The sequence below is a fragment of the Nicotiana tabacum genome, chromosome 22 (assembly GCF_000715075.1).
Source record: "Nicotiana tabacum cultivar K326 chromosome 22, ASM71507v2, whole genome shotgun sequence".
NCBI lineage: Eukaryota > Viridiplantae > Streptophyta > Magnoliopsida > Solanales > Solanaceae > Nicotiana > Nicotiana tabacum.
The window spans coordinates 185,443,377-185,515,465 of NC_134101.1; the positions used below are offsets into that span (position 1 = coordinate 185,443,377).

The 72,089-nt window shown below is 37.0% G+C and overlaps 3 protein-coding genes across 4 annotated transcripts; 2 read left to right on the forward strand and 1 right to left on the reverse strand.

Moving 5' to 3' along the window:
• The first annotated feature begins 19,084 nt into the window (after positions 1-19,084).
• On the forward strand, positions 19,085-21,234 carry LOC107774705 (ylmG homolog protein 1-2, chloroplastic-like). Its single transcript, XM_016594330.2, has 2 exons — positions 19,085-19,880; positions 21,095-21,234. Exon 1 carries the CDS (start codon positions 19,184-19,186, stop codon positions 19,877-19,879), a length of 696 nt encoding a protein of 231 aa, XP_016449816.1. The 5' UTR covers positions 19,085-19,183; the 3' UTR covers position 19,880; positions 21,095-21,234.
• Positions 21,235-21,918: 684 nt separating this feature from the next.
• Positions 21,919-31,009, reverse strand: LOC107774706 (uncharacterized). Of its 2 annotated transcripts, none has more exons than XM_075243857.1 (8): positions 30,763-31,009; positions 30,458-30,614; positions 26,775-26,860; positions 26,243-26,355; positions 25,792-25,857; positions 23,958-24,067; positions 23,778-23,843; positions 21,919-22,703 (listed from the first exon to the last, which is right to left on the reverse strand). In XM_075243857.1, exons 1-8 carry the CDS (start codon positions 30,855-30,857, stop codon positions 22,158-22,160), a joined length of 1,239 nt encoding a protein of 412 aa, XP_075099958.1. In that variant the 5' UTR covers positions 30,858-31,009; the 3' UTR covers positions 21,919-22,157. The 2 variants fall into 2 exon arrangements, with proteins under 2 accessions (XP_075099958.1, XP_075099957.1); XM_075243856.1 differs by having other exon boundaries at positions 26,243-26,415; positions 30,763-30,997.
• Positions 31,010-53,515: 22,506 nt separating this feature from the next.
• Positions 53,516-59,897, forward strand: LOC107759785 (uncharacterized). Its single transcript, XM_016577796.2, has 5 exons — positions 53,516-53,979; positions 54,618-54,778; positions 55,042-55,072; positions 58,512-58,617; positions 59,408-59,897. The coding sequence occupies exons 1-5, from the start codon at positions 53,662-53,664 to the stop codon at positions 59,518-59,520; spliced, it is 729 nt and encodes a 242-aa protein (XP_016433282.1). The 5' UTR covers positions 53,516-53,661; the 3' UTR covers positions 59,521-59,897.
• The last annotated feature ends 12,192 nt before the right edge of the window (positions 59,898-72,089 follow it).

Genomic DNA, 72,089 nt, shown 5'->3' on the forward strand with positions numbered 1-72,089 from the left:
CGGATTTGTTGATTCGAGTACTAAACTTCTGTTATTCTATTCTCTTACAGATGGTGAGGATACGCGCTACCAGTCAGGATGGACGACCACCAGTGCCACCAACCGTGGCCACTAGAGGCTGAGGATGCGGTCGTGGTCGTGGTAGGGGCAGAGCAGCTAGGGCAGCACCTACGGATCCACCAGCTACCCCAGTTTAGGATTAGGTCCCAATTATGGGCGCTCTAGCAGCACTAGCTCAGGCACTATCTGTGCCCATTATGATTCCGGCTATTCAAGAGGCCTTGGCTCAGATCTTATCAGTTTGCACTGGCCTAGCTCAGGCGGTTTCAGCCACTATGGCTGCAGCTACTTCTCAGGCCGGGGGAGGCAATCAGACCCCCGCCGCTCGCACACCTGAGCAGGTCATGTAGGGACTTCAGATGCGAGGGCATATCCATCCCAGCTGGTTGTAGCTACTCAGGACTATGTAGTTCTTGCTATGCTGGAGGATGAGCAGCCTAGATTGGAGAGGTTTGGTAGACTGCAGCCTCCGACCTTCAGTGGTGCAGAGGGCGAGGATGCCCAGGGTTTCTTAGATAAGTGCTAGAGGATGCTTCGTACAACGGGTATTCTGGAGACCAACGGGGTTGCTTTCACTACTTATCAGTTTTCAGGAGCTGGCTTTACTTGGTGGGAGGATTTTGAGAGGCGTAGGCCTATTGGTACAGCACCCCTTACCTGGCAGCAGTTCTCTGTTCTCTTCCAGGAGAAGTATGTGTCTTAGTCCTATAGAGAGGATCTGCGTATGGAGTTTGAGTGGTTGTCTCAGGGAGAGATGACTGTGACGTAGTACGAGATGAGGTTTTTCGAGTTAGCTCGTCATGCTATTTGGATGGTTCTGATAGATAGAGAGAGGATTAGGAGGTTTGATGATGGCCTCACTTATTAGCTTCGTATTCTAATAACTAGGGAGAGGGTGATTGGTGCTACTTTCGAGGAGGTTGTGGATATTGCCCATGAGATTGAGTCTTTTTGTCGCCAGGAGCGCGATGAGAGGGAGGCCAACAGGCCTCGAGGATTTGGTAGTTACAGTGGTACTCCTTCCATGGGTCAGTTTCAGCACGGCAGAGGTCGTCCATTCAGGCATGCTTAGCCAGCTCGCCCAGGTTATCGTGGGGCATTATTGGGTCATGGTTCTCACAGTTTTCATCAGGGCCAGTCATCACTTAGTGCCCTTCCAGCTTAGAGTTTGTCCCGTGCTCCATCAGTTCAAGGCTCTTCTATGCCGAGTGCATCTGCTAGTCACTCCGGTACAAGGGTTTCCCTTCAGTCCCCTTCTCCAACACCTGGGAATTGTTATGAGTGTGGTGAGATGGGTCATATGTGGAGGCAGTACCCTTGTCATCTTGCGAGTTTATCTCATCAGAGGGGTCAGTCATAGGCTTTAGCGCCAGTTACTTCACCACCACCCGCCCAGCCAGCTAGGGGTAGAGGTCAGTTAGCTAGGGGTCACCCCAAAGAGGGAGGTCGATCAGAGGGGGGTCAGGCCAATTTCTATGCACTTCCAAGCAGACCCGATGCTATTGCTTCAGATGTTGTTATTACAGGTATCATTTTAGTCTGCCACAGAGATGCCTCTGTATTATTTGATCCCGGTTCCACCTTTTCTTATATGTCATCATACTTTGCTCATTATTTGGGTATGCCCCGTGAGATTCTTGCTTTATATGTTCATGTATCTACCCCAACGGGCGATACTGTTGTTGTAGACCGTGTGTACTGATCGTGTGTGGTGACTATTGGGGGTTTGGAGACCCCTGTGGACCTTTTATTATATGTGTGGTGGATTTTAATGTCATTTTGGGCATGGATTGGCTATCTCTGTGTCGTGCTATTCTGGACTATCATGCTAAGACAGTCACATTAGCTATACCGGGTGTGCCACAGATCGAGTGGCGAGGTGTGACTGATTATGTTCCCAGTAGAGTGATCTCATTCTTGAAAGCCCAGCGTATAGTTGGGAAGGGTTGTCTTTCGTATCTAGACTTTGTGAGGGATGTCGGTGTTGAGACTCCTAGTATTGATTCTATTCCAACTTTGAGGGATTTGCCCGATGTGTTTCTTGCAGACCTGTCGAGCATGCCACCAGATAGGGATATTGATTTTGGTATTGACCTGGTATTGGGCACTCAGCCCATTTCTATTCCGTTGTATCGTATGGCACCAGCGGAGTTGAAGGAATTAAAGGAGAAGCTTTAGGAACTCCTTGATAAAGGGTTCATTCGGCCTAGTGTGTCACCTTGGGGTGCACCAGTTCTATTTGTGAAGAAGAAAGATGGCACTATGAGGATGTGCATTGATTATAGCCAATTGAACAAGGTAACAATTAAGAACAAGTATCCTTTGCCTCGCATTGATGATTTATTCGACCAGCTTCAAGGAGCGAGAGTGTTCTCCAAGATTGATCTCTGTTCAGGTTATCACTAGTTGAACATCAGGGACTTGGATATTCTTAAGACAGCTTTCAGGACCCGATATGGTCATTATGAGTTCTTCGTGATGTCTTTCGGGCTGACTAATGCCCCAGCAGCGTTCATGCATTTGATGAATAGCGTGTTCCGGCCTTATCTCGACTCGTTTGTCATAGTCTTCATTGATGATATTTTGGTGTACTCGCGTAGTCAGGAGGAGCACGTGGAGCATTTGAGAGTTATGTTGCAGAGATTGAGGGAGGAGAAACTTTATGCAAAATTCTCCAAGTGTGAGTTTTGGCTTAGTTCAGTGGCTTTCTTGGGGCACGTGTTGTCCAGTGAGGGTATTCAGGTTGATCCAAAGAAGATAGAGGCGGTTCAGAGTTGGCCCAGACCATCCTTAGCCATAGAGATTCGCAGTTTTCTTAGTTTGGCAGGTTATTATCGTCGTTTTGTTTAGGGATTCTCATCTATCGCATCGTCCTTGACCAAGTTGACTCAGAAGGGTGTTTCATTTGTATGGTTGGACGAGTGTGAGGAGAGATTTCAGAATCTCAAGACAGTTTTGACCACAGCTCCAGTGTTAGTTTTTCCATCAGCTTCAAGTTCATATATCGTGTATTGTAATGCTACGATAGTTGGCATTGGTTGTGTATTGATGCAGGAGGGTAGAGTTATTGCTTATGCTTCTCGCCAGTTGAAGCCCCATGAGAAGAACTACCCCATTCATGATTTGGAGTTGGCCGCCATAGTTCACGCGTTGAAGATTTGGAGACATTAATTGTATGGTGTGTCTTGTGAGGTGTTTACTGATCATTGTAGCCTCCAACACTTGTTCAAACAAAAGGATCTCAATTTGAGGCAGCGGAGGTGGTTGGAGTTGCTTAAGGATTATGATATCACTATATTGTACCATCCGGGAAAGGCCAATGTGGTGGTCAATGCCTTGAGCCAAAAGGCGGTGAGTATGGGGAGTTTGGCATATATTCCAGTTGGGGAAAGGCCTCTTGCAGTTGATGTTCAGGCCTTGACCAATCGGTTCGTGAGGTTAGATATTTAGGAGCCCAGTCAAGTATTGGCTTGTGTGGTTTCTCGGTCTTCCTTATATGATCGCATCAGAGAGCACCAGTATGATGATCCACATTTTCTTGTCCTTAAGGACAGAGTTCAGCATGATGATGCTAGAGATGTGACCATTGGTGATGATGGGGTGTTGAGGATGCAGGGCCGAATTTGTGTGCCCAATGTGGATGGGCTTCGGGAGTAGATTCTGGAGGAGGCCCATAGCGCGCGGTATTCCATTCATCTGGGTGCCGCGAAGATGTATCAGGATTTGAGGTAGCACTATTGGTGGAGAAGAATGAAGAAATATTGTGGGAGTTGTAGCTCAGTGCCTCAATTGTCAGCACTCAGCAGATGAAATATGAGCATCAGAGACCGGGTGGTTTGCTTCAGCAGATGGATATTCCCGAGTGGAAATGGGAGAGGATCACTATGGACTTTGTTGTTGAACTTCCACGGACTTTGAGAAAGTTCGATGCTATTTGGGTGATTGTGGATCGGCTGACCAAGTCCGCGCACTTCATTCCTGTGTGTACTACCTATTCTTCAAAGCAGTTGGCAGAGATCTATATCCAGAAGATTATCCGTTTGCATGGTGTCCTAGTTTCCATCATCTCATATAGGGGCACTCAGTTTACTTCACAGTTTTGGAGGTCTGTGCAACGAGAGTTGGGTACTCAAGTTGAGTTGAGCATAGCTTTTCACCCTCAGACGGACGGGCAATCAGAGCGCACTATTCAAATATTGGAGGACATGTTGTGTGCTTGTGTCATTGATTTTGGAGGGTCATGGGATCAATTTCTACCGCTTGTAGAGTTTGCTTATAACAATAGCTATCAGTCGAGTATTCAAATGGATCCATATAAGGCTTTGTATAGGAGGCGGTGTATATCTCTAGTTGGTTGGTTCGAGCCCAGTGAGGCTAGGCTATTGGGGACAAACTTGGTGCAGGATGCCTTAGAAAAGGTGAAGGTAATTCAGGAGAGGCTTCATACCGTGCAGTCGAGGTAAAAGAGTTATGCTGACAGGAAGGTTCGAGATGTGTCCTACATGGTTGGCAAGAAGGTTTTGTTGAAGGTTTCGCCCATGAAGGGTGTTATGAGATTTGGGAAGAAAGGGAAATTGAGTCCTCGGTTCATTGGGCCTTTTGAGGTGCTTAGGAGGAATGGGGAGGTGTCTTATGAGCTTGCTTTGCCACCCAGCTTATCGAGTGTGCATCCGGTATTTCATGTTTCTATGCTCCGGAAGTATATTGGGGATCCGTCTCATCTTTTGGATTTCAGCACGGTTCAGTTGGATGGTGATTTGACTTATGATGTGGAGTCAGTAGCTATTTCGGGTCGTCAGGTTCGAAAGTTGAGGTCAAAGGATATAGCTTTAGTGAAAGTGCAGTGGAGAGGTCGGCCCGTAGAGGAGGCTACTTGGGAGACCGAGCGGAAGATGCGGAGCAGATATCCTCACCTGTGTGAGGCTTCAGGTATGTTTCTTGATTCATTCGCGGACGAACGTTTGTTTAAGTTGGGGAGGATGTGACGACCCAGCTAGTCGTCTCATGAGTTACCGCTTTGTTTTCCCCATTGTTGCTTCTTTATGCTTTGTCTATCTGTGTTATGTGGTATCGGGTTGGTCGTATTGAATTTGGAAAGGATTTGGTAAGCTTTGAGACACTTAGTCTCTTTAGGGTGAGTTTAAGTTGGAAAAGTCAACCGGATGTTGACTTATATGTTAGAGGGATCGGATGTGAGTTCTGATGGTTTGGTTAGCTTTGGGGGGTGATTTGTGACTTAGGAGCACGATCGGAATGAGTTTTGGAGGTTCAGAGTAGATTTAGGCTTGAATTGGCGAAGTTGATATTTTGGCGATTTCCTGTTGGTAGGCGAGATTTTGATGTAGGGGTCGGAATGGAATTCCGAGAGTTGCAATAGCTCCATTGTGTCATTTGGGATGTGTGTGCAAAATTTCAGGTCATTCGGACGTGGTTTGGTTGGGATTTTGATCAAAAGCGAAATTTGAGAGATTTTAGAAAATTTGGCTTGAATCCGACGTGTTTTGGTTGATTTGTTGTTGTTTGAGGTGTTTTGAAGATTGGTACAAGTTTGAATAAGGTATTAGGATATGTTTATGCTTTGGTTGAGGTCCCCGAGGGTCTCGGGGTGATTTCGGATGGTTAACGGAGAAGTTTGAACTTTGTTGCAGCTACTGAATTTGTTGCTTCTGGCATTTTGGCACCTGCGGATTGGGGACCGCAGGTGCGATGCCGCACATGCGGAAGAGTAGCCATAGAAGCGGATTTTGGAGGAATCGTCAGGAACCGCAGATGCGGTAGTGTGACCGCACCTGTGCCTAGTTGACCGCAGATGCAGATTGGGCCATTTAAGTGAAGAACCACAGAAGCGGTATTTTGGCCGCATATGCGGTACCGCAGAAGCGGGTATTGTGTCGCAGGTGCAAAAAGGCCTGGGCAGAAAGTATAAATTGTGGCCTTCGCAAATTTTAGCTAATTTCACCATTTTTATCTCGGTTTTGGAGCTTTTTGGGCGATTTGAAAGAAGTATTTCAAGGGAACTTCATTGAGGTAAGGAATTTGGACTTAAAACTCGTTCTTATGCTATTATTTCACGTATTAGAGCTAGAAATTAAGGGTGAAAATTGGGGAAACTAGGGCTTGGGAACTTAGGCATTTGATTGGGGATTTGAAGGACCAATTGGCGTCGGATTTGAGAACTTTTGATATGTATAAACTCGTGGGGAGATAAGGAATCTATTAATGTAAAAATTATTGAATTCTGAGACGTAGGCCCGGGGGTTGGGTTTTGGTAATTTCAGGATTTGTGCCATTTATTGATTGTTTTTGCTTAGGCTTCGTTCCCTTAACATATTTTGGCATCCTCGTTCTGATTTTGGATATATTCGATGCGAGTGGTGGCCGATTCGAGGGTCAAAGGCATCGCAAGCTAGAGATCTGACCAATTCGAGGTGAGTAATGATTGTAAATGATGTTCTGAGGGTTTGAAACCCCGGATTTGCACATCGTAGTGCTATATTGAGGTGAGGCACATGCTTGATGACGAGCGTGGGGTCGTGCACTATTAAGGATTGTGACTTGGTCCATCCCGATTGATTATTTTACCGCGTATTTGACTTAAATCTATTTGTTATCATCATTATTTGGGTTGAATGCCATATTTGGGCCTTGTGCCAACTATTTGAACCCTTTGGGGATTTTTACTGGTATTTCCTCATTATTTTGACTTTATACTTGAACCCAGTCATGTTATTTTCTACTATTTTTCATACTCAACCATGTTTACTCAGTTTTAATACTTTAATGATATTTTAAATAATGTTTGGGCTGAGAAACACATGTTTTACTATTGCCCGAGTGTCTTGTGAGGATTTTGACTGAGTAAGGCTGAGGGCCTATGTTTTGAGGAAACATTTGATACTGATTATGAGGCCGAGGGGCCTGAGATATGTACGCCACGAGGTGGCTTGATTTATATGAGGCCGAGGGCCTAGTGATGATGCCACGAGGTGGCTTGATATTGAGCTTTGGCCGTAAAGGGCCCCTCCAGGAGTCTGTACACCTCCAGTGAGCGCGGGTACCCATTGTGATGTGAATTGAGCCCGAGGGGCTAGTACTGTTCTAAGATGTTGCCCGAGGGGTGGATTTGTTGATACTGTGCCCAAGGGGCGAGCCTTTATTTGTTTATTTTTCATGATTGACTGCCAATTACCTGCTTAATTATTGAAAAAGGCATCATGAAACTATATTTGAGTTAAAGAATTTTACCTATCTTTCGCTGATTTACTGATTTTAAATGGTTTTACTGCTTCATTATAGAATGCTTTGTGCCTTACATAATTTCTTGCTTTCGGTCTTTATTTACATTTGTTACTCACTGAGTTGGAGTACTCACTTTACTCCCTGCACCCCTGTGTGCAGATTCAGGCATTGCTGACCCGACCAGTGCGAGTTGAGAGCTCCCGGCGGACATTCGGAGTTCACGAGGTAGCTGTTTGATGTCCGCAGACCCGTGTTTCTCCCTCTTTATTATTTCTATCTCTTATCAGACATTTTGTAATAGTTTGTAGACTTTTCAGACTTGTATTAGGATTCATAGATGCTCATGACTAGTGACACCCTGGTTTAGGGCTGTGTTGGGTTGTTCTTCAGCGTATTTATGACATTATATGCTACTTTGGATTATTTTATCATGTTTCGACTGTTTCTACATGCTTAACTGATAATAATTGGAAAAAGGGGAAGTGTCGGCTGGCCTTGTCTTTACGAGAGGCGCCATTACGACCGGGTCAGGGTTTGGGTCGTGACAGGTTGAAAATGTTGATTCCCGTTTTCCATTCCCTGTCGATGTCTCCGATTATAGGAGTTCGGCCCCTACCCTTCCTACACCACCAACTATTGAGCAAGCAAAAACTATTGCTCCTTCCACACCAACTGTTTCTTCTCCACCGACACTAGCTGAACAAGTAGGAGTGCCTCTCCTCCTAGGTCTCCTGACCACAAAAACTTGGGAAATATTTACTCAGTACCTTTCCAAGACCCTCATGGAAAGTGAAATACCATTCTTTTGGTTTCTAAGGAGTTCCATATTCTTTCCAAGCCGGTGGAGCTTGCCAATTACCTGAAGTCGCTGGCCTCAGCAAAGTATTAGAGAAAAATGGACTCCCTTTCTGTGGAGTGCCTTATAAACAATAGCATGCACTATTCGGCAAAGGTAGCAGACTAACTTTCTTTTATCTCCTTTTAATTTACATTTTGCATTAGTAATCTTATTATTAGATCGTTTGCAGTCCAACATTCTTGCTTCGAGGGCTTACAAAAGTTGATATTGTACAATCAGGAGCTTATTTCGGAGAAATATTGGCTCTTGGCTGAACAGAATCAATTTGCCAAGTGCCTCTCAGTGTTGGAAAAAAATTGCTCGAGTGGATCATCTTGAGGCTCGGTTGCAGCAGTCCGAGCAAGATAGGATGGCCCATAGTTAGGAAGCTATCTAGCTTCATCAAAACCTTAAGGAAACAAAAACTAAGTGGATCGATGATAACAATACAATAAGAGACCAAGAATTACAAAAGAAAAACAAGAAAAACGTGCGGAAGCTAAAAGAAAATAGGGAAACGAAAAAGAAGAGAGTAATTAAACATAAATGGAATTCAAGAAAGAATTCAATAAGTATATTCCTGAAGTTGAATCCTAACAATAATAATTAGCTAACGAAGAACTAATCGCATTTGATAGAGAATTAAAAACAAGAGATAGATTATGAAACATGACCCTTTAGAATAACAAGAACAACAATAAGCTTAAACTTATTACCTTTCTTGGATACTTAGAAGTGATCTAAGATTTTGAAACAAGTTTAATCTTACCGCCTTAATTTGAGTCTTGAAAGTTGAAGAATAAATCCAAGAGTAGCCACACATATGAGTGCAAGAAAAGTCTCACAATTTTTATTGATAATAATTTGTCATAATCTAAGTCTAAAAACAAAGAACACATCCCTTATATAGGTAGGAGGGGTCACGAAATTAAGACTAAAAACAAGAAAATAAAGTCCTAAACTACTTTGAACAATAAGTCCAACAAACTTAGGAAAAGAAAAATTACTAGGAAATAAAAACCAAGTCATTCTTGGAAAGTAATTCCAACAATCTTCGGAAAAGGAAAACATAACCTTAACTACCTAGAAAATAAATAAATATAATCCCCAAATATATGAATATAAGTTAAAACCAATCTAGGATAGGTTCTTGAAAGTCCCAAACGAATCTTGGATAGAATCTTGGAAATGTTGAAGGAAATTTGCAAGCAACTTGGCACCAACTTGTACTCAACATCTAGCACGCCTATTGTACCCTTATTGTACATCAAGTAAGTCCTTTTTATATTAAAAATATGACTTTATGTAGGACTTCATGGGCTTCAAGTTTGGACACATTTTAAGTGCCAAATTGGTCCAAAAATAGACTGATTAGGACCCTCTTCAAATGATGTCTCTTGGGATCCAATACTCCTCTTCTTGGACATAAATTTGGGCCATAAAATAATTGTAACACCTAGCCAATTCACAACCTTTATCCTTGAGTTTTTCCTCCCAATTAATAACTTCCTTATTTACACTTGAAGTCTAATGACCTTGTTTTGCAACTGTTTAGCTTGACATCTTTTTAAAGGCCCTTTTTGATATTCCAAAGCTTCATCCTTGACCTTGAATAGATTTGAGCTTCCTAGGATGTTATCAGTCGAGCTGCATGACAGAGTGACTGTTATTACCGAGCGCGAGTTTGCTTTGATGGAGCAAGTTAATAATTTGGAAGCTAACTTAAGTTCCAAAACTGAGGAGGTCATAGCTGTAGAGGAGAGGAGATCAAAAAGGGAAGAGAGACTTAAAAGAGTCATCGAGCAGAATAGACTTCACTCGTCCACCAACGTTGAGCTCGATTCCAAAATCAGCACAATTAGAGCTGAAAATGAAAAGCTTCAATCCAATATTGATAAGCTCCAAGCAAAACTCCAGGACCAAGAAGATTCCCTCGTCTTTGAAAAAACCTATGCCATTTAACATACGAAGAGGAAGACCATGGATGAGGCTAAAGAAGGCTTTGTCAATATCGATGGCCACATTGCCAAGGCCCGAAACTGGAAACAACTGCTCGTGAGAACCTTCCTGCTCGGCCCGCTGCATCTGATTCATCGAGTACTAACTCTGAGTATTCGGGAGCCGAAGGGGAAACCAAATAAGATGAAGGCCTCAAACCGCCAACGGAACAACCTTAACATACTTGAGAAAACGAAGACTCTTCTCTCCCTTCGGGTTCTGCTAGCAAGAACTGATACATATATTTTCTCTTTACCTTTTGTAATTACGCCAAAATGTTTTACTAAGTTTGGCACTTTAATTAATAAAAGAATCTTTTTGCTTAAATGTTGTGCAAAAATATTCTTTTTACATTTAATTGACAAAGCTTCGGAATATTTTCGCATCCGAAAGCTTTTGATTTCAGGTGTTGACGACCAATTTTGACCCTCCCTTTTACAATTAAATTATTTATACTTAACAATTTGCAATAAATGTGTTGAAAATATTTTCTAATCAATAATACTTATTTTTGTGCAAATATAACATAAATAGGTAATTAATAGTATTAAATTAATAATTCAGTGTTAAATTTTTATAAAACATATTGCCCTTACTATTTTTTAAATAATTAAAATAACATCTATTTTGAAATATAAGTTTTACAATCAATTTAACAAATTGAGCTTTGGTTTTTAACTAACTCGTTTATTATTTGAATTAATCCAAAATTAATTTTCATAATTTAGAAAATAAGGTGTTTACTAAATAATTAGTTAATTACCGTAATTTATAATGTGTTTGATGATTATATTTTTTGTTACATTTAATTAAGAATTAGTTAAGTTTAATTTCAATTAATTTTAAAGGATCAAAGACTAAAGGGCTATAATTAAAAAAGACCTAAACTTAACTCAATGTGATTATTTGTTAAAACAAAACTAGCCTAAACAACTGGCCCAATCCCCCACCTGATCCAATCCAAACGATCTCACCAATCCAGTTTGGCCATCCATAGCCTCCTTTCTAAGCCAATATAATTGTGCCATGTAGCCCATCTTCCACACTCACAAAATAAGCACAAACAAATCTGGACTGTTGATCCAATTCATCAATGGTTTGTAATTAATCCTAAATGAGATGCACAAACTTAGTCATTTGTCACAATGACCCAAATCACACCAACCTCCCTCAAAGCCAGTGGCTACCCTACTACAAAATCCATACTGATACACGTCCAGTTCCGCTCGAGTATAGCCATCTTTCGAAGAAAATCACCCGGTCTCTATTGTTCATACTTAACTTGCTGACAATTTAACTACCGCGAAATATATCCAACAATGTCTTTTTTCATCCTCTACCACACATAATGCTATCTCAAATCATGCTACATTCAGTAGCACTCGAATGAATAAAACATCACAAACTATGAGCCTCCTCAAGGATCAACTCCCTCAAACCATCAACACTAGGAACACAAATCCGACCCTAAAGTCGCAATACACCATCATCTCTGATGACTGCTCCTTAAGCATCATATCACAACACCGTGTCCCCAAGAAAAAACAAATGGATACCATCATACTTATGAGCCTTAATACTCTCAAACAAGGATATTGCGCAATAATAGAAGTGAGAACTCACTAAGCTCAGAAATACCCAATCTCACAAATCCATCGGTCAAGGCCTAAACATCCATAGCCCAAATGCCTCACCTCTACTAGAAAACATTCTAACCTCTCAATCACGAACCGAATAATCCTTCTCCCCAAGCATTCCTTGTCGCGACACATAAGTAACAACCCCATCATTCTGTACCAATATTGCACGACAACCGATGTGTGAAGCATCATAATACACTATGTAAGCCCTGAACCCGTGGACAATACCAGCACTAGGCTGAAATGATTGAACGCTCCTCCATAAGGTGACGATAGTAGTCCGCCCTTATAACACCGAGAACAACATCCCGCACCACATTTCTAGCATCATCACAACTCGTTATTGCCCAACCAATACCGAGTGTTCAACATCGCATACGAATGAGTAGGAAGGAACTGAAGATATAAGCTTCAACAAAAATAAAGTTGCACCATAAGGATTCAAGAAAGGAAAGTTCTCCTAACAGTCTTGTAGTCTCTCGAAGATAAGTACAGACGTCTAAATAGCGATCCGCAAGACTGCTATATTTGATCATGACTCGTGAGACCTATATAAACTTAGTGCTCTAATACCAAACTGTCACGATCCGATTCCCACCATAGGCCGTGATGACACCCAATAATACTGTTAGGCAAGCTGACAATTAATCAACACACGAGTCGATAATTCATAATACATTTTGAAACAAGTGATGAAATAAATAAGAGAAATCGTTCTATTTTTATAGTAAACTACTAACACTATCTTCAATGTTAGAATATGATCAAATATAAAACTGAATATCATAATAGAAATACAATCATGAACATTGGTCTAAAATCCCAGAAACCCGGTGTCTCAAGTGCGTGAGTATCTACTAGAATATACAATACTACTACGAGAATTGTCTGGAATAAGAAATAGAGAGAATATAGTAAATGAATAGGAAAGGGACTTTGTATGCTACGGATCGTAACATAAAATGCAGCTCACCACAAACTCTCCTGAACAGTTGTGCCTACGTGCATGTATGATCACCATATGTACCTGGCTTAGTACCTGTACAATTAGTACAGAAGTGTAGTATGGGTATGTAAATCAATTCGTACCCAGTAAGTATCTAGTCTAACCTCAAAGAAGTAGTAGTGAGGGGTCAACATCACTTACTAGTGGTCCAGTAATCAAAGTACAATAAAAGTAAACAGGTATGAAGCATAGCAAGTAGCAGCAAAAACAAATATATATGTATAACATGATCCTCAAAAGAAAAATAAATATGAAATCCTCAAATATCGAATACTACCTCGAATGTAATATATATGATCAATATCTGGATCAAATGTTAAATCCGAGTCCAGATACTCAAATATATCCTACCTACCTATTATTACGCATGATTTTGTCGAGGCGAATGGTCCAATCCTATAAAAGTGTCTCATAGTACTACCGAGGAAAATGGTCCAATCCCATAAGAGTGATTTTACAATATTTCGGCCCAATCCATAGATGATTCTCATAATACTGTTGAGGGACAAACGGCTAGATCCATAAGTGTATTTCATAATCCTTCTTAGGAAAACGGCCCATTCCCGTAGAAGTAGTGCTGAGGCGATCAGTCCGATCCCTTAAGAATAGTGAAACTTTCGATGGACCATCAGCCCAACTCATGAATATATGTGCGAGTTAAGAAATCAAGAAACATTCGGACAAATAAGTACAACACAGGAGTAATCCATAAGAGAAAGTATAATTTTCGCAGCTAATCAAGTAGCGAGCCAAGTTTCTAGAATAAGAAAGCTCGATACTCTATGCAAGTCTAGTCTTGGGCTGAAACATGAATTAAAGCATTTGAACATGTAAGAATAACTCAAGTAATACATTTAAAGCATGGCTTAAGTCTAAGTCTACCTAGATATAAACAAAAATCTAGCATATGCACGGACGCTCGCCACGTCATACATGCGTAGCTCCCATAACATATAGCATGTATCAAATAAAGTACATACGGGGATAAATTCCATCTTACAAGATTAGATAGGAGACTTACCTTGCTCTGAAATTCAACAATCAGCTTCAACGCCTCTTTAACACCTCAAACAAATACCAAACGATCTTAAACTAGCCAAAAATGTGCAAAACATTAAAAACAAACTCAAGAACCCATAATTTATCAATTAGAAATAATTTCCAACCCGCACAAAAAGTCAACAAAAGTCAACCCCAAGCCCATCCGCCCGGATTCTGAAAGTTCTCAAAAATAAATACAACCCAGAATTTATATAGTCTACATCCACAAAATATCTAACTTTGTCCATAAATTGACCCTCAAATCAAGGATTTATTATTTCTTAATTTTAGGACTCAAAACCCCAATTTCTACAATTTAAATATGGATAAAAATGATAACCAATAGAAATAATTATAGATATCAAAATAAAGGTTAGATATTTAACCTTTTTCAAAAACAAGAAGAATGTCGTGAAAAATTACCTCAAACCGAGTTCTAACACTCAAAAAATGTTCAAAATACTAAAATGCTCGGTCTGCTAATTTAAAACATTGTCCACGTGATTTTTGTTCGTCCCCTTTCGCAGGACACCTTCGCGTTCGCAAAAAATAATTTTTTGTGTTAACCGATCAACCCAAATTTTCTTGTTCGTATTCGCGGGACCGTCCTTGTGTTCGCAAAGAATAAAAGTTCGCACCAAAAACCAGCAATCTTTCCTGACACTGAGATGGGTATAACTCCCTCATACGACCTCGGAATTCGACGATTTTTGTTGCTATAGTTCTGAATCACGATACAAATCCAATGGTTTAATCAAATGGTACCCTTTATTTCCAAAAAAAATGACGTTGGAACATCAAATAAGAGTTCAACACAATCCAAACCCATCTAAAACTCATCGGGATCTAACTAAAACTTGTGGACCGGTCTAAAATTATCATACAAACCTGCTAAAACTTTTTAATCATGAATCTAACTTGTTAAGTCAACTATTTGATCGTGGTCAACTCAAATTCTTAAACTTAACTAGTACGCAACTCAAGTGTCTGAGTCGCTCTTAAACACCTCCAAATGGAACCAAATTTCACACACAAGTCTAATATGACAACACAAACATGTCCTAAGGCTCAGAATACCAAACAGGATCTGATATCGCCAAAGTCCACTCTAAGTCAAACTTAGCCAATTCCAACACTTTCAAAATGCCAACTTTAGGCAATTACCCTCAAAATCACCTAGGAACCTAAGAAATCAAATTCGGACATAACCCCAAGTCTGAAATCACCATACGGATCTATCGGAACCATCAAAAATATTATTCGAGATTATTTATTCAGAAGTCAAACCTTAATTAACTCTTCCAACTTGAAGCTTCTAAATTGAGAATCACTCTTACAAATCAATTCTGAACATCTCGAACATCGAAACCAATTATACATGTAAGTTATAATGCATCATATAAAGCTACTCAAAGTCTTAAATCGTTGAAAAAAATATTGAAACTCAAAATAACTGGCCAGGTCAATACAGATTTTTCACTCATCATCATATTTTATTCTAATTTGATGATAACCACTTCTCAAGTAAATTTTAGAAAAGATAAGAGATTCAATCAATTCATCGTGTAAATCATCAAGCCTATGTATTGGGTGGTGATGCTTTATGATAATTTATGATAGCCATACAATAATCTTGCATTGTCTAACTTTTATCTGTCTTTGGCATTCGGATCACGGGCACGACACAATGGCTCACGATTTCCGTCACAAACCCCATCTCAAGGAAGTTGTCAACTTGCTTTTATAACTCTTTTATAGCCTCTAGATTGCTCCTATATACCTTTTGATTTTTGAAGTTAAGATCTCGGGATAAAGTCAATTTGATACTCTATTCCTCTCAAAGGCGGTAGCTCTATTAATAGCTCTCTAGAAAGACATGTTCATAAGCTTGGAAAAGAGTACAGATATCAGAAAGTAAAAAGGGGTTAGTTTATTAGTAGTCAAAAAATGATTTCTATGCATAAGAAGTACAAGAGAATGGTTATCCTCAACTTCTCTCAAAAGATCTTGATGACTTGCTAACAAACTCATTTTTTCTTTCCCTCTAGGCTCACTCTTGTTCTTTAAAGGCAGAAACTTTCTCTCATTTTTCCTCTTTCTCACTTTTTTCTCTCTTGAACTGCCACTCTTTTCACTTTTCTCTCTCTCTCTTGCTCACTCTTTGCTTTCTTCCTTAATTTTCTCAATTTTTTGTAATCTTCACTCATTTGCAATTGGGTCAAAGTAGTGTCCATCTTTAACAAGGGAATACTTGTTATTCTTTCAATCATGATTTGTTTCTCTATCATGTTTTCAAGGTCGTCCTAGAAGAAAATGACAAGCTTACATCATCACTATATCATACCAAACTTCATCATGACACTAGAAAATTATAAATATTTTTAATACTTTGTCACTTTCAACTTCCTACGTCCATTTAACCATTATAGCCTATATGGTATCGAACTCTTTATTGTAGGCAAATTTAGTTGCTCTACCAAAGATCACTTGTCACATTTGCACAACTTCTACTATCAATAATTATGGAGTAAACATCCTCGTATAACACCATCAAGATCATTGGTCTACTTTTCAAAGAAATTAGTGACCTGAAAGAATAGTTGAATTGGTAATCAAGAGGGAAAGTATCTTCCAAGTCAATAATGTGCCTAACGCCATGAATATCAAGTATGCTATCACCCAATTTGAGGGATTTGCCTCTATTTGGTGGAAATCTTACAAGAGATAAAGGGACCAATGACTACTTAAAATAAAATAAAATGTGTCATTAAGTACGAACTACTATCAATAAGATATTCTTTCAAAGTTCTACACTTTGAGGCAAAATAGTAAAGTTGTTATGAAATCTTCGAAGAGTTTGAGAAGACCTTATTGTTCCAAGATTCCTTGCGGGTTGAACAAGGAAGTTTCTTTTCCTATAAGATTGCAAAAGTATAATACTTAGAAGATACTTACCAAGCGGCTTTGAGAGTTGAAAAGGGGCTTAAGGGTGAGAAAAGCTACAAGTCCAAGAGCACTACTTTATTATGGAGGAGGGAGAAAGAGACTTGAAAACTTTCAAGATATTAGGACAAACACAAAGAAATTAAACAAGGTTTTAAGAATCAAGTTTAAAAAATCAAACCTAAGGTAAAGTCTAAAGAAGGAGACAACAATGCTTAGTACAAGCTCGTACTAACATTAGGTGCCATAAGTGCAATGATCTTAGTCATTACATGAGAATTGTCCAAACCAAAGAGTTATTATTATCATGGAAGATGGGTAATATCAAACGAGAAATAGTAACCATAGTGAAGATGTTGAAGAGGAAAGTGAGAGTGAAGAAGAAGAAGAAGAAGAAGAAGAAGAAGAAGAAGAAGAAGAAGAAGAAGAAGAAGAAGAAGAAGAAGAAGACCTGAAGCACTACTTGGTAGTAAGGAGGCTTATAGGTGCACTAGCTAAGGAATAATTAGACCAGACCATAACTTTGCCGAGCTTGTTGCCTTATGCTCTTCTTGTAGTGGCTGACGGTTTTGTGGATTGACCCTCCTTGGGTACCTTTGGGGTTGGAGTTGTGATTGGGGTTGATGTTCATGGAATGAAATCCTCTTTATCCATAAGTAGTTTGAGCGTGGATCTCTTATTGTATTAGATTAGGATCCAACGGAGTAGAATGAGTTGATAGAGAAGCATTAGTTCTAACAGCTTGTTGATGTGGGGGAGTTCTACTCACCAAGGAGTACATTTTTTCCTCTTGAACTCGCATCCTATTTTTCATATTTGTGAAGCTTCTATCAATAATATCAAACTTCTTCAGGTCTCAAACATAATTGCAATGTTGTTGGGAAGGTCCTTGATCCATGTTGAACTTTCTTACAAAATAAATAAATAAGTTAGTAATAAAAGCTATTTCTCCTCAATCCAAATCAGTGTCGGCTCAAGCCTAAAGCAAGTCAAGCACTTGCTTTAGGCCCCCCAATACTTTAAGGCCTTAAAATTAGTACTACTATATCAAAAAATAAATTTTGTATAACCAAATTTTTATCATTTGTAGATGTAGTAATTCAGTCATATATATCTAATAATTAAAACTATTCCAATTTATTTATTTATTTTCATATAAATCACATGTTTTTAGTCTCTCGTGTTTTAATTGGGAGGCAGTGAGCCTACAAGTGACTAAAAAGTTTTTTTTTCCTTTCTTCAATCTTCAGCTAAATCAGTTCTCGTTCTTTATAAAATTAAATTCTCTTTTTTCTCTCCTCATACTAGCTCATCTATCTATTCTGTCAAATAACAAGGGTATTGAATAATTTGAGTAGCATAATCTTTTTTTTCATTAAACAAAAGGATTCGCAAATAAAAGTGCTAATGCTACAACCAGTCCATAAATTGTTAAAGCTTCCATAAAAGCTAGACTAAGCAATAGCGTACCTCGTATTTTTCCCTCTGCCTCAGGCTGTCTCGCGATACCCTCTACAGCTTGACCCGCAGCAGTCCCTTGACCAACTCCGGGTCCAATAGAAGCAAGCCCTACGGCCAATCCAGCAGCAATAACGGAAGCGGCAAAAATCAGTGGATTCATGATAAGTTCCTCGTACCAAAAAAAGAAATGGTTAATGATACAATCAACCAATGAGTTATGACTTAATTATTCCCTCGCTAGGACTCATCCAGTCGAAGTAACTAAGAACTTCGGATTGAAGTAATAAGATTATTGAATCATCAGAACTACTTCGATATATCTTTTTTACTTTTTAGCCACAGAGTCTTCTTCATGTTTTTCTCAAACTCTCAGTTCCGATAAAATATATACGTAATTTTTTTTATTGAAAATTTCTTAGGCCTCTTATTAAAGTTTTGCTTTAGGTCACCATATTGATTGAGCCGCCTCTGATCCAAATAAAAACCAAACTCTTTTTAAGTCAATCAAATGACTATAAAATGTTATTATTAATCACTAGGAGGTTATATAGTTAAACTTCAAGAAAAAAGATAATCCAACAGTACAAACCACATTGTTTGGCAAAATAGAGTAGAAATGTTAAACAAATAAATAGGATTATTATAAAAAGGAAAAGATTGTCAAAGATACACATAAAACTATCTTAATTTTACCTTCCATTTGTCAACCTAAAATATAATAAAAATTATGTTAAATCATAATCAAAATAAGAGGAATAAATTTGAAACTTTTTTTGAAATATTTTAACACATAAAAGTCATCCAATTCTCACTGTAGCTCCATTAAAATTAAAGGAGAGTACAAAATATTTTGTGCATTTTCTTTGAAAAAACATAAAGATAAAGAAGCTTTTTTCCCGTCAGAGGAAAAGGTTGAAAACCCCTGAGAGTGAGCTTTGAGAATCTTCGGAAGAACCAATGGCTTCTTCTTCTCTCATGGCTTCCCAAACCCTAATCCTCCGTAACTATAATCTTCTCTCTCCCAATCAAAACATCTCTACCCTCTCTCTTTCTTCATCTCTCAATTTCTCCAAACCCAAATTCGTTTCGCTTGCAGCTTCTTCTCTCCGTGCACCTAAACCCAAGAAATTCACAATTTCCGCTTCATCTTCAACTGTTCTCCAAAACCCATTACCCACAAAATCAAATTCAGCTGACCCTTTAATCACTGGCTCTATCCGCACAATCACAACCCTCATCGCAATCACCTTAACGGCGTCAAAGTTGTTCTTGCACAAAGCTTGCAACTTGGGTTTTCATGGGCTGGGTAAATCGATTGTATACTCTGCTGGGCCTATGTTCTTTGCTGCCCTTAAAGACCAGCCAACTGGGGCACTGAACACTCCTTTCACGGTGGTGGCGGCTGGGATGGCGAAATGGCTTGATATATACAGTGGGGTTTTGATGGTTAGGGTTTTGCTCAGTTGGTTTCCCAATATACCATGGGACAGGCAGCCGTTATCTGCTATTAGAGACCTTTGTGATCCTTATTTGAATCTCTTCAGGAATATTATTCCCCCAATTTTTGATACCTTGGATGTTAGTCCGCTTTTGGCTTTTGCAGTGTTGGGTACGCTTGGGTCCATTCTTAATAGCAGCAGGGGAGCGTACTGAGGTGATTTATTATAGCTCGAGATTACCCCATTTGTGAAATTTGTATGGAGTAATTTTTTCTGATAAAGTTTTGGTTACTCTTTTTTTTTTGTGTGTGTGTCTTTTATGAAATGTATTTGATTTGAGAGTGCGATGGTTATATTTATATGATCAAATGTTATTTATCTGAACATATATTTGAATGGCTTATGGCATTGAGAATTTAGAGGTGCTTTCTGCCTTCCATTTCTGCTGTAATGTCGATAAAGAGATCTGTCTTATTGCATTCTTAAACTCCTGTTTTAAGTTATGTTGTGTAAATTTTTTAAGACCAATATCTGTAGTGTCAGGATTTCTGGGATATAAGTCAAGAAGGATTTAGCCGATGCTGGATCTTAGCCAAGTCCTCGTGATTGCCAGTGTCTACAAAGCTCACCCTTGAGCTAGAAAGCATATGTAGATATGAATTTATATAAATTTTGGTTAAAATAGATTAATGTAAATTTAATAATCATATGAATGATCGAGGCAAATTGAAGCTTTTGACAGCAGCAAAGATCTCCAGTAAATATGAATCTCACTACTGATCCTATGGGCAAAGTCGACTGAACCCCTGTGTGTGTGTTGAATGAAAAAGGTACTTGAAAATTGTGCCATTTTATAGATGAATTCAACTAACAATAAACTTCTACCTTACATAAAACCTATTCTAGTTTGCTCCTGACACTATTGCTTTTTAGCTTTCGACTGAGATTCCAAAGCAGGATATTGATATCAATTTGCGAAAAGTGTAAGAGAAATTCCGTCCGCTTTGCCTCATTTTATGAAATCACTTGGACTCTGATGTTGATCTGCAGGCGTCTATAGTATTCAGTATTCACATGTTCATGGGCTTAAAAATCCTCCACGTCACTAACATATGGTAGCCTAGTTGTGAACACTCAGCGGTATCATATACATCCATGCATTGTTGTCCTGCCGCATGTTTAAAGCACTAAAGTGACTTGTTCGGCTGGTGCAATGTGCTGTCCAGTTCCAAGAATGCCATTTTTTGGTTATACCCTCTGTTCTATATTATAGTTCATTCAGTTTCCGCTGAGAACGAGTTTCTTCAACAGCTCTTAATGATCCTCGTTAAACTTGCTGTCATCCCAAACTTTCACTATCTTATGAAACCTTCTGCATTCTCTTTGGACCTGATGTTCTCAACAGGCTGATGATCGTTTCTTGTTACAGTGCAACATTGCGGTATGTGGCAATAGAATGAGGAAGACCTAGCAAGGACAAACAAGGAATCAAGAAGTTGGCCCTTGCACCTTCATTTCTTCTTTCAGGAGAGCTTAGTGCATGCTGTATCTAGAGCGCCTGAGTGATGCACTGCTGTCGTATTTGATGGTTTCATTAAGCATTGATGATATATATCGCACTTCAGATGTTGCCTCCTTTACTTGAATACTTCCCTTCTGGTAGACATAGGAATACTCCAAATACTGTATCGACTGTTCATAATTGGTTACTTCTATCCAATTTTGTGTAAGCAAGCGCCTGTCTTGAGTATATTTTCTTAAGCTTCTTCCACGACCTTATCACATTGCATATTCCTGAAAGCCTCGAGTATCCAAATGGTGAAATGACTAATTCGTGAGTCCTGGAATATCGGTCAAAGTTTCCCCATTGCTTGCAACATTTCTAAAGGATTTATTCATTTTTGGATTTTTGGAAAATAACTTTTGTCCAATATTATTAGTCACTGGTAGAGGGTACTAGTTTTATTTTTCCACGGCTTCAAAGATCAACGGTACTTGAAACCTATACAATGAAGAGCAGTGAATAGGCTTGTGTATGTGATCCATTTGATCGACAGTATTCTGCATCTACTGCCAGAACATTAGAAGCGCAAGAACAGTAAATAGTTGTATAAAACTTTTGAAACATCAACTGTACGTAGGAGGTTTACCACGAGGATCAGCGAGCCACAGGGCAGATAAATTGAGCCTGTGAGAGGTTACGCATAAAAGGAGGCCACTGCACAAATTTTCAAAATCAAAATTCAAGTCCCGTCGGAACAACAGTATTGGCCAAAATACATTAAACAACCATTTCCATCACTTCACAACTGTCTGAAGCTGAGTCCGAGTAAGAAAATTATTCCAACATAAATCTGCAAAACAAGCCTAGAAGCCAAGGATGTGTGCTGATCCTCAAACAAAATCCTAAGCTACCAACATTTGTTTTTTTAGCAACAGAAATACCAACTTCACTATATACAGTACATTCCTAAGCGTTGCATGTCATGCAACTAACCTTTCCCAAAGAAAGAAAACAGAGTAGGCTGTTTGTCACCAGCCCCTTTAGCTTTTTTTTGAGATGGGCTTACGTGCTTGTTAGCCCCCTTAGCAAGAGGCCTTGCATTACCTGAGAGCTCCTCATAGTCTCTCTTGGTTCCAGAATCCCCACTTCCCTCCTGGGGCAGAACAGAAACATTTGGTTTAATATCCTCAGACTCCTCTTTCAAGCCTTTCGCCTTATCACTGGCAACACTACCTACTTTTCCAGGTGGATTTCCGGTTTGACCAGTCAATGACTGTTTACAACCTGACTCATCAAAGTCTTGCTCAACTTTTATGTCTGTGGTCCCAGCAGAAGCAAAAACCTCCGGTTTGTCTGGGGAACGCTGATCGCCTACATGGTCTGATTCAGGTTCCTGCTTCAAGCTCTCTGCCTGATCAGTATTCAAGGACTCTTCCTCTGCTTTGATATGAGGCTTCTGCTCCTTTAGGTCTTTTTCTCCTTTCTTTGAGAAAAATTGTGATATCGATCTGGTCTCAGTAGCCTTGAGTTGCAACTGCAGGTTTAAGTGTAAACAATAGGCAGTTATTAATTAATCATCACCTACGTATCTCCTACGGTTCATGAACCATATAAAACGAAAGAGCGTGGAATGACTGAGATATTATTCAGACTTAGCATCTAATAGGGTATAAAAGGGGGTGAGCGGGAATAATTAGTGTCTCAAGGACAGAGTACGGACATGGATGTAAAGTGATCAACCATCTGGAAAAGAAGCATGCTCGTATTATATGACCAGCTATCATCTGTGCTTTACACAAATGAACTAGATACGGAAAGTCAGATGCCCGTTATTGATTCTATGACCTATCATCTTTGCTTTAAAACAATTAACTGCCATCAATGTCCATTGGAAGTGGTCTCTTTTAAGAATATTATCAATAATTAACACTGAATATATATATATATATATATATATATATATATATATATATATATATATATATATATATATACATATATATATAGAGAGAGAGAGAGATTAAGAGGTTGTCCATTTATTATTTGATTCCACATTAAAAGGCTACACGCAAACTTGCCGATGATGCTGTGAAACCATATGATTGAGAAGGAGAAGAAAAGCTTAAAAAGAAAAAGAAAAGTTATTTGAGACTTAGCGACTGGTTATTATACAAAGGAAACTTAAGCACAGATGGGTTTGAAGATGCTGGTGAGTTGACAATTTGAAAAGACACATCTGTGATGAGCATTATAGATTTATTCAAGCTCAAGCACTATGTTCCCTTTTTTTGTTTTATATAACTGAGAAATCTGTTATCACTTATCTCCCATCTTCAAAACTTGGTGAACAATAGGTAACTGCTTTTAAACTTTATCACTTAATGACTAAACTTGGTTCACCATATAGGATTTGGACTCGTGGCATACGCCTACCACAAATCCCAAGTTGTACTACCTTTGTTATTTTACCAAAGGCCTGGGGGCATCCAGGCACTATGTTCTCTTGCATACATATAGGGTTTGATAAGTTAGGTTTATCATAAGCTCTTAGCTGATCTAGGTTGGCTCATAACATGAAATGTATGAAAAACAACAAAGCAATTAATACCTCTTTGATGCACTCCGGTCCATCAAAAGAAGTCTTACCCATTGCAGGTGTCACAGGGTACCAAGCCTGCAATAAAGACAGTTTTAGAAGATGTCGAGTTCACAAATTTTATTTTATTTTTTATAAGTCGAGTTCTCGACACTCTTTTCTTCCTAAAGATTGATTGTTTAGAAATATCACCAAATCTGACTCTTCATATGGTTTCAATAGCATGTCAATGTTGGATGACGGAGAACTACTTAACCACATATCAGCCGCATCCTTGTTTCCGAAAATGACAGGCATCCTGTCTAAAATACAAAATTTTAAGTGTTATTCAAAGCAGAAATATAACAAATAGAATCTGGCTTCAAATCAAACTGCTAGGTCTCAAAAGTCAAAGACGGTCATATAGATAAGACAAATGGGAAGAGACTCCTTGGCATGCAATAAAAGTCAGTATCTTCACAATTTGGAAAAGGAAGTTGCAACAAGTCATCTTCAAAAAAAAATTGAACATTCGTTTCCACTTAAATTATTCTCCAATCTCTCACCCGAAAATATGATGCTAGCCAGCTAGAAAGGGCACATACTCGGTTTGAGAAAACTTATTTTTCCACATATCCCTGATATGACTTTGAGATAAAGATTTCTTTTTTCCTTTGTGAAACAAGAGATAGAACTTGTCTTGAATCAGTGATTAATAATCGAGACAGACTCCTTATATAGGAATCTTCTGCTAGTTATGGCATATCCCCCATAAATAAACATGTTTGTATTGTCTATTCACATGCTACCCCTACCAACCTGTAAAATCCTTCTGTTAAAAAGTGAGAGTCAACATGTCCATTTAGTTCGTTAAACTCCCATCAACCCAGTGATTTTAGGTGTCTAGCATCCTAAGTCAATGATGCCACACCAGACATTTCAGAGGGCAAAGCACTAACTACTATATAGCAATGTTCTTGATCAAACATCTGTAACAGTCTAAAAAACTTTTTCAAGGCAGGCTCCTTTAATTAAATCTCATTCCTTTCTCACATCCACAACCGCAGCTCCAACCATGGAGCTAGGGAAAATAAAAACAGAAATTACGGTCATATAAGTTGTAATTCACCGTCTCCATTCCTTTGTATGCAGCAATACAGTTCCCTGAATATATCACAATATGTTTTATACAATAGTACAATTAACAATTTCCCAAATTTTAATTCATTAAACAAATCAAATATATCCCACCGTGTTATGGTTCGCTCGATCATATTAAATTTGTAAGTCAATATTCTTTTTATCAACTAGTTTGTATGCATGTTAATTTTTTAGTGCATGTGGTATTAACATAAAATGATGAAAAAAAACTAGAGTTTCTATACAAAATCCTTTAAATACAGAATAGCATTTAGTGCAGAATAATCTAGTGCTAAAAATCATTAACATATAACTTTTTGAGAAATTTTTACACCATCGATGTTGTGGTGATCACCACACAATCTCATTACATATTATCTGAAAATTGATAATGCTTCAATATATTTCCTCACATGATAATTGTATAAACATGATATTAAAGACTATGAAAGAGAACAATTATTCTAGTGTAACTTTTTGTTGTTTTCCTCTTTCAGTAAAGCCTCCTTATGTTCGTCAACTTTATGTATGCCATTATATTTAGTACAGTTATCTCACGTTTCTCTTTTCTTCTTTTTAGGATAGTAAGAAACGAATAGCCTGAAATATCCATTAGAGCGCTTTTGTTTTCTGACAGCTTTCCAGTTTGAAACCAGCGAGTTACCTAAAAATGGTGAAACTAAGATATTTTCTACGAAGAAAGTAAAGGATTTTTGAAAAGTTAAATAACTTTCTTCTTTTGATAATGAAAAGTTAAATAGCTTTCTATGACTTTTGTTTGTCATCAATAGGATTATGGTATTTTTATTTGAATATTGCATTCTACAATAAAAAGGTCAAGAATTAGAGTAAAATGTACATCAAGAATAAAGGAAAATTTACCAACAGTCAATAAAAGAAAACTAACCATGGAGCCATTCTAAAGATGAAGACACCGAAGTTGTCAATATAGTGAATGTATAAAGAACCTCTCCTGTGTTACGAGAAGGAACAAATCTCAGCAGCATTCAAGTTATCCAATGGATGTAATTTGCTAACTAGAATAAGTATAAAAGAACGCATCAAGTTGGAGCATTATCCATTATCTCGCAAGTGCAGTATTTCAGATCCATAAGGTAAGTAGAGAATTAATATAAAGAGAGAAATATCTGCATATAGTTATCTGGCTCATATATAAAATAAAATTGAAAGGCCTACAGCTAGTCATTAGCAAGATATTCAAAGTTGTAATTCCGAATTCAATTTTGGATGCGATAAAATTTTTAAATAGAAATAGACAGATCATGAATTAGGATGATGTTAGTGATTGCGACTAGTAACTCACACTATGAGACACCCTAAAAATGATGGTAATTCACCTTCAGGATTCTTCCAAGAGTCAAAAAGGGCAGCAAACACCAGGGGCCGAGCATCCTTAAAATGTATGTAATAAGGTTGCTTTTTCGATCCATCCTTTTTCCACTCATAAAATCTGAAGAATATAGCATCACTGAGAACCATTGACATTGCAATTGGGACAAATTCTGCTATTCTGAACACAGAAGAGAAATTTACATGAAAGAAGCTTTGGTTTCACCACTCCATTTCAAAAAACAAAAAAATCCATTTGAAAAAACAAAAATTTCCATTTCAAAAAGAAATCCATTAAAAAGAAAGCTTTGGGTTTCTCCACAATGTCCTCTAATTTTTAGTATTTCTTCTACTTTTCTTTTTTGGAAGCAAAATTAGGTAAGTCCCACTCACTGAAAGTTTTTGATTACTTGTCTGTTATAAAGAAAAATATCAGTTTGAGATAGAGGATGTCAGCTATGGGAAAAGAAGCAGACAAAAGTAGATAGCATACAGAATGGATACTCTCATGGACTTATTATAGTTGATGAAAGAACCTACCCCTCAACTGCCACCAGGCACCTATTCTTCGGGACAAGGCGGCGAAATGAAGCCTTCTCCTTTATTGATTCAGACCGAGCATTAAACTGCAAACAACCACGGTCATATACTGTTTGCACGGACCAAGACAGCAAGATATTCAATCCATATAAGTAAGCCATTCTCTGATCAAATCTAATGTGAGAATATGTCATTGTATAATAAATGGCCAGTGTCTAGCTCTCTTATCTCTTCACCAAAAAATAATTATAATATAATATGTAATAAAAATTAAACAAACTACACTATCACCGACCCACCACGCCCTAGCGTTCGTGGTGTTCCCAACTCCCTTTTTTGTAATGACTCAGTTATGAGTCTTCGCCTAGTTTACATAGTTTTGTTAGCCACCATAGTGTGACACTTGTGCCTGCTACTCCTTGTACGCAGCTTTTATTACCTTAATATGAGTACTGTTTCTTTCCGACCAAAAAAAACAACCTACACCAGATAATCTCTACTCTTTTTTCTATCCCCCCCAAAAAGGTATTGGAAGCACATAAGATATTGACAGAATATTAAAACCGTCACTCATGCAGCAGTTCAACAAAGTAACATTGGCTGATTCCAAATATAAAACAAAAGTTCTGCAAATGTGCCCCCAAAATCTATTATAAATTAGGAAAAAATATGGTGTTTGTCATCAAAATTTTATATCATTCCATGCTTGCTTAATTGTTGCACGAACATCCATTTTATGGCAAAAATACAAGTTTAAACAAAAAATAACTAAGGGGAAAAATAACCTAAGTATCAACAAACATAAATCTCTTCAGAGCCGGGTGACTGGAGTCCTAGGAGAGCAAATATTAAGCAGGCAAACAATTGGCAGAAACTGCTAAAGGCAAGCTACTGGAGAAATTTAGACATCACCAAAGAAAACTTCGTTCTCTGACTCCTTTTTGGCAAAGCAGTCTGCTCTTTTTTTTTCTTAAAGGGATCCAGAAGGCTTGAAAGTTAAAGGAAAAGGAAGTTTATGCGGTTGAGACAATGGGAGAGGATTTTCTTGAAATGAGACAAAATGAGAGCCCAGTCCAATAAATGGGACTGTCAAATTTCTTTTATGTAAAAACGCAAAATGGTGCTGTCTACAATGCATTTTTGGTTTCCAAAAAAAAATGAAAAGATATTGAAGGCGACTCGCGCCTTCATGTTGATTTGACACCATCTACAGCTTTTTTGAAGGTGTGCGGCTAGTATAGCGCCTTCAAGTGTTTTATGGAAAAACGCTGCACTTTAATGGTGCCTTCCCCATTCCTGCCCCCCCCCCCCCCCAAAACAAACCCCAAAAAGAAGAAATTTCTTTACTTCATTTTGAGAAGTTCCCCCTTACCTGTTTCCCCCCATTTCCACCATTGTGTTCTTACATTTCTCAAAAAAGCCACTCTACCAATAAAAAAAAATCATGCACAACATACTTTGAATGACGAGGAGCATTTATAATCCACGAATTTTGTGCTTTTATCAACATTTCAAGTGAAACAACGGAATTCTTCAACAAGTGTGCTTGATTTTCCTTTTTTAAACCAAAGTATGGTTCACCAAATGCCGGTTCTTTGATCCTTGTAAATGTGAGACTATTTTAATGTTTTATATTTTAAATGAACGAGCATTTGCCTTGGATTCAACTAGTTTTTAAGATTCGCTCAAACTAATACTAGTAAGTTAAAACTAATTCTGGGGTATAGGTGAAAACAATATACTCTAAAATGGCGACTAACTCATTTGTCTAATTGTTTAATAACTCCATCCAATATATTTTTAACTGGTATAGAGTCTTTAATAGAATTTCAATTATTGTTCACATGAATGGAAGAATATTAAAAAAATAAAATCAAGCACACTTGTTGAAGAATTCCATTTTTTCCAATTGAAATGTTGATAAAACTATAAAATTAGCAGATATAAATGCTTCTCGTCCTTCAAAGCATGTTGTGCATGAATTTATTTATTTATTTATTCAAAATATAGAAGATAAGATTCGGAATGAAGATATTTGGGAAAGGGTGGGCGTGGCTCTCGTGGACGACAAGATGCGGGAAGCGCGGTTTAGATGGTTAGGACACGTGCGGAGGAGAAGCCTAGATGCACCGGTTAGGAGGTGTGAGCGGTTGATTTGGCAGGTACGAGAAGAGGCAGAGGGCGGCCTAAGAAGAATTGGAGCGAGGTGATCAGGCAGGACATGGCGCGGCTTCAGATTTCCGAGGACATGGCTCTTGATAGGAACATGTGGAGGTCGAGCATTAGGGTGGTAGGCTAGGGGGTAGTCGAGAGTTCTTCCCTCTTTGTACCGGGTAGTCTGATAGAGTTTTGTTTAGGTTTGTTAGCGGTCTATGTTGTGTTCACATTGTTGTTTTGCATAGTTTTGTGTTATGTTCCTTTCACTTATTCGTTGTTGTTATTTTCTTTCTGACATCATTTTGTTGTTACATGCCTTTTCTCTTGTTTCTTTTCTGATATTATTGTCTCTCCTGTTGAGCCGAGAGTCTTCCGGAAACAACCTCTTTACCCTTTCCAGGGTAGGAGTAAGGTCTGCATACACTCTACTCTCCCCATAACCCACTAGTAGGATTTTACTGGGTATGTTGTTGTTGTTGTTGTTGTATAGAACTGATTAAGGGGGCATTAGGTGCAGATACCATATCATATCAGACATCACATTGTCATGTTGTTATATTCAGCTAGGAATTGACTAATTTACGGAGGAAGAAGTATAGTCTAACGATTCTACACCAAAGTGGTGCAGGGTCTGAATCTCGCGTGTTTACCTCTCCTACCTTCTCCATCCATTGTTCATGAGGCTGTCCACCAATTAACATAATGATTAAGATATATTTCCTTAGAAAGATTAACTTGAATTATCTTGATATAGATGGCAATGGGGCAGGGCGGGGCATGACAAATCATAAACAGGGCGGAGTAGTTTTTTTTTTTTTGAAATCTAAATTAAAATTAACAAGTTTGTTTTTCTAAACTTGTCAAATGTAGGTGTAAAGTCTGCGTACACACTACCCTCCCCAGACCCCACACGTGGGATTATACTGGGTGGTTGTTGTTGTTGTTGTTGTTGTTGTCAAATGTAGGTAAATGCAGTGAAAATGAAATAAATTTGTATATGGGGCGGGGCTGGCGAAGCAGCTTTAATCTCCAAAGTAATTGAAGGTATTTGGAGTAATAAGTGCTCAGAGTGCAGTCAAATTTAAGTGGTTAGTTTCATAAACTTATATTTTATTTACTTTATAAAATATAGACCTTATTTTTAGCATGTTTTCAGATATTTTAAAAAATCACGGGCATATAAAATTTAAGTTTTAGTATTTTTCAAGTAACTAATACATTATGTTATACTTAATGAATAAATTTTAAGTGCTAATGCAATAACTTAGATATTTAATACCACACCATATAATGTGACAAGGCATTCTACAAAGACAATAATGAAAACAAAAGTTAATACACTCATGCACTGTAATCAGTTCATCTATCACAAGCACTTTCCATTTCTTGAGGACTGAGCTAATATACTATAAACTCTGAGTCTATATAATCAAATGCTCCAACAAGGTACTCTTCAAACCAAATACAAAATTACTGCGTAGTTAAGCATAATTAGTGGCAAACTAGGAAAGCAATGTTGAAATTACCATCTTGTAATGGTCAGGCTTTTCGGTTTTCTTAGTGAAGCTAGGAACGAGACCCCATTTCATGCAATGAAGAACAACGCCTTCGTCGTTGGACTCGTCTTCTCTCCTTACCACTGGTACATTGAACCCCGGCGCCACATTATACGACGGCCGATACCTAAAAAAAAGGTTTACACAATTTCATTTTCAAAATTTTTTGGTTAAGAAACATCAACTTTCCACCATCTTTCTGAAAACCCTATAGCTACTGAACACTAAACTGTTTAATTTGAAAATAATTAGAAGCTGAAGAAGAAAGCGGTTACCGGTTCATGTCAACGTGACGAACGCGGCGGCCCTCGAGTTGACAAGCCCGGGGAAAATCATCGGCCCTGAGAGTACACCGAGCTCTTCCGCACATTAGTTCCTGCACTTCTATCAGTTAATCGGCGACTTTGTGTGTGATTTTTTGCTGTTTCTCGCTTCTCGTTTCTCTTGGATTCTGGAAGGTATCAACTAGAAGAAAGCAAAGGCGGGAAGGAAATTGGGGAACCGCATGGGTGTTTTGGTAATATGTTGTTTTGGAATGTGCAACTTGCTAATGACTTTTTGATTAGAGTACCGGTCCAGTGATTTGAGATTCTTGTAAAAATAGCACGGACCGGCCAGTATTCGGACTGGTCATTTAAAAATAGTTAATGTTTGTCAAGTTATTAAAAAATAATCACTATTTTATTGCAACAGAGACCGGTCCAGCATAATATATTAGAGTTCGGTGCACATGTGTATGAACTTCCAACATATTATGCTGGAACTCCAACACACAAAAAGTTCCAGCATAATATACTGGAGATTCGAGCACTTGTGTATGAACTTCCAGCATATTATACTGACCGGTATATTTTGCTGGAACTCCAGTATATTATGCTGGAGTTCTAGTGTACTTATGCCTGGAGTTCCAGTATACTTATCCTGGAACACCAGTATAATATGTTGGAGTTCAAGTATACTTATGCTGGAACTACAGCATAAAATACTGGCGTATTTTTCGGGTTTTGAACAGTGTTTTCGCTCACATTTATCTTTACATGAAAAGTGGTTAAATTTCGATTACTTTTGAAAGCGTGACTATTTTTGAATGACCACTTGTAAATCTGGCTATTTTTTAATATCTCCCAAGATTCTTTTTTGTTTGTTTTTTCTCAATGCAAGGAAAATTGGGGCAAATTGGCCTCATTTATTTTTTTTAAGATTAAGACATCTGAATCTGAATACACATCTGAATATATTAAGACGTGTATTAAGATCTGAATAGAAATAATTAAGACTATTTGGTTTTTAACATCTGGATGTATAAAATTTATCTTTATTTAAAAATTAATAAACATAAAATTCAAATGAAATACTAACTAATCTAATATTCTATCAATAAAATATATAGTTTTTTAAAATATGATAGATGTTGGTGGTGATGGCTAACATGTGAATGTCGAGTAGAGGCAGTGGTTGGTGATAGTTCTGGTTGATGATGGCGGTTCATGCTATAGTAGCTAGTGGTGACTGGTAGTGGTGGCGATAATGATTGAGGATGGTGGTGGTGGGTGGTGATAGTTAATAATGATGGGTGGTGGTTGTACTTGTGACTGAGGAAGGTGGTGGGTGGGTGGTGGTAGGTTATAATGATGGGCAGTGCCGATTATGGTTATTGATGGTGATGGGGTGATCAGTTGTGCTAGTTGAGGTGGATGAGTGTTGATTGCGGGTGAGAATGATATATGGTGGTCGAAGTGGTAGGGATAGTAGATGGTGATGGTTGATAATGGTGGCGGCTATGATTGAGGATGATGGTGGCGTGGTGGTGGTGGTAGTAGTGCTTGAGTATGATGGTGGTGGCGGTTGAGTATGATGGTGGTAGTTGATAATGGTAGGTGGTGGCGGCAGTTAATAATGAATATATGATAGCATCTTGATGAAATTATATATGATAGCATCTTGATGAAATTAAGTCTCTGTTATAGATCTTAATCATACAGACCTATTCAAACTCATTAAGTGGTAATGAAGTAAAAAAAGGCGTAATGGCTTCCTGGCCACTCAAACTTGTAGGGCTTTTGAAAGTCGATACACGAACTTTGAATTTTCTCATTTGTACACTCAAACTTGACAAAATGGGTACTAATAAACACTTTTGATCGTTGACCATGCCTATGTGGAAGCACTGCAGCTGACATGGCTAAACTGTGTGCAAATCACGCTGCCAAGGCGCGTGAAGAGTATTGTTTTTACTTAAAAAAGTAGAATTAGAATAAAATATAAATAAAAAAGAAAAAGAAAAAAGAAAAAAAGACTTTTCCCTTTCCCCTTCTCTTTTCCCCTCCCCTTCCAATTCTTTCGTCTTCCCAGCAAAACTCCACCCAATTTTTTCATTCTCATCCTAATTTCTCTTCCCCCTCCGCTTTCTCTGGGTTTTTTTTCCTTCTTCTTCCCTTTCAATAATTTTTTCTAGTCTCCACCCACTATTTCTGTCCCAACATTACTCAACAACTAGTGGTCGGAAGAAAGCTTGAGCTTTGTTGTTGTTCTATCATTGAATTCATCTTTGTCAAAATAGTAGAAAAAGACAAATTTGCAATGATATTCGGCGACCTCCACTTCCAAAATCAGGGATTTCTGTCATTTTTTTAAAAATTCCAATTTTTTTTGGGTTATGGTCTAATCATGGTCATGGTGATGTTGTGAATTTGATTTAGAAATAAGAGAGAAAGAATAATGAAGAAAAAGAGAAAGGAGAAGAAAGAAGAGTAAAGAAAGGAAGGGAGGAGGGTAAATGAAGAAGAAGGGGGCGGTTGGGTACAGATTAATACAGGGTATATTTCAGGCATTTTTTTTCCCTTTTTTGTATTTGTAACTTTTTTTTTCTTTTGATTTTGTATTTAAAAATGGGACCCACAAATAACACATGGAAAGTAATAAATAGCTTAGCATGATGTGTTGTGCATGTCAGCGCAATTGATATACACGCTCTAGTGGATGTGTTTATTAGTATCCATTTTGTCAAGTTGGAGTGTTCAAATGAGAAAATTCAAAGTTCGTGTATCGGCTTTCAAAAGCCCTACAAGTTTAAGTGGCCAGGAAGCCATTACGCCAAAAAAAATTACTTAATGATTAAAATATGTAAGCACGTGATTTTTGCCCTATGAAAGAATTACTCCCAAAAAATTCAAAATAAAATGATTTTTCCTTGGTGTGCAATTTTTTGAATTTTTGTGGTATTATTTGTATATTTGTCTGCGCATGTTTATTTGTTAAATTAATAAAAAATACAAAAATATATCGCATTTTGCATGTAGGATTTAATTCTACAATTGTTAGTAATTAAGTTTGTTTTACAAAAATAAAAATTACAAAAATAGGCATCTTTCACATATTTAGCAATTATTGTCCAATTGTACAATTTTATGCTTAATTATTACTTAATTGTGTGTTAATTGTTATTGGGAGTTAATTTGCGCTTTTATAAATTAATTTAGTTCTATATGATAGTTTAAGGATTTTTAGAATTTAGTTTTAGAAAAATAAAAGAAGAAAAGCAAAAAAAAGGAAAATCGGAATTGGGCCTCTTCTTCAAATTCAAGCCACAAGCCCAAAAAATACCCAACCTTCCCCATGACCCGGTCCATTCCAAACCGGGTCAATCCGGTCCATAACCCAAATACCTAACACCCCCGTATCTTACACAAAACAAAACAAAAACCAAAGAAACCCTAAAACTACCCCCCCTCCCCCCCTCTCTTTCTTCTTCCTCTCCAAAAGCTTCCCCAAGCAACCATGGCTTCCCCCCGGTTGCTGCTACCCTGCTGCCCAGCCCCGTCGTCTCCCCAAACACCTCGTCGACCAACCACAGCAACCATCGACGACCTCACATCCAAAATAACCAACGTCCATGGTTGTCATGGCTAGCGCTGCCGCTGCTTCATCTTCTTCTCCGTCGTGAAACGAACCACCATGAACGACGTCGACCACCCTCGTTGCTTCTTCTTCTTTGTCTAGCAGCCATGAATGGCCTCAACAACCACCATCGCTGCTGCTTTTTCTTCTTCCTCCCCCTTGCGTCCCATGAACGACCATCTGTTGGACGACCTCACGTCCAAACGACCCCAAGTCGCCGAAAAAACCAGTGCTGCCAGTCCGCCATTAACAAGCAGCATGGCTGCTGCGTTGCTGTTCCTTTTTCTTCGTCTTCTTTTCCGCCATGACTGCCTCGTCGAAGTCCAGTTTGAATTCGTCAAGTTTAAAGGGAAGATGGGGTTTTCGCTGTTCGTCAAGATCTGGAACGTCGTGGTTGTTCTTTTCGAGTTGTCCGTTTCCGTTGAAGCTCATCGTCGCCGATCCGGTTAGTTGGTTCAACCAATTCGTGTTTATCGGTTTTTATATATATATATTTTTTTTTTCAGTTTGTTTCATTTATTTTGTTTATTTTTTTAAGTAGAAATTGTTTGTTTTAATGTTGTTAGATTTAAGTTGAAGATTCAATTAATTATTTTTCAGTTTGTTTTATTAATTTAAAAGGATTTAAATTTAATATAGAAGAGTGTTAGTTTAAATCGCTTGAATCCGTTGTTTGTTGTTTAAAATAGATTTAATTCGGGTTCATTTTGTTTGAAGTTCGTTTTTAATTCAGTGATTTAATGTGAAGTTATGTTTTAATTTTTTTGATTTAATGTATCTTCGTTATAATTTTGTTGGAATTAATTTTAAAAAGATCAATTGATTATTTGAAGTTTAGTGATTTGAATATGTTTATTTGTTTTGTTTAAGCTTAATTCGAATTTAATTCGAATTTGAATAAAACTTGCTTGTTATTATTATTGAATCTTTTCATTTATGTCCATACTTTGTTTGATTGTTCTTGAATCCGAAATTAATATAAGTTTGATCTTCTTGTTTGTTGATTATCATTTTTGATTATTTCTTCAGTTTGTTTCATGATCTTGTTTAGTTTTAATATAGAAATTGTTGGTTGTAATGTTGTTAGATTTAATTTTAAGTTCAAATGATTATTGAATTTAGAGATCTGAATATACTTGTTTGTTGTTGTTGTTGAATCTGAAAGTAGATTTGTTTGTTGTTAAAAAATATTGTTCAATCAAAATAATTTTAGTTGTTTCTTTGTTGTTCATCATTTAGTTTGAATTTGTTGTTGAAAATTGTTTAGAAATTGGTCATATTTGCTGTATTTTGGTTGAAATTGATTAGGTGAATTGGTTATAGCTGATGGGGTAGTTTGGTAATTTGCAGTACGTTCAGGGATAAATTGGTAATTTCAGTAAGGTTGGAGGGGTATTTTTGGAATTAAACATTTGAATAATTGTTTAATATAATGGGGGACAAGACATAAATTAGTGGGGGAATAATGTAATTTTTTATGTTAAGCATGGAGGACAAGATGTAATGGGGTGGGGTTGATATATTTGTTTAATGTAGTGGGGGACAAAACATTAGGTATTGGGATTAAAAGGGGGATGAGTGGGAAGATAGTGGGTTTGGTAGGAGAAAATGGTGGTTTTATTAATTGATTAAAGGGTTTGGGATGTGAAATAAATAAGAGATTTTGATCAGATTTTTGAGAAGACAAAATAAAAAGGGGAGGGAATACAGAAGATAGACAGGAAAAAGGGAGAAGACGGAAAATTTTAAGAGAGAAGGGAAGAGAGAGAAAAAAGAGAGCTGGATATTAAAGAGAGAGAAAAAATCCGAAAATATTAAGACTTCAGAAAATAAAAAGAAAAACATTTTAGAAATTCAAAAGAAGAATAGTATATACCTGATATACAATCCAAATATTCTGATATACGGATTCAGAAATTAAGGGTTAAACACTAACTAGTCTTTCAAAATCTGAAAAGATTCCCTTTGCTTCTGTCCGTTGATTGTTGTTGGTGTTTCTGGATTTTTGTCTTCATTTTAAAATCTGTCACTAGTTTCTTGTTGCTGGGGTTGCTGGGGTTGAATTGCTACTGAATTTTCGCTGATCTCCCTTTTCTTTTGCTTCCAATATTAGGTACACGACTGTAATACTAGCTATTGCAAGCTAATAATGTGGAAGCATGAATACATATGAAGAATGAAAATTTGAAGTTTTAATTTCGTTTTTTCTTTGTTCCTTTTATTGATTGTATTTAAGCTATTTCATGTATTACTGAATAATAATTGGAATAAGAAAAAAATAACATAAGTTAGTCTTTAATGAATCAGTTTGGCAAGACGGGTTAATTAACTAGTTATGAAGGTTTCAAGATTATCAACAGTAGGTTAATCATGAACAAGTAGCTAAATTTAGCTAAGGCATGAATTTAAATTAAATTTTGTAAATTAGGCATTAAGGCATGATTTGAGTTCAGGCAAGATTAGAAGAACGTTTAAGTCTAATAAACTTTCTAATAAGCTTTAGTAATTATGGTTAAATCTAGTTTCAAATGGTTGTGAATAATTAATCTCAATAGTTTTTTTTATAATAATGTTGAGTTTTAATCTAGCTATATATGATTCTTTTGAATATTAGTTGTCGAATTTTTATTTTATAATTTTGAATTTTTTGAATAAAATTCTTTTTCATCAATATTTGTATTAATCTAGCAATTAGTATGTCATGCTTTCTTAAATAAATAAACTAAAAACTCGTGATTAATTAGGATTTTCTTTCTTTATTTTAGAGACTAATTTTAATAGAAAAAAATGTAGTCGCTTTAGGATTTGTCCTTTAAAAATAAATGAGATGAGCCTCGCCCAATAAAACGCACCAATTGTGGGGCCCTCAATAAACGTTTAATTGAATATTTAGAATTCGGGATGGACTGTTTAGTGAATTTCACTGCCTTCCCCAAAGATAATAACGCGTTAGACTCTTTAGGCGCATTTTAATAATCTTACCTTCTTAAACTCGGGTGTGCATTTCATGCGACCCAAATTCAAATCCCAAAATATTGAATAAAATATGTTCCGGATTGCGGGTGCATTTGATGTGACGTAATCCAAAGACATGTTTTTTAAACGATGTTCACATTCCTTTAAAATATATAATAAAAGCGGTAAAGAGTTAAAATTTGCACATGAGCTCATAATTGTATAAAATCAGATAAACAAGCCTAATATGATAGTTGAGCGACCATGCTAGAACCACGGAACTCGGGAATGCCTAACACCTTCTCCCGGGTTAACAGAATTCCTTATCCGGATTTCTGGTTCGCGGACTGTAATACAGAGTCATTCTTTTCCTCGATTCGGGATTAAATTGGTGACTTGGGACACCCTAAATCTCCCAAGTGGCGACTCTAAAATAAATAAACAAATCCCGTTTCGATTGTCCTTTAATTGGAAAAACTCCTTGTACCCTCGCGGTGCCGGAAAAAGGAGGTGTGACAGCTCTGGCGACTCTGCTGGGGAAGCTGCCATAACTACTGGTTCAGGGTTAGAAATTCGAGCTTATATAAATTGTTATATTTGGTTTTATTTGATTTTGTTACATGTTTTGGCTCAATGTGCTAATTGGTTGCCTTTTACCGCTTTGATATTACGTGAACTGTATATAAACTGTGCCGAAACCCATCTCCTCTCTGAGTCTTCTGAATCATGAAGAAGGGTGTATTTTGTACGACTTCTTTTCTATATAGTGTCACATCCCAATTTAGAACGAGATTCGGACAAGTAGCTAAGCCGGTGAAGCTTCTGTATTCCCGGTACGCTGCACCCCCCGGCTCGAGCTATCCGCTCAGGTAAGCCAGGTCTAGAACAAACACCCAGGTTCTGAACCTAGTATAACAAAGCCACATGCCGGATCCCTAGTAGGAACGCTTATTTGCATCATGCGCATTTGACTTAGGGGACTCAACACAGGGGTTGGGTCCGTCTAGGACTAGCAACCTGAAGTGAAAAGACCATCCTGCTGCATATTGTGTGTTTTATGCATTTACTTGGACTTGCATGCTGACCGGCTTCGAAAAATCGGGAATATTGGAAAATTGCGAAAAGAGGGTAAGTAAATGTGTAGAGAGTTAATTGCCTATTTTAGAAGAAAAAAAAACCAATGCCCCAAATACTGGCGAAATTCTGCCGAAATTTTGGGAAAAATGAAGAAAAAAATAATATTTTTTTTATATATAGTTTGTTTCACTCAAAAAGCAAAAGAAAAAATAGAAAAGAGTCTCTTATTTTTAGGTTGAAGAATAAGTTGGTCATTTTGTTGAAACGAAAAAAAAATCTTCACTTTGTTTTGTTTTCAAAATGAAAAAAAAATAGAAAAGGAAAATAGTTTGTCTTGCCATGGAAAATGAAAATGAAAAAAAGGGTCTTATTTTTAAAATAGTTTTTATTTTTATTTTTATGAAAACGCCCAAAATCGAAAAGGAAAAGAGTCGTGCTTTGAAAGTGGGTTTGATATTTGTTGCCAAAAATGAATGAAAAAAAAAGAGTTTAAAATAGTTTATGTTAATGTCCCGAACTACGCCGGTTTGATTCTCGCCGGATGTGAGATACGTAGGCAACCCTCATCGGGTCCAACCTCCCATTTTGCTAAAATAGCCAAAAACAAATAATAAATAATAAAAAAAAAACATGTCAAAATTTTAATTTTGTCATAAATAAGTCGGGTGATGCTGTTTTGTCAAGAATAGCCGAATGTTCCCGAAAGGGACGCCGGAAGGCTGACCTTGCATAAACAACCGCTTTTTGGGTCATGTTTAAGATTTGGTCCAGTTGACCCCCACAGCCTTAAAAATCTTCGTCCCCGAGGCGTTGAAAGGCCGTGTTTGCAATATTGAGTTTTCTATTTTTGAAAAAATGATAAAAAGAGTCATAAATAAGTCGGGTGATGCTGTTTTTGTCAAAAATAGCCGAATGTTCCCGAAAGAGACGCCGGAAGGTTGACTTTGTATAAACAGCCACCTTGGGTCATTTTTTTAGGATTTTGGTCCAGTTGACCCACACAGCCTTAAAAATTCGTCCCCGAGGCGCTAAAGGGCCGTGTTTGCAATACCACGTTTTCATTGTAATTTGAAAAAAAAAAAGTCAGCGGTTAGGTGAACACCGTCTAGATTTTAGTCAAAAATAAGTCAAGCCAGCTTCGGCCGCGTCTTAAACCGTTCTTGCCGAAATAGCCTCAGAGTATCTTTCAGTTGTCGAAAGGCTATTTTCGTAAAAGAACGGATAAGTTTGTAAAGTGTCATAAAATAATCCTCCCCGGCATCAAAATTCATGTGAAATTTGGAAGGGGCCACATTTGCAAAAATAACCGTTTGGTTGCATTTGTCAAACGGAGAAAGGAAGCTGGCCATTTGTTTTGGAATTTGTAAATCTTTTGATTAGAATATGTGGGCTGTTTGATTTTCGAGTTTGTAGGTCATCTTCAAACCTTTGAAACCCAGTTTGTTTTAATATGAAATTTGAAAAAAAAATGTTTATTATTGTTTATCTTTTATTGGTCTGAACTACGCAAAGTCTGATTCATGCGGGGTCATGATACGTAGGCAATCTCTATAAGATTCGACCACCATTGAAAAAATAATAATAATAATAATAATAAAGGAAAGTGTGGGAGATTTTCAAAGGGGCACAATTACAAGAAGCCGGAACGACGCACATGAATGCGTGATAGAACGGTCTAACTGCTTAGGTGCATTGTATCTCTGATATATGATTGTCTGTCAAATGCCCTAACACTAACGTGATGGCTTCACTTTGATGTTGTTCATATATAGAAAAGTGGTTGGTTGTGGTAACTCCTCCCTGCAAAGCAAAGTCAAAGGACAATGACTCAGAACCGCAGAACCGAGTGGGTCGATACTGATGACCGACAACAATTGGTCGAATGGAACAACGGGTTGGTAGAAGAAGTGAAAATGCTGAGACAACATGTGGCAGACATGTATCAGGCATGGATAACTGGGAAAACACCACCCCCTCCACCGCCAAGCCTCTTGAACTTTGTCATTACCCAAGCACCCAACACCATAACGGAAGATCCCCCATACTCTCCATCCCAACCCACTTATGGCAGCTTTCCTAGCTACCCGAGTAGCTCCATCACTCGTCAACGCTACTCCCCTCCCCAACGCTATTTTTCTCCACGAGATTCACAAAGATGGGCTTCACTGTCCAAATACCCAGCTTTACAGAAGGCCTATCCACCCTCACAAGCCTACCGGAAGCCCCTTGGATCAGGTTTCCGGCCCAATCAAGCATTTAGGAATGAGAGGTTACTGAAACGAGGAAAGGCTCTCACCCCTATCGGAGTATCTTATGCAAGTCTGTTTGAAAGGCTAAGGCATGCTGGCTTGATTGAGCCGCTCCCCGCATATACCCCAGATCCACGTGCAAGAAACTTTGATCCGGCAGCACGATGCGCATACCACTCCAATGTCAGAGGACATAGCATTGGAGACTGTCGTTCTTTGAAAAAGGAAATAGAAAGAATGATTCAGGAAGGGGCAATTGTGATCAATGACAGTGACAGGGAGTACGCGAATCCTCTTGAGAACTTGTTAACTGAGGTTGATGATATTGAAGCTAGTAATGGTCTTGGCAGTATTGATGCGAAGTTCAGTGGCTAAGATGTCAGGTTTGATAATTGGGAGGGCGCTTCGTTCCTTGGTTATCAAGAGAGAAACTTTTGATGGTTTATTTTGTTGTCATTTTTGTTGTCCGGATTATTCTTAGGGTTGTAATCCGGATATTGTCTTGTGTCAAACCTTCTTATCTTTCCATTTTTGTCATAGCGGTTTGTTTAAGTTTTGTCCAGGCTATTTTAGGATTTTATTCTTGTTTGTTTCGTTTGTTTTGTTATTCAAACCATTTCACCGGTAGTCTAATACAAAATTCGGTCTTTTATTATTTACATTCATCTTTTGTTTGATCCTTTTATCATTTTGTTCAGCGCCGATTCTAGTGACATGACATGTGCGCACAGTTGGGCCTAATCTTAAAAGTTAATCATAAAACCCTGGGAAGGTGATCAAAATATTTAACGGAAATAAGGACGGTTTGAAATTATTCGAAGCTCGAGTCATGTGGAACTGGGGCAAATAAAACATAAAGAAAAACCATAAAATCAAGGGAGAGTATTGCCCAACGGTGCTTTAGAAATGAGAAATGAAAAGCAAATGTTGAATATAATTGTCAAGTCCAGCACCATCAGAAGAGACTATAAATCTATGTTCAATTGTGTTGTTTTCACTTGGCATGTTTTAAACACTGGAATGACGAAGGCATTTTGTTCTACTATCCAAACACTTTATCCTTCGTTAGCCCTTTGAGCCTTATTTATTGTTCTTTCATACCTCTCTTTCGGAATCAGTAGCAAAGAGTAGAAACACAAACATAAAAAGATAAGAAAAGAAAAAGAAAAAAAACACAAAAAGAAAAAGAAAAAAAAACAACAAAACGGAAAAAAAATAAAAGAAAAAGAGAAAAGAAAAGAAAAATGATAACAAAAAAACAAAGGAAAGTCAAATGAAAAAAGAGGAATTGGGAACTACGTTCGACCTGATTCCTCAAAGAGGATACGTAGGCGCCTCACGGCTCGGTCATGGTGTAATAAAAATTAAAAAAAAATATAAATAAATAATCCCCAAGCAAGAAATTGGGGCAAGAGTTGCGCTTGTTGTAAACAAATATGGTTCCGAATGTTGTAATTTTGAACCTCAAATTGATTTGTTTTTTGAGCCTTTAATACCCTTTCTTTCTAGCCTGTCCAAAAGCCCACATTACGGTCCAAAAAAAGACCTTCTGATCAGTCTTCAAAAGATGCCAAGTCAGACAAATGAGAGTCTTACCGGTGAACATAACACTCTGTTCCACAGCAGAAAGGACTCTAATCCCCAGCAGAAAGAGTCATACCGACAACACTCCAAATCCCTAGCTGGAAAGTGATACAAATGAGAGTCTTATCAGTGAAAATCTTTATGGACACCATAAGGCGATGAAAGCTAAGAGAAAAACCAAAATGAGAGAGGCTTGATAGTGAAAACCCTTCGGGCACTACAAGTCGAATAAGATTGGGAATCAGATGGGGAATCGTCAAGGGAAGATCTTGAAAGACGATTGACGGCGGAGGATAGGCCCCATATGCATGTTATGACCATTAGAATCGGTATCTACGTTTGATAGGTTTTTATTTATAGTTTCTTTTGTTAAAGAGTCATCTTTTTCCTTTGTCTTTTATTCTGTTCCTTTTTATCTTTCTCCTTTCATAGAAAATTCCCCAGTAGAGTCTGTTTGGTCAGAACCAGTGGGAAATGACTTCAAAATAGGCCATCAACTTTCCAATCATGCAAGATGAGATCTGACTAGTACATCCAAGTGGTATAGTCAGCAAGGAACAAGCACAAGGCCAGTGTCAAAAAAGATATCCCCAGCAAAAGGGAATTGACAAAAGGATTGACGAATGTCAAGAGAGATACCCTTGCCAAAATCAAAGGTTATAAACCTCAAGGCCAAGGCCCGTGGACAAACCAAGGAGAGCAATGAGCATGATTTGGGAAATTCGTGCGAGACTAAAAGGTCGGGAAAATGCCAGTTTCCAAGCTATGCTGCAAAAGAAGAGGGATATCCCCAGCAGAAAGGGATTATCCCCAGCAAATAATATCATCCCCAACAAGTTTTGGAATGCAGAGCAGGGAAGGAGAAAGGGAAAAGTCATCCCAGTAGGAGTATCACAACCAACCACCGCGTTTTAAACTAACAAATTTTGTTTGATTTGAAACAGGTAAAGGAAATGGCATTGATGACGGAAATGCATGCCACAAGAAAGATTATCAAACTGGGGCAGAAAATTTTCCTTCCATTTAGAAAATTTTCTGGAAGTCAGGCACCCATTTGGGGAAGAATAAAGATAACATCAGTCTCAAGGGAAGTGGTCTTTGAACCAGTGTCGCCCCCAACGTAATAAGTTTCAATGGAGGAAGTTGTTCCCTAGTGGACAGAACAAAAGGATGAAACTTGTGCTCGGAAAAAGCAAAAGGCCAGTAGCATTCCCAGCAGCCTTCAGAAGAGTGAAGCACTAGTTTTGAAGGAATCAAAATCCCCCAGCAATGTCATCCTCAACAGCGTTATCCCCGCCTGATAACATTTTATCCCCAGCAATGTTGAGAGAGAAAAGTATTGAAGGGAGTAGCTTTGGAGAAAAGGGGAATAAAAGAGACTCCCCAATAATATTATTCCCCAACAGGTAAGTAAATAATTTTTCAGCAGTGTTATCCCCAGCAGTCTCGGGGAAAGACAACACGAGCTTTTCAAAGGAGATAACCATCCCCCAGCAAGGCCACAAATCGGCCACCATTTTAAAAACTGATAAAATTTTCTTTGCTTGAGAGTTGAAACAGGAACAAAGCAGCGCAAGGGAAAAAGAAAAGAAAAAAAGGAATTACAAAGGTAAGTTTCTCAAACCTTTGATCTTTACATTTTCCTCCTAGGATAAAAGTCCTAGTCTGATGAAATTTTCTCCTGAGATATCAAATCTTAGTCCGATGAATCTTTCTCCAAAGCTCGAAAGAAGCTTGATTTATTTTTAAAAAATATTAGAGTTGAAGTCAGGAGCCCGCCTGGAGAATGGAGGTGTTAAAATTTTGAGGAAGTTGTTGAAGTCAAGAGCCCGCCTGGAGAATGAAAGCTGAATATATTTTGAAAAGTTGAAGAAGTCAGGAGCCCGCCTGGAGAATGGAGGTATTAAAATTTTAAGAAGTTGTTGAAGTCAGGAGCCCGCCTGGAGAATGGAGGTGCTAAAATTTTAAGTTGAAGAAGTCAGGTGCCCGCCTGAAGAAAGGAAAGGCGTTTTATTTTTAAAAATTGTTGAAATCTCGCCAGCCTAAAGAAAGGAATGACATTTTATTTTCAAAATTGTTGAAATCAGGAGCCCGCCTGAAGAGAGGAAATGCGTTTTATTTTTAAAAATTGTTGAAATCTCGTCAGCCTAAAGAAAGGAATGACATTTTATTTTCAAAGTTGTTGTTGAAGTCAGGAGCCCCCCTGAAGAACAGAATGACATTTTATTTTTAAAAGTTGTTGAAATCTCGCCAACCTAAAGAAAGGAATGACATTTTATTTTCAAAGTTGTTGAAGCCAGGAGCCCGCCTGAAGAGAGGAAAGGCGTTTTATTTTCAGAATTGTTTGTTGAAGTCAGGAGCCCGCATGAAGAGAGGAAAGGCGTTTTATTTTTCAAAGTTGTTGAAGTCAGGAGCCCGCCTGAAGAGAGGAAAGACGTTTTATTTTTAAAAGTTGTTGAAATCTCGCCAGCCTAAAGAAAGGAATGACATTTTATTTTTAGAGTTGTTTATTGAAGTCAGGAGCCCGCCTGAAGAGAGGAAAGACGTTTTATTTTTCAAAGTTGTTGAAGTCAGGAGCCCGCCTGAAGAGAGGAAAGGCGTTTTATTTTTAAAAGTTGTTGAAATCTCTCCAGCCTAAAGAAAGGAATGACATTTTATTTTCAAAGTTGTTGTTGAAGTTAGGAGCCCGCCTGAAGAGAGGAAAGACGTTTTGTTTTTAAAAGTTGTTGAAATCTCGCCAACCTAAAGAAAGGAATGGCATTTTATTTTTAGAGTTGTTTGTTGAAGTCAGGAGCCCGCCTGAAGAGAGGAAAGACGTTTTATTTTTCAAAGTTGTTGAAGTCAGGAGCCCGCCTGAAGAGAGGAAAGGCGTTTTATTTTTAAAAGTTGTTGAAATCTCGCCAGCCTAAAGAAAGGAATGACATTTTATTTTCAAAGTTGTTGTTGAAGTTAGGAGCCCGCCTGAAGAGAGGAAAGACGTTTTGTTTTTAAATATTGTTGAAATATCGCCAGCCTAAAGAAAGGAATGGCATTTTCAAAGTTGTTGTTGAGGTCAGGAGCCCGCCTGAAGAGAGGAAAGGCGTTTTATTTTTAAAAAAAGTTGTTGAAATCTCGCCAGCCTAAAGAAAGGAATGGCATTTTATTTTCAAAGTTGTTGAAATCAGGAGCCCGCCTAAAGAGAGGAAAGGCGTTTATTTTTCAAAGTTGTTGTTGAAATCAGGAGCCCGCCTGAAGAGAGGAAAGACGTTTATTTTACAAGGTTGTTGTTGAAATCAGGAGCCCGCCTGAAGAGAGGAAAAGCGTTTTATTTTTAAAAGTTGTTGAAATCTCGCCAGCCTAAAGAAAGGAATGGCATTTTATTTTCAAAGTTGTTGAAATCAGGAGCCCCCCTGAAGAGAGGAAAGGCGTTTATTTTTCAAAGTTGTTTTTGAAATCAGGAGCCCGCCTGAAGAGAGGAAAGACATTTTATTTTTAAAAGTTGTTGAAATCACGCCAGCCTAAAGAAAGGAATGGCATTTTATTTTCAAAATTGTTGTTGAAGTCAGGAGCCCGCCTGAAGAAAGGAAAGGCGTTTTATTTTTCAAAGTTGTTGATGAAGTCAGGAGCCCGCCTGAAGAAAGGAATGACGAATTTATTTTCAAAGTTGTTGGTTGAAGTTGGGAGCCCACCCATATAATAGAGGAATACATTACAAGTCAGTAAAGTAGAAGAATCCAACAGGAATCCCCAGCGGGAAACAATAAAAATCCCCAGCACCAGAAAGCGGAAGGTTGCAACCAGAGATCCCAGCGCAAAATCAAGCGCATGAGTCAAAAAGGACTTGAAAGAAGCGACCTGTGAACATTGAATTATGCCCAGCATAACAAAGCCTAAATGAAGAAAGCCATATCTCCAGCGGACCAAACCAGACAGTGAGAATTGGTATTCAGAGTAGAAAAAGGTCGGTGTCACCCCCGTCAGTTCTCGGAAGAAAGAAGCACCGGAATCGACGCAACCCGACAAGAAAATAAGGCATCAAGAACAAATGGAAGATAGATGGGATCTTGTAATCCGTAGTCTAGCCTAACTTCTTGATTTTTCTTTTAAGCATGGTGTAATAAGGAGGTCAGCAAACAAGTAAAAGTAGCATGCAACAACAACAACATTGCAGTCCCACGGTAGTCCCAGCTACCAAAACTTTCGGAACTACATTGACCCGATTCCTCTTTAGCCCAGGATATGTAGGAAACCTCTGAAGCAAAGGTTCGGTCAAATCTTTTTAAAAAAATGCTTCATTCGGAGTACTCGGATGGGCAAAAAATCGCTCACTTTATCTTTGCACGAAAACCCTTCGTGTCTTCGGGTAAAGAGGGGCAGCTGTAAGCACGTGATTTTTGCCCTATGAAAGAATTACTCCCAAAAAATTCAAAATAAAATGATTTTTCCTTGGTGTGCAATTTTTTGAATTTTTGTGGTATTTTCGTGTAATTATTTGTATATTTGTCTGCGCATGTTTATTTGTTAAATTAATAAAAAATACAAAATATATCACATTTTGCATGTAGGATTTAATTCTACAATTGTTAGTAATTAAGTTTGTTTTACAAAAATGAAAATTACAAAAATAAGCATCTTTCACATTTTTAGCATTTAATGTCCAATTGTACAATTTTATGCTTAATTATTACTTAATTGTGTGTTAATTGTTATTAGGACTTAATTTGCACTTTTATAAATTAATTTAGTTCTATATGATAGTTTAAGGATTTTTAGAATTTAGTTTTAGAAAAATAAAAGAAGAAAAGCAAAAAATAAAGAAAATCGGAATTTGGCCTCTTCTTCAAATTCAAGCCACAGACCCAAAAAATACCCAACCTTCCCCATTACCCGGTCCATTCCAAACCGGGTCAACCCGGTCCATAACCCAAATACCCAACACCCCCTATCTTACACAAAACAAAACAAAAACCAAAGAAACCCTAAAACTACCCGCCCCCCTCTCTTTCTTCTTCCTCTCCAAAAGCTTCCCCAAGCAACCATGGTTTCCCCTCCGTTGCTGCTACCCTGCTGCCCAGCCCCATCGTCTCCCCCCAACACCTCGTCGACCAACCACAGCAGCCATAGACGACCTCACATCCAAAATAACCAACGTCCATGGTTTCCATGGCTAGCGCTGTCGCTGCTTCATCTTCTTCTCCGTCGTGAAACGAACCACCATGAACGACGTTGACCACCCTCGTTGCTTCTTCTTCTTTGTCTAGCAGCCATGAACGACCTCAACAACCACCATCGCTGCTGCTTTTTCTTCTTCCTCCCCATTGCGTCCCATGAACGACCATCTGTTGGACGACCTCACGTCCAAACGACCCCAAGTCGCCGGAAAAACCAGTGCTGCCAGTCCGCCATTAACAAGCAGCATGGTTGCTGCGTTGCAGTTCCTTTTTCTTCGTCTTCTTTTCCGCCATGACTGCCTCGTCGAAGTCCAGTTTGAATTCGTCAAGTTTAAAGGGAAGATGGGGTTTTCGCTGTTCGTCAAGATCCGGAACGTCATGGTTGTTCTTTTCGAGTTGTCCGTTTCCGTTCAAGCTCATCGTCGCCGATCCGGTTAGTTGGTTCAACCAATTCGTGTTTATCGTTTTTTATATATATATATTTTTTTCCAGTTTGTTTCATTTATTTTGTTTATTTTTTTAAGTAGAAATTGTTAGTTTTAATGTTGTTAGATTTAAGTTGAAGATTCAATTAATTATTTTTCAGTTTGTTTTATTAATTTAAAAGGATTTAAATTTAATATAGAAGAGTGTTAGTTTAAATCGCTTGAATCCGTTGTTTGTTGTTTAAAATAGATTTAATTCGGGTTCATTTTGTTTGAAGTTCCTTTTTAATTCAGTGATTTAATGTGAAGTTATGTTTTAATTTTTTTGATTCAATGTATCTTCGTTATAATTTTGTTGGAATTAATTTTAAAAAGATCAATTGATTATTTGAAGTTTAGTGATTTGAATATGTTTATTTGTTTTGTTTAAACTTAATTCGAATTTAATTCGAATTTGAATAAAACTTGCTTGTTATTGTTATTGAATCTTTTCATTTATGTCCATACTTTGTTTGATTTTTCTTGAATCCGAAATTAATATAAGTTTTTCTTGTTTGTTGATTATCATTTTGATTATTTCTTCAGTTTGTTTCATGATCTTGTTTAGTTTTAATATAGAAATTGTTGGTTGTAATGTTGTTAGATTTAATTTTAAGTTCAAATGATTATTGAATTTAGAGATCTGAATATACTTGTTTGTTGTTGTTGTTGTTGTTGAATCTGAAAGTAGATTTGTTTGTTGTTAAAAAATATTGTTCAATCAAAATAATTTTAGTTGTTTCTTTGTTGTTCATCATTTAGTTTGAATTTGTTGTTGAAAATTGTTTAGAAATTGGTCATATTTGCTGTATTTTGGTTGAAATTGATTAGGTGAATTGGTTATAGCTGATGGGGTAGTTTGGTAATTTGCAGTACGTTCAGGGGTAAATTGATAATTTTAGTAAGGTCGGAGGGGTATTTTTCGAATTAAACATTTGAATAATTGTTTAATATAATGGGGGACAAGACATAAATTAGTGGGGGAATAATGTAATTTTTTATGTTAAGCATGTGGGACAAGAGGTAATGGGGTGGGGTTGATATATTTGTTTAATGTAGTGGGGGACAAAACATTAGGTAGTGAGATTAAAAGGGGGATGAGTGGGAAGATAGTGGGTTTGGTAGGAGAAAGTGGTGGTTTTATTAATTGATTAAAGGGTTTGGGATGAGAAATAAATAAGAGATTTTGATCAGATTTTTGAGAAGACAGGATCAAAAGGGGAGAGAATACAGAAGATAGACAGGAAAAAGGGAGAAGACGGAAAATTTTAAGAGAGAAGGGAAGAGAGAGAAAAAAGAGAGCTGGATATTAAAGAAAGAGAAAAATTCCGAAAATATTAAGATTTCAGAAAATAAAAAGAAAAACATTCTAGAAATTCAAAAGAAGAATAGTATACACCTGATAGACAATCCAAATATTTTGATATACGCATTCAGAAATTAAAGGTTAAACACAACCAGCAACGAGAAACTTAGTGACAGATTTTAAAATCAAGACAAAAATCCAGAAACACCAACAACAATCAACGGACAGAAGCAAAGGGAATCTTTTCAGATTTTGAAAGACTAGTTAGTGTTTAACCCTTAATTTCTGAATCCGTATATCAGAATATTTGGATTGTATATCAGGTGTATACTATTCTTCTTTTGAATTTCCAGAATGTTTTTCTTTTTATTTTCTGAAGTCTTAATATTTTCGGAATTTTTCTCTCTCTTTTTTCTCTCTCTTCCCTTCTCTCTTAAAATTTTCCGTCTTCTCCCTTTTTCCTGTCTATCTTCTGTATTCTCTCCCCTTTTTATTCTGTCTTCTCAAAAATCTGATCAAAATCTCTTATTTATTTCTCATCCCAAACCCTTTAATCAATTAATAAAACCACCACTTTCTCCTAAAACCCACTATCTTCCCACTCATCCCCTTTTAATCCCACTACCTAATGTTTTGTCCCCCACTACATTAAACAAATATATCAACCCCACCCCATTACATCTTGTCCCCCATGCTTAACATAAAAAATTACATTATTCCCCCACTAATTTATGTCTTGTCCCCCATTATATTAAACAATTGTTCAAATGTTTAATTCCAAAAATACCCCTCCGACCTTACTAAAATTATCAATTTACCCCTGAACGTACTGCAAATTACCAAACTACCCCATCAGCTATAACCAATTCACCTAATCAATTTCAACCAAAATACAGCAAATATGACCAATTTCTAAACAATTTTCAACAACAAATTCAAACTAAATGATGAACAACAAAGAAACAACTAAAATTATTTTGATTGAACAATATTTTTTAACAACAAACAAATCTACTTTCAGATTCAACAACAACAACAACAACAAACAAGTATATTCAGATCTCTAAATTCAATAATCATTTGAACTTAAAATTAAATCTAACAACATTACAACCAACAATTTCTATATTAAAACTAAACAAGATCATGAAACAAACTGAAGAAATAATCAAAATGATAATCAACAAACAAGAAAAACTTATATTAATTTCGGATTCAAGAAAAATCAAACAAAGTATGGACATAAATGAAAAGATTCAATAACAATAACAAGCAAGTTTTATTCAAATTCGAATTAAATTCGAATTAAGTTTAAACAAAACAAATAAACATATTCAAATCACTAAACTTCAAATAATCAATTGATCTTTTTAAAATTAATTCCAACAAAATTATAACGAAGATACATTGAATCAAAAAAATTAAAACATAACTTCACATTAAATCACTGAATTAAAAACGAACTTCAAACAAACACGAATTAAAATTAAACCTATTTTAAACAACAAACAACGAATTCAAGCGATTTAAACTAACACTCTTCTATATTAAATTTAAATCCTTTTAAATTAATAAAACAAACTGAAAAATAATTAATTGAATCTTCAACTTAAATCTAACAACATTAAAACTAACAATTTCTACTTAAAAAAATAAACAAAATAAACGAAACAAACTGAAAAAAAAATATATATATAAAAAACGATAAACACGAATTGGTTGAAACAACTAACCGGATCGGCGACGATGAGCTTGAACGGAAACGGACAACTCGAAAAGAACAACCACGACGTTCCGAATCTTGACGAACAGCGAAAACCCCATCTTCCCTTTAAACTTGACGAATTCAAACTGGACTTCGACGAGGCAGTCATGGCGGAAAAGAAGACGAAGAAAAAGGAACAGCAACGCAACAACCATGCTGCTTGTTAATGGCGGACTGACAACACTGGTTTTTCCGGCGACTTGGGGTCGTTTGGACGTGAGGTCGTCCAACATATGGTCGTTCATGGGACGCAAGGGGGAGGAAGAAGAAAAAGCAGCAGTGATGGTGGTTGTTGAGGTCGTTCATGGCTGCTAGACAAAGAAAAGAAGCAACGAGGGTGGTCGACGTCGTTCATGGTGGTTCGTTTCATGACGGAGAAGAAGATGAAGCAGCGGCAGCGCTAGCCATGGCAGCCATGGACGTTGGTTATTTTGGATGTGAGGTCGTCGATGGATGTTGTGTTTGGTCGACGAGGTGTTGGGGGAGACGATGGGGCTGGGCAGCAGGGTAGCAGCAACGGGGGGAAGCCATGGTTGCTTGGGGAAGCTTTTGGAGAGGAAGAAGAAAGAGAGGAGGGTGTAGTTTTAGGGTTTCTTTGGTTTTTGTTTTGTTTTTGTGTAAGATAGGGGGGTGTTGGGTATTTGGGTTATGGACCGGGTTGACCCGGTTTGGAATGGACCGGGTCATGGGGAAGGTTGGGTATTTTTTGGGCCTGTGGCTTGAATTTGAAGAAGAGACTCAATTCCGATTTTCTTTATTTTTTGTTTTTCTTCTTTTATTTTTCTAAAACTAAATTCTAAAAATCCTTAAACTATCATATAGAACTAAATTAATTTATAAAAGCGCAAATTAATTCCCAATAACAATTAACACACAATTAAGTAATAATTAAACATAAAATTGTACAATTGGATATTAAATGCTAAAAATGTGAAAGATGCCTATTTTTGTAATTTTCATTTTTGTAAAACAAACTTAATTACTAACAATTGTAGAATTAAATCCTACATGCAAAATGCAATATATTTTTGTATTTTTTATTAATTTAACAAATAAACATGCGAAGACAAATATACAAATAATTACACAAAAATACCACAAAAATTCAAAAAATTGCACACCAAGGAAAAATCATTTATTTTGAATTTTTTGGGAGTAATTCTTTCATAGGGCAAAAATCACGTGCTTACAAGATCTAAATAGAAAAGACATACATATCAGAGCATTAAATAGAAAAGACAAGTGAAGCGTCAGTACTAACATAGCATTGATTACGGCGAAAAATTCCTTTTTCGTGAAGATCCACTTCCCAAATATTTAATTGATAAATAAATGGAAAGTTGGGGGACTATCTGTATTGGAAAAAAACTGAATCTAAATATTGAAGATGACATGTCATGACACATGGACTGGTCAAAAGGTCAAAACGCAATAAATAGCCAAGAGGCACGGGAGACAACAGATATGAGGAGAAGAAAACAACATAGGTGTGGACCGTTACTCAAACATGTACGAGTCTCATACCTATTCGAGTCATTTAAAGATCGAAGATCGGAAGAAATTGAAGATACAAATCCGATGACGTAAAAGAGTCTAAATACAACATTAAATATCAAATACGTTAGAGAATCTGAATTAAATAGAAATGATTGTGTAACGTTTCTTTTAATGTCATTTATTGCTCATAATTGCCTCATTAAGACAAAGACATTACATCTTCTCCTAGAATCAACTATAAAAGGAGAAGGACTCAACATCTGTAAGGACAAGAAATATTATTAAGATTACACTGAAATACAAAATTACTTATTACTTTATTATTCTCAAAAGTCTTTTATTATTTTCGTCTCCAGATTATCAGTAACCCGAATTTCTCTATATTTCTAAGCTTTGACCAAAGACTCAGATTTTTGGTTAAGCAAAAAGTACTTGTAATTGGGCAAACATAATTTTACTTGTCAAATATTGCAAAAAGTACTTTCCAGACAAATTGGCCAAACGCAAACTAATAGTATCCAAAAAATACTTTTTCGAAAAGCATTTTTGAACAAAAGTATTTTTCAAAATAAATTATTTTTGACAGCTTGGCCGGTAGACTCTAAATATATGTAGCATTATAGTAATTAAAAGACATTGTAAGGAGTATTAAATATGTAGTCACCAAATTATCAATTAGACTATGCATTACATAAGTTATAATCATATAGGTGAAACGTGATTAATTTTTTAAAAAAACTTTTGAGGCATATAATGCAGTCAATTCAATGTGTAAAACGTACAGAATATTCATTGTGTGCTAAAAAAGATTTTTTCAAGAAAAACAAAAGGCAAATGAGTTCACTTAGACAAAAATTATTTGCCTTCTCATTTGTATAAGTTCTTAATTTCGTATCACTGTTCAAATTACTTATTATCAATCTATAATACAAAAAAAGATTTCATCAAAACACCTACATTTGATTTGTTAATATGAAAATTTTAAAAGACACTTTTCATTCACCAATAAAACATTGATAGTAATATTTTTTAGAATTTTTTTTTAAATCATTTTTTTCATAACATATTTTCGTCTTACCAAATTGATCATTCTTTCCTCATTTTTCTTCGGAACACTTCAGAAATTAGGACGGCGAGGAGGAGAGGGAAAAACTTTAAACTTTGTCCAGTGTGCGATATAGAAATCTCCATTAGGAGTAGCACAACAATCATCTGACTCCACAGTCTATCATGCTTTCAATAGCTAGACGAGTTCAAAGATCCCATCCTTGCCTCCAATTCATTGGTCTTCAACTCCGGTCTGCTCATGCCGACGGCGCTTCATCCTCACCGCGGCGGCGGCGCTCCAAGTTTTCGCCGTCAGCAATGTTGAAGAAAGTCGACGATAAGTCGGAGTGGTGGGTGGTCGACGGCGAGATGCACGAAATTGGTGAAAACGTACCACCCAGAGAGCGATTCGTAATACCAAGAGAAAACATCCCCAATAAGCGCCGTAAGCAGCTTCGCGACCAGTTCATGCGCCGTACTCGCCTCGTTCTCAAAGAATCTGTTAGTTCCTCTATCAACTTCCCTCTACTTTTTGCTAGGGTTTAATTTGAGAATTGCTTCTCAGGAACATATCTGCTTTTCATGTTTTCTGCTAGCCCAATTTTAAGCTAACTTGCTCCTCTAGAATAAGCCTAAAGTGTCAATTTTAACTTGAGCCTCCTAGATCATATCATGTTCTTGCAGTTGCAGGTCCGTCTAGGGAAAATGTAGGACAGTATATTAATTACGAGAGGATCGTCACAGATTTTACTGCCCCACTATCGTAATGTCCCAAAGAAAGATTTTCTTTTTGTTTTTAAAGTACCTTTTCTTGGCTCATACTAAAATGAATAGTCTTTCTATGTCATGTCACAAACCCTTAATCAAATTGTTAATGTTAATTATTACTCCTGTCATAGCATAATGATTTTCTTATGGGCACATATTATACTGAAGTGCTGCTTCATCGGACTGCTGCGATATCCTTTTTCCTTATTCTTTATTTAATGAACATTATTTAACTTGGATATTAGCCAATTTCCCCCCAAAAATTTGTTAGAAATTTCCTTGATGTTTGCGGGTCTTGTCCTTTTTTTCTTTCAACTTTCGGGGTTACTTCTATTGTTCATTTTGATTTTGAATAAGTTTGTTAATTGAAGGAGCATGAACCTTGGTGCAAAAGATATATGGAATTGTATAACGAGATGAGAGAGAACTGGGAGAGGCTGTATTGGGATGAGGGTTATTCCAAAAAGCTTGCTCAAGATCATGCAAACTATGATTCTGCTGAGGATGATGATGAAGATTTCTCTCCATACAGGTTGGTTTATTTTCTCCTTTTTGTATTCCTTCATCCTATACACAATGTTAGTATTAATTTTGACCAATCAAAAATAAAATGTTAATATTAGTTTTGGGAGGACATTAACTGGTTCACGGTGATGAGTAAATATTGTAAACACTACAATTTTCAGCTCTTTTTCTGTTCTTAAATCTGTCATTTAATCTAATTTAATGTTGTAAAGCAGTGTGGCATATTGAGCTGTTTTGCGTATCTAAATTGCTCTATATTTCTTCTTTCAGGAGAAGTAAACCTAATGCTGCCCACATGAAGGTAACTAGAAAAATCCTCTACTGCATTTCAACACTGTACAGCTTTTTTAAAAGCTTGTCTTCCCATTTTGTGCCTTTCTGCTTTTCTGCCTACCTTGGAACATATGGTGCTCTTTTGACGGATTCCAGTTTGTTACAACTTGCTGCAAGCTTCGAGATTTAAGCCCATTGATAGTGCTCCTAACAGATATGTCCAAAATATTTTGTTGAAATTACAATCCTTGTTCTATGTTCATGCTAAACATTAGATTGTCAGAGTCTTAAATGACTGATGATTTGTTTTTTTTTTCCTTCTATTTATGTCCATTGAAATTGGAAATTCTTAACCAAATGATTGTTCTCGTATGTTGGGTCACCTATCACTGATAGTTGAAGATGGCCGTGAGTTACGGCTGAAATTAATGCTTCTTCTGCAAACACAAAGATGCATGCTCCTAAAACACACGTCTCTATAATGTTGAGAGGATGCTCAACAACAACAACAAAAAACCCAGTATAATCATACAAGTGGGGTTTGGGTAGGGTAGTGTGTACGCAGACCTTACCCCTACCTTGAGGGTAGAGAGATTGTTTCCGATAGACCCCCAACTCAAGGAAAGATGAAAGAAAGCAGTAGCAACAAGCAATAACAACAACAAGATAATAAGAAAATAAAGCGAAAGGAACGACATGTAGTAATAGAGACCTAACAATAATAGAATACAAGACTAACTACTAATACTACTGGTGTGGGAAGAAACACTCTCAACTTTCTACTAGCTTTTTACCCTAATTCTCGACCTTCACACCTTCCTATCAAGGGACATGTACTCAGTAAGCTGAAGCAATGTCAAATATTGCCTAATCACCTCTCCCCGGTACTTCTTTGGCCTATCTCTACTTCTCTTCAGACCCACCAAGGCCCATCTCTCATGCCTCTTCGCTGGGGCATCTGTGCTTCTCCTCTTCACATGCTCATGAATATATTCATGTCATGATTATATCTGTTTCTGTTAGAGGAGATGAACTGTACACAAGTGATCCATCTAGATGGAAGCTACAAGTTTTGTAGTGTCTAGGTTTCTTGAAACATGAAAATGATTGTAAGGCTAAATTTACTTACACATAAATAGACCAATTTTTGTACATCGGGTTGTTAAAAACTTGCCCTGCTGATGCTCCAGGCTTTCCCTACATCCATGTAGGCTCCCAGTTGGAACCACTATATATTTGTCCAATTATTGCCAACTTAGTCCACTGCCCAAAGTCGAGCACCACCTCCGTACCATCCCATACTTGTACTTTTAATCAGTCACCACTGATAACCCCTCTTGTCCTTGTCATGTATGATATTAGCCCCTTTGCCCTCTCTCGATGACGGCTATCAGGATGATTAGGTTCCAAACCACTTTCTTTGTACTGGCCACCATCACTGGGGCTCGGCTACATGAATCTTCTATACTCTTTTCGCTTTATTTGGTTTATTTCATGCCAATACTAAATAAAGTTCCCTAAGTCTTGCACTTATCCTTAGACGAACATTTAGTTTAATCCTAACTAGTTAGTATCACATATATTCATCCTTTGCTTCCTTTGTGTATTTAAAATTTTGAAGACAACTTCCCTCCATGTGCATTTTAAATTATTTCATCCCTTTTTTTTTCAATCAACATATAGTCACGCTTATGAGTCGGTGCATCTGAAAGTCTACGTCGGACACAATCAAACCATCTCAAGCTAGTTTCTCTCACATGGGTGAACACCACTTTTTTTCTGCCACATCAGCATTTAAGGGGGAATTAAATTCAGTTGGAACAAGATTTTTTTTTGTTTTTGGGGGGGTAGGGGTAAGAGGCCGCCCATCAAGTTTGAGTGTGTAAATGACTTTTCTGGACTAATTTAGGGGGGCAACTTATGTATTTTCCCATTTTCCTATTCTCTTGAAGACGGAATTTAGCTAGCTATATGAATTATTTGTATCAGACTCTACAATCTCATTTAGTTTTACTCCACTTTCATTCTTCTTATAAAGGCTAAATTCATAGTGCATATATTTGTTCTTACTTCTACTTTTCTAAAATCCTTATTCTGTAGAGTACTTCAACATAGTTCTAACTTGTGCTAGTTTCGTCCAGCATGCAACATGGATCCTCATCCTGCATATTATTGATTAGCTCATCTATAGTTAGGGTAAACAAGTCCAGACTCAAGGTAGATTTTTGGTGTAAAATAATAGTTATTGGGAACTCCTCTATATCTCATCTAGCTACACTTGTGACTGCTCATATGTGCCTATATTTTATAGCATTTATATGATTGATATTAGTTCCTTTCTTTTCAACACTCACCAAGTATACACACTAAATAAATACACACACACACACAAAAAAAAAATAAAAATCTCAGAGAAACACCTTTGAAATAGTTCGTGTCTCCCTGATTATGTTATAGATATTGAAACGGCTCCTTTTCCATGCTTCAGAAATTGCCTATTCCTTGTTCCCTTATCATTGTACTTTAAGCTGATATCTCAGCCAATCATGCTTAAGAGCTGAACAATTCTAGTATTTGGAACTTTATGTCATTGGAAACAATACTTTTGTGGATGATTGCCATTCACATATCTATCTGGATTAAGTTCTTAAACATCCTTTCATTATGTCCAATTGCCACATGAAAAGCATTTTATCCTTGAACAATCGTGATCTGCAAGCTGACGTCGTATTATAAGTATTATTGTATGATATGAAGGTGGCTAAGCTCCTTATGCATTTATGTTTTGGCTTGTGTTAGTTTGTTTTCGGTTGATTCATTCCTCACATCAAACAGTGGAATAGCTAAAAAATGATCTTTCTTTCATTCAGATTTCCTAGACCTTATTCTTGTACACTAGCATGTTGTGTTTTTTATTTTTGGAGTGATGTGTTTAGATTCTAAAATAGCTAAGTTGCTAGCGCTGCTCCACCTTACTGAGAACATGACCCTTGATAGGAAGGTGTGGAGGTGGAGGATTAGGGTAGAAGGGTAGTAAATAATTGATAGTTTCTCCTTTTCTTAATTGCAGTATTAGTAACACTCATGTCCCTTCATATTCTTAGATTTATATCACGTCATGTTGTTTAGTTCGCTTCAGTTGTTACTATTTGGTACTACTTATTCTTTTCTCCTTTTTCTTCTCTCTTCCTTTTCCTGGTATTCAATTTATACACTGGTTTTTTGTTGTTGTTGTTGCTAGGTAATTTTTTTGAGCCGCATGGCTGCGCTCCTTTACTTTTTCTTTTCATATTTCAATTTTCTTCCATTTTTCGAGTTGTTTCTTTTTTCTTTTTAAACTGGTAGCTCATACATAATTTGTGCCTTCGCTCGATACATCTTTGACATGGCTGCCCAGGCTGAACATACCTAAGGTTGGCTATGTTCATGTCCACTAGTTTATTGATTGCACTTTCATTTAATTGCAGGAACAAGGAGGTACGGGAAGAAATAGGCAGGATGATAACTGGGAAAAGGTTAGCCTAGTCCGTGATAAATTTGAGTATGACAGAGAGAGAAGATTGAGAGAAAAAGGTTAGTCCAGCATTCTTCTCTGGATACACTATATTTGTTTTAACTTGTTTGCTTCTAACCTTTGGCCTAGACGTCAAAGAAGTTGGAACATCTAACAGGAAAAAAGTTGAAAATATTCATTTAGTGAGAGAGCTCACATGGAGCATATCCTCTATTTGCATGTTTGTTCTTATATTCAATTGATGTACTTAATCCTGTTATTGTACTATTTAGTTTTTTAGTGGAAACTATGTAGACATCAATTCTGAATCTACCTGCTGGCAGGGAATACGAGTATTCCTTCTCCCTTCAATTTGGTTTCAATATCTCCTGTTAGTACAAGTTGAACAACATATATTTTTTGTTAATTTTTAGGCTAGTTTGGTGGTTCTTTTCATTTATTTTTTCTATCTTCTCACCCTCTTTTTTTCTCATACCCTTTTTTCTTTTCACTTCTTTTTAGTTGATTTGGGCTGCTGGGAGGGGAATTTTTTTTGGACACTTCTATCTCCTTAAATATTGTAATTTCCTAATTTTTTACTCAAGTGGTGTGGTGGCCATTGTTTTGAGTATCTACCGATTAGCATCGGTTTCTTTTGTATCAACTCCCTGCTCTGCTTGAGTGATACAGGGGTTTGTTGTTTGTTTATCATTTCTATTTATTACTGGCACTCTGTTCATTACATGGGAAGAAGCCTCGATGGTCTGGACAGATTTATGTATGAACACTAAGTGATCGAATCTAGTGAGCTATTTGACTTACTGCACTTTCTATGTTCTGATCTTTTATTTTCTGGTGGACAATTTGCAGCATTTGCACCTATGAGTGAAGCAAACAACAATGGCATGGACTATTCAACTCCCAAGTACCAGGCCTTTGACACTCGGAGATACATCTCTGACAGCGAGAGTGACATTGACTGACGGAAAGACTCACATTTCAGAAACTAGCATCAATAGTCACTATTGTTTGCGAACAATTTTCACATGGCACAGATGATAACGTGGGAACAAGCAAGGGCAATGTTGTACGATAAATTTCTTGGAGTCAACTGCATGAGCTCAATTCAGATATCCAGGAAGAAATGTGCTTAGTGCTCTTTGCAAATTTCAGAAGCAGACTTCTCCACTCTGTAACTTCTCTACTGCGCTACACTATCTTGGAAAGCTGAGATTTCTTAAAGCATGTTTTGTTAAGAATGGTAGATTGGGATTGTAAATACACCGTAACTCCAACTGAGTGATAAGGGTTAAGCTGCTGACACAATCTCTTTTTGAGTTTAGCAAAACCTCTTTGAACTTACTACTTGTACTTCATGTTGGTAGTTGAATTCCGCGAAGCACAACAATATTTGTCAATCAGCATGAAAGGCTATTATCAGGAAGGCATACCTTGCAGTTTTTGGGAACAGTAATTATATCCTTAAAGTCTATAATCATTAATCAGGAAAGGCGGACCTGATACGCCCACAGTGTGATCTCAAAGGCCTCTGGTGCCTCTAGATGTCCCTCATTTATTTGTTTGAGCATGTGCAAGAATTCTAGAAGCTGTGCACTATGCAGAGATCCGTCATGAGCAGGGGTGTCAAACGGGCGGGTGGGGTCGGATATGAGCGGGTCAAAACGGGTAATTTTAAAATGGATAAATTATCCGATCTGACTGTGTTTGAGATGGATAAAAACGGGTTTATCTGGCGGATAATATGGATATCCATATTACCATGGCTTCTTAAATATGATCATTAATGAGGGAATTTCTAGTCTTCCAAAGTTGAGGAATCCCAAATGTAAAAATTAAACACATTAGTTATTCATTGGTTATCCATTTGGTTAACCATTTGCAAGTGGATAATGTGGTTCTTTATCCATATTCGACCCGTTTCTAAATGGTTCATTATCCAACCCATTTTTTGATGGATAATATAGGTGGATAACTGTTTTCTTTTAACCATTTTGCCACCTCTAAGCATGAGCTATAGCTCAATCTTATGATGGTCAATATTGCTTTAATGCAGATCTTTTATATCCTCTTCATAAGACATATATTACATTGTCACGACCTAATTTCCCATCCGTTGGGTTTTGTGATGGCACCTAGTCTTAGGGACTAGGTAAGCCTAACTCATACTGAAATACCACAATAATAAATGAAATTTAACAGTTTTGAAGCAGGAATCTCTACAAAATTTATAATTCCCAAAACCTGGTAGTACACTTCATAAGCTCTACAGAGTTTCGCTACAACTTCTAAACACAATCGTATGGAAATAAGTACGACAGTGTGAATATAAATAGGAAGGTGACTCCGATGCCTGTGAACGCAACAACAAGGCTATCTTGAGTCTCTTCGGCAAGAATCCACACGGCTACTAGCGAACAATACCTGGATCTACACAAAAAAATGTGCAGAAATATAGTATGAGCACACCCCAGCTAAAAGAGTATGCACCTTTCATCTTGAATAAATAATTCAATTGAATTAAGATTTTCTGGTTTCTCGCGGTCTGGAACATGCTATAATCTAGGGCTGCTCGGTGGGCCGGGCCTGAACCGGACCGGACCGGGCCCGCGGTCCTAATGGGTCTTGGTGGGCCTCCTGAGCCCGTCACGGGCTGGTCTTCATGGTTGAGCCCACGAGCCCGGGACCGTTTAGCCCGGGACCGGCAGGCGGGCCTGGGCCGGTCCTGGCGGGCCTGGCGGGCCCAACGGCTATTTTTCAAAAAAAAAAAAAAAAAAAATCTCCAACGGCCATATTTAAAATCTAGCCGTTTGGGCTGAAAATATGACCGTTTTTTAAGTTAAAAAAATGGCCATTTGGCCCCCAAACTTTATTTTAACGCCAAACTTTATATAATTATACTTTTCCCCATTTCTCAACTATAAATACCCCCTCATTCTTTCATTTTTATTCACCAATTCATCAATATCTCTCAATCTCTCTCAATTTCTCTACTACAATTACTTAATTTATTGTTGAAATTTCGTGAAAAATTGTGAAGTTGTTGAATTGAAGTTTTCAAGTGTTCAACGATTTTCAATTTTCAAGAAGTTGTTCGGCAATCCGGTAAACTCGTTTCAACTCTTACGTTTTTAGAATATATTTTTGTGTGGTTTAGTTTGCATAATTATAATTAATATGGCATTTACTTTGAAAAAAATGTTTGGTAAAGGAAAAGATAAAACCGGTGAAAGTAGTGGCCAACCAACTACCCTTCCCCCGGCTCCCCGACCTAGAAAAGATAAGCAAGTTGAAAGTAGTCGCCAACCTAGACGTCCTCCTCCTTCCGTAATTCTTGATAGTGATCACCCTTGTTTTCAATTTACCGATAGTGAATTTTATCATAATGTTGCACCAGGTGATAGATTAGATGATGAAATTATGAATGCTCTTTATCCTAATGAAACCATCTTAGAAAATAATGAGGAAAATGAGGATGATGATGAAACTCAAGCACCGGATTTAGATGATACACCTACTAGTCCTCTTAATAACCCAAGTGATGCACCGGTCGACCCACCTGTAGAAACTCCTACTTTTAATAGAGAACCTGCTAAACGCCTAGAAACATCATTAGTTTGGAATTTTTTTACTCAAGTAAGAGAAAAAAATAAGGCTAAGTGTAAAACTTGTGGGAAATTAATGTCGCATAAATATGTAGGAGACCGTAGCGGCACAGGTAGTTTGACTAGGCACATAAAAACACACCCTAGAGATAAGGCTAGATTTTTTCAAATGAAAGCGCAGCTAGAGGGGACAAGTGTAGATTCTGCGGTTAACCCTAGTACAAGTTCAAATCTAGTTCAACCAGGAATTAACACTGTCACTGGAGGTATTCTATTTTACGATCCAAATAGAGATCGTGAAGAATTAGCAAAGATGATTACTGTTATGTGCTTACCTTATACTTTTGCTTCTAATCCTAATTGGGTTCATTATATTAGAAGAGTGTTTAATCCTACTTATAAAGGTTGGCCTCGCGCAACAGTTAAGAGTGATATTTATAAATTCAAACATGAATATGAACAATATTTGCGGTATTTATTTACTCATATACCTAATCGGATTTCTATTACTACTGATATTGGATCCGCTCGGAAAGAAGAAACTTTGGAATTGCAGAAGCACAACCGGCGATAGATGAAGCTTATGAAGAAATGATAGCGGAACTTGCGGAGGATTCGGCTTCGCCCGGAAGTGGTGATGAACAAGCTTCTTTTCCACCACCACCAACGCAACCTCCTCCGAACCTTGAAGGATTTATGAGATTTGTTAGAGATAATACATAGAATAATATGTAACTTGTATTTTGGCACATCTTCCTTAGTTTTTTTTCCTTCTAATGGTGGTATTAGTACCTTGTTGTGCTCATTCCATTGGGGGAAGGATGACTAAGAAAGATATGTCATTTTTTGGTAATAAAATTTATTGCTTCTACCCATGAGCTTCTTTTCGCAATATTTCTTTGTCTATACTTAGAATTATTTATAAGCTACAATATATACATAATATACAATATATATACTACAAGAAAATATATAAGAGAATATATATACATAAGATACAATATAATATACTACAAGAAAATATATTATGCGAAAATATATACATAATATACAATATATATACTACAAGACAATATATTATGCGAATATATATACATAATATACAATATATATACTAAAAGAAAATATATTATGCGAATATATATACATAAGATACAATATATATACTACAAGAAAATATAAAAGAGAATATATATACATAAGATACAATATATATACTACAAGAAAATATATTATGCGAATATATATACATAAGATACAATATATATACTACAAGAAAATATATAAGAGAATATATATACATAAGATACAATATATATACTACAAGAAAATATATTATGCGAATATATATACATAAGATACAATATATATACTACAAGAAAATATATAAGAGAATATATATACATAAGATACAATATATATACTACAAGAAAATATATAAGAGAATATATATACATAAGATACAATATAATATACTACAAGAAAATATATTATGCTACAATATATACATAATATACAATATATATACTACAAGAAAATATATTATGCGAATATATATACATAAGATACAATATATATACTATAAGAAAATATATAAGAGAATATATATACATAAGATACAATATAATATACTAAAAGAAAATATATTATGCTACAATATATACATAATATACAATATATATACTACAAGAAAATATATTATGCGAACATATATACATAAGATACAATATATATACTACAAGAAAATATATTATGCGAATATATATACATAAGATACAATACATATACTAAAAGAAAATATATAAGAGAATATATATACATAAGATACAATATAATATACTACAAGAAAATATATTATGCATGACAATTTAGTGTTTTACTATTGTTTTGTTATTTTCTTTTTCGTCAAGCACTTTAATAATTAGATATACATATATACTACATATATATTTTTAATATAGCCATGATACTACAAGAAATTGTCTTAAAAAAAAAAAAGCCCGCTAGGCCCGCGAAGCCCACGAGCCCGGCACGTTAAGCACAGGACCATGTGGGCTTAGGCCCGTCACGGGCCGGTTCCACCCATTGAGCCCACAAAGACCGGGACCGCCAGGCCCGGGACCGCTAGAGCCCGGGACCACGAAGCCCGGGACCGCGAGGCCCGGCCCGTTAGGCCCACTAAGGCCCGGGCCCAGGACAAAATACAACATTAGATACGGCTAACAATACAGTAATTGTAATAAGGAAAGAAAACATCAAATACTCACCGGAACGCCATAAGGAAAACACTGAAACGTAAGTGAGAATACAAACCCAAATCCGAAATCACAAATACAGTAACGACAAGTCATAACTCAACAACTCCGATAGTTTTCACCTTAAGTCTTAACCAGTAAGCGTCAATCAAATAGTCAAACCTTTCAAGTGATAAAAATATTTCGAAATATGCTTCCTTCACATAAATGTTCTTTTCAAAAGAGTTCTTTCAAAATAAATGTTTTTCGAATATAATCTTTTCAAACAAATATTCATCGAATATAGTCACCCTGTGACATTTCAAAATAGTTAATTAAAAATAAGTACCTTCGAATATAATCTTTTCAAATAGATAACCTTCGAATATAAGTCATCCTGTGACACCTCATCTGATAATCATACAATACAGGTCTTAATACCTGAATCCTAACCCTGAGCATCCTGTGCCCTTATCACACTTCCTAATCATACTGACAACTCACTTACCCAAAAAAGTTATTCTCACATGGAAGGCAAATAAACAAGGGTGTGCGTCTATACTCAGAAATCTCAAGGAGCCTCCTATCCGATAAGGGTGCTTAGCCACGTATATGCTTATGCAAGTGTCCTATCATAGTCCATACCAGCTCGTAAGTATAAGGACAAAAACGGACATCACATATACGGTTTACTCAAGGATAGGATCAATGAAAACAATAGCTCAGAACACAGAGATAGCAATAGGGGATCTCCCAGGATAACGTCTCGCAGTCCCAAACATAAATGTGCAGCGGATCTCCCGGAATATCGTCCCATAGTCCAAATCATAAATATGCAGGAAAATCTCTCGAAATACCGATCCGTAGTCCCAAAGTAAATATCCAGTACAGGGAGATCTCTCGAGATATCGTCCCGTAGTCCCAAATATAAAGGTACAGGGAGATCTTCCAATACCGATCCGTAGTCCCAAAGTAAATACATAATAACAACAATGATAATAATACAAAGTACGACAAGCGCGTCAACTCAAGAATTGTAAATCACCAAGAAATTGTAGGACCAGCTCACAAGGAATAACCACAGAAAAGAATGCTGGCATAAAGGGAACAATTCAACAAAAGAGAAATCTAACATGTAGCAACGATCCCACAATATACAAGTTAATAACAAGGAAATCAACACGAGTCAAGTAGTCTCAATTAAAGGCAAATCAACAAAGATATAGGTTATCTAACTCCATTTAAGGTTGGACAATTACGAGGATATTCAACAATTCAATTAAGGAAAGATGATCTTAGCTTCACTTAAGACTAAACAATTTCATGAGGGATAAATGATAAATTCTCAATAAGACAAGCATCTACGAAATAGCATGACAATAGGAGGGGCGAAATTCTTCAGTTAAATCAAATAGGATGTCGATGAGGCAATAAGGGTGAATCATGAAACAATTAATAAAAGTTAAGCATGTAGAGGCAAAACTAATAAGCAGAAACTCAGTCATACCAAGAATAACTTCATACATAGTGAATATAAGGACCTAAGAACCTTAAAAGGCCAATTTCCCCAAATAAGTCCGAGTATACACTCGTCACCTCGCGTACACGAACTACAATCAACATAGAAGACTCAAATCCTAAGGGAAAGTCCCCCCACAAGGTTAGACAAGATACTTACCTCAAAGACGACAGACCGATACTCTAAAATGCACTCCTCGAGTGAAAAGACCTCCGAATGGCTCAAATCTAACCAAAATAACTTCAAAACACAAATAAAACATATAAGAAACCATTCCAGATCATAAAGTCTCAATCTTTAACAAAATTTAAAAATTGGTCCAAACGCCGACCCCTGGGGCCGCACCTCAGAACCCGACAAATTTTACAAAAACTGAATACCCATTCCGATACGAGTTCAACCATACAAAAGTTATCGAATTTCGATACCATTTGGTCCGTCAAATCACGTAGAAATTTTCTTCAAAAACCAACTTCTTCCCCAACCCAAAACAAAATTTAAATGATAAAAAATGAAGACAAAATCATGGAGTATATTAGATTTCTAGGTGAAGAACACTTCCCCAATCGATTTGCTTGAAAACCCCCAAAAGAAGCTCCCAAATCCGAAGTTTAAAACTCAAAATATGAAGGAAATGGCCAAACCCTCGACTTATATGATTCTGCGAGAACTTCCGCACCTGCGACAAACTTAACCGCATCTGCGCCTGACCAATCGCACATGCGCTCTACTCCGCTTCTGTGCCCAGGGATTCGCTCTTGCGACACCGCACGTGCATTCCAATTCTTCGCATCTGCGGAAACTGCCCAGACCAACTCCTCTCGCACCTGTGCTTCTTCCTTCGCACCTGCGCCTAGGGTCCGCAGGCGCGATTATACCAGAACTCAGCCTCCCCAAAACCATGGAAAATCATCCGCGACTCGTCCGAAACACACCCGGAGTCCTCGAGACCCCGTCCAAGCATACCAACAAGTCATATAACCTAACACGGACTCGCTCAAGGTCTTCTATCACATCAAACAACGCGAACAATGAATCACATCATGAATCGAACTTAGGAACTTTCAAATCTTCCCGCTTCGAAAACTTGTACCGAAACCAATCAAATGAACCCGGAGTGACGCCAAATTTTGTAGACATGTCCAAAATGACATAGCGGAGCTGTTCCAACTTTCGGAATTGCATTCTGACCTCGATATCACAAAAGTCAACTATGGGTCAAACTTCTCCATTTTCCAAATTTCAACTTTTCCAACTTTCGCCGAAACACCTCAAATTACCCTACGGACCTCCAAAGCTGAATCCGGACGCGCGACTAAGTCCAAAATCACCCTACGAAGCCGTTGAGATCACCCAAAATCCATTCCGGGGCCGTTTACTCAAAAGTCAAATTCCAATCAAATTCTCACAGCTTAAACTTCCACAACTAGATTCCTTCTTCGAATTTGACTCTGAATCATCCGTTAACTAAATTCAACCATGCACGCAAGTCGATACTCATATTATGAAGCTATTCCAGACCTTATGCTACCGAACAGAGCTTAACTCAAAACGACCGGCCGGGTCGTTACATACATGCATCAAATAGAGAAGACAATTGAGATGGGGGTATCTTGTTGACTTATTCTGCTGCCCTGGGCAGGTTTTTTTCCCCATTGAAAAATCCTTGAGTACTTGATAAACACTGTTGCAGATTTGAAATTGTCATAGTTGCTATTCGTATTTTCTTATATATATGTGTGGCATTCTTGTTCATTCCCTTGAGCAAGCTCCGTAGCAATTCCACTGTAGGTCGTGCATGTATGTAGCTCTATCTCTTATTTCCTCCACTAGTTCAACTTTAACACCGGCACCTTCGCAACTGGGAAAAGCATAGGCTCTCTCTTCGCCACCCTGGACTTTTTGGTATTTCTGCAGCACTAGATGAATATTGGCATCTTATTCCCAATCAAAGCATAGTGATTGGTATAATTTAAATGTTTCAGTTTGCACATCTGAAAATGGCTCCCCGAAGGAAGAAAAAATAGAGAGAGAACACCTAAGTTATTACAATGAAAAAGCTATCAATCGGAACCGTAGATGCTAAACTATCTTTTTTCACTTTCATTTGACGTTCGAAAATCTGTGATATTGTTTTCGACATTCACAGAAAATTAAGTTCTGGTTCAATAAATAACGAACGAACGAACTATTTTCCTGCTTTTAGAAGAAAAAAGCTAAGAAAAGGAAATACGGTTGAAAGAAAATTGAGCCGTTGGCTTAGTAAATTATCAAACAAGATGATCGATATAGTAACATGTCAATATTTCTGTTAAGACCATATTTCATGGTTGTATTTCACTTAGCCTCTCTCCGATGCTAAAATCTTGCCTGTGGCCAAAGGCTTACATAAGAAGATAAATTTCGCTACTTTTACGTAGGTTATACGTATTTCTACGTTTCAAGTTGAAATTCCAGTATCAGTTGCAAAGTTGCGGAGATTGGTTAGAAGAGGGATCAACCCAGATAGTTCATAGTTTGGGTTGGTCATGAAGCCTAAAATTTCCTGCTTATTTTTGTTAGCAAAAGTTGATAATGAAGCTGATATGATGTTGCTCGGTCAAGACACCACTTGAATAAGCCAGGGTGAGTTGGTGAGTGCACATTACGTACATCTTCATTGATGCTTGTATCGCTTGAAGCTCTAGAGTTGATCCCAATCTTCTTCTTGTTACCATGCTTCTCTTCACCTGGAAGATAACTTGATCCCAATCCCTTTGATGCCCCGCTCTCCACCATATTTGCACTCTTTACTACTCCTTCAATAGACAACGAATTAATAACTCGGAGGAATCAACGTTCAATAGAGCCCACAACCTTGAATATAAAGAGAGGCCTCTCATTACCCCCACAGGAAACTTTAAGAGAAAGATGACTATAGAAATTTTACAAGGAAAAGAAAAAAGAGAAAAAGAGGTAAAGAAGATGGTACGATAACTAGTAGAGGAAAACGTAGCCAATATAGGGAGAGAAGCAGATAGTGGGTAGCTTGAAGACTATGTGCTGGAAAATATTACAGAGAACGGAGCATTGTTGCTCCCGAATGTTAAGCTGTTTGTATCTACGTTACTATTACAAGAGTTCATTTTTCTTTCAAAAACAAGTTCATAAATTGTCTGCCCAAACATGTGCGGAAGCAAACATTGGAGGAACTACTAAAATAATTGGGTTTTCAAAAAGTTTCTTCCTTGCACCCTTCTTCTGCTTCCTGAAGGTGTAATTGATCTTCGAATTTTCCAGCTCTGGCATTATATGTCTGCATTCATGAACAATGGGCTCGTAATGTTTCCTTTATGCAACGTATTAATTGCTTCTATTGAATCAATGGCAATTTTTAATGATGTAAGGTTGTGGCTTGCTGTTATTTTCAAACCCTGTGCAAGAGCTGTTAGTTTAGTTTGGTTATTTGTAGCATGAGGACCCATAAAAATAATAATTCAATCCCCCTGAATATTTCTAAACTAGTCAATATGTCTGCGCTTAGTGCGGTCATAATAAAAATAAAATATTTGATCTTATAGTTAATTTGGTTGAGATATGAGAGATAAATTTTGTGTAAATGCGTGCAAATACGTATATTCGTTTTGGCTCCACAACTCTTTATGTCAACAATTTTCAAATTTATTTCATACAAATTATAAAAGTAGAAAAATGACTATTGACCATCACTAATCATGTACTTCACTAATCCTTACAACATAACATACGTGGTCTTTGGAACTCTTTCCACCCAGCATGAAGTGAAGGCAACTCTATGTTCATAGATTTTGATATATATGCAATAATCTTATAAAGGCTTGAACTGAAGCCACTGTGAACTTCGAAGCCTGCAACAAAAAAATCTATTTCAATTATCCTAAATCATCAACTCAAACTAAATAAAGCACTCATCGAAGCAAAGTTCATATCACCTGTAATCTGCTTGATGAACGAAACGAATGACCAATAGACAACTTCAAAGGAAACGAAAGAAGAAAAGAAGAGGACAAATAATTAACATATGAAGTCACTCGATAACTTGCGGTTGTATCATGTGTTTAACGAAATTAACTTCTCCGTACGCTTTTAAAATTCTAAATTGGCATGGCTATCAAGACTCAACTTGAAAACATTTTTGCCTTGCTGGGAATTTTTCTTGAAAAAAATTGTTAGTTATGGAGGGAAATAACAGAAAGAAAATTAACATAATTAACTTCTCGCTACCATTACTTTTTAATTTTATTGTTAGTTGTACAAAAAAAATTCATTCCATCTCATAACCTAATGCAAGCCATAGAGTAATGTGCAAAGGATAAACTTGTCTTTAATATTGTAGCCATTAAATGCAACTCGAGAAACCATAACAGGATTTTCGACATCCTGTCTCTTTCTAACCTAGTATAGAGGGAAACATAGTCACATCTTATCTGATTCTGCTGGAATGCAAAAAAGTAAAATTTATTCATTTTGCTTGCAGAAGAAAATGCTAATTCTATTCTACCTTATTTATTCCTTCATCCAAAACTGTTCAGCAAAAGCATCTATAAGACCGTAGGAGCATTTTGGACAGCGGGAAGTAGCCATGAATACTTACTCTAAGTCTGTCTTGAACTTCTCTTTGTTCATCCAATCCTAAAACTTGACGATCCACATCATTAAATCTGCAGTTGTTATTAAGTGTTAACAAATAATCCATGATTTCTTCATCATAAATCAGGATTGTTTTTCGTTAGAGAAACTATAAGTTCCTCTTCAGAATCAAACAATTGTTGGACTATAAGTCATGGCTATTTGCATACACTATAATATTCACCATGACTAATCATAAACTCATCTGACTGTTATTATCATGCCCAACGGGTCCATTTGAGCTAAACTATCAGATTTGGCTTCCTTTTCTGCAGAATTCTTCGTTTATTTTGAAAATATTTCATGCTTCGTTTCTAAAGAGATAACCTTTCACCCTATGAAGAAAATAGTAGGTTATCAGCTTGAATTATGGACTAATAATGAGTAAATCTTATATCCATGTGCTAATATAAGAAATTAATTTAAAGTTCGCAAACAATTATGAACTACAAAATGCATGTAGTCGATTAGAGAAACATTCAAAATAAATTTTGATGATGCATGGAGGTAACTTTTGTAGGAAGTGGAAAATATAACAAGTTTGCCAACGTAGATTAATGGCGACGACTGTAGCTATTTTGTACAATAAGAAATCAATTCTATGAATAAAAACAACTTTAGCTAAAGAAATTACATATGTTTGCAGAAAATATTATGCAAATAGCTGTATACGCCATAAGAATACAATATTGTTGTTCTACTTCTGCTCATTTATTTTAGTAATCCCGCCAAGTTATCTAAAAGCAAAAATTGCTCAAAGTACTTGATACTAAGAAGAGTGCTGACTATACAAGATATAGAAAATAACAGCAGAACACAATAAGGACATTACGAAGAGGTCCATCCAAAACAAAGCAAATAGTGATGGTATTTAAGATGAGGAAATGGATGTACAATTCATTTCTTTTTAATCACCATAGCTCAGAAGAGCACATTATTATCAGTGTATAATTCATGAATAGCAAGAAATACCCAAAGACCAGATATGTCAATAATGTGTAGCACATACAAGTAAGATGTTATTTTTGATTCCTTATAAATTATGCAAACTAAATGTTCCTTCTCAATGTTCATTCTAAATATTCCTTCTAAATTTTGTAAACTATATGGTGCTCATCCATTGCAAATTCAGGCACTTTCAATGGTTAATATATAGGTAATATAATAATCTTTAGAATATTGATGATAAAACTTAACAATATAAGATCTTCCAGTATGATCGAAATAAAAAAACATACTCCCTTTTAGCAGAGAAGTTGAATTTGTTGGCATTCCCCTTAAACGGCAGAGGCATATCCCAAGAGCTTTAGTTGCATACTTGCAGCGACCAATTTCCAACATCCAAAAAGTTGAAATCTGGAAGAGAATGATTAGGAATCACCACAACATACTGTTGTCATTGAAGTTTTGAAAGAACTTAGAGAACTCCAAAAAAATTGTCACTTAATCATTTACAAAATTGACCAAAACCAAAAAGATTAACTAAATCATTCATAAAAATCACCAAAATAGAGGGCAAAGGATTACAA

What these genes read in the sequence shown, in the direction of transcription:
- LOC107774706 (XM_075243856.1), bottom strand. Translation starts at nt 30,857, where the DNA reads ATGTGCGGAAGAGCTCGGTGTACTCTCAGGGCCGATGATTTTCCCCGG. An exon ending in CGTCACGTTGACATGAACCG is followed by an intron (nt 30,615 to 30,762) that starts GTAACCGCTTTC and finishes CCTTTTTTTTAG; the next exon opens with GTATCGGCCGTCGTATAATG. An exon ending in GACCGGAGTGCATCAAAGAG is followed by an intron (nt 22,704 to 23,777) that starts GTATTAATTGCT and finishes TTAAACCTGCAG; the next exon opens with TTGCAACTCAAGGCTACTGA.
- LOC107759785 (XM_016577796.2), top strand. Translation starts at nt 53,662, where the DNA reads ATGCTTTCAATAGCTAGACGAGTTCAAAGATCCCATCCTTGCCTCCAA. An exon ending in GCCTCGTTCTCAAAGAATCT is followed by an intron (nt 53,980 to 54,617) that starts GTTAGTTCCTCT and finishes TGTTAATTGAAG; the next exon opens with GAGCATGAACCTTGGTGCAA. An exon ending in CTAATGCTGCCCACATGAAG is followed by an intron (nt 55,073 to 58,511) that starts GTAACTAGAAAA and finishes ATTTAATTGCAG; the next exon opens with GAACAAGGAGGTACGGGAAG.
- LOC107774705 (XM_016594330.2), top strand. Translation starts at nt 19,184, where the DNA reads ATGGCTTCTTCTTCTCTCATGGCTTCCCAAACCCTAATCCTCCGTAAC.